Source organism: Macaca nemestrina, chromosome 18 (assembly GCF_043159975.1).
Source record: "Macaca nemestrina isolate mMacNem1 chromosome 18, mMacNem.hap1, whole genome shotgun sequence".
NCBI classification, from domain to species: domain Eukaryota; kingdom Metazoa; phylum Chordata; class Mammalia; order Primates; family Cercopithecidae; genus Macaca; species Macaca nemestrina.
Genome location: NC_092142.1, coordinates 48,916,433 through 48,987,880, shown reverse-complemented (window position 1 = coordinate 48,987,880; position 71,448 = coordinate 48,916,433). Strand labels below are relative to the sequence as shown.

At 43.7% G+C, this 71,448-nt stretch overlaps 2 protein-coding genes and 2 pseudogenes across 9 annotated transcripts in view; 1 reads left to right on the top strand and 3 right to left on the bottom strand.

The window, feature by feature from the left end:
• The window catches only part of LOC105492249 (HEAT repeat containing 3), an 88,109-nt gene extending 72,492 nt beyond the window's left edge, over positions 1-15,617 (bottom strand). For 2 of the 7 annotated variants that reach the window (XM_024796178.2, XM_071084508.1), the window contains exons 1-7: positions 15,317-15,617; positions 15,046-15,218; positions 12,368-12,455; positions 10,937-11,049; positions 8,518-8,627; positions 5,236-5,376; positions 1,794-2,071 (exon numbers count right to left, since the gene is read on the bottom strand). In XM_024796178.2, coding sequence (XP_024651946.2) covers positions 1,794-2,071; positions 5,236-5,376; positions 8,518-8,627; positions 10,937-11,049; positions 12,368-12,455; positions 15,046-15,218; positions 15,317-15,454 — 1,041 coding nt within the window. In that variant the 5' untranslated portion in view covers positions 15,455-15,617. Of the gene's footprint in view, positions 1-1,793; positions 2,072-5,235; positions 5,377-8,517; positions 8,628-10,936; positions 11,050-11,945; positions 11,991-12,367; positions 12,456-14,601; positions 15,013-15,045; positions 15,219-15,316 lie in introns of those variants that run through there. The other 5 variants (XM_071084509.1, XM_024796182.2, XM_011759282.2 and 2 more) reach the window with 4 other exon arrangements.
• A 5,536-nt stretch (positions 15,618-21,153) lies between these two features.
• On the top strand, positions 21,154-24,015 carry LOC105492247 (actin, cytoplasmic 2-like; annotated as a pseudogene).
• A 10,859-nt stretch (positions 24,016-34,874) lies between these two features.
• Positions 34,875-43,554, bottom strand: LOC105492282 (regulation of nuclear pre-mRNA domain-containing protein 1A-like; annotated as a pseudogene).
• Positions 43,555-47,100: 3,546 nt separating this feature from the next.
• On the bottom strand, positions 47,101-58,706 carry LOC105492246 (CTD nuclear envelope phosphatase 1 regulatory subunit 1). 2 transcript variants are annotated; one of them, XM_011759278.3, is made up of 7 exons: positions 58,585-58,690; positions 58,222-58,272; positions 57,458-57,529; positions 54,494-54,567; positions 50,829-50,938; positions 50,341-50,395; positions 47,101-49,087 (listed from the first exon to the last, which is right to left on the bottom strand). In XM_011759278.3, exons 1-7 carry the CDS (start codon positions 58,607-58,609, stop codon positions 49,046-49,048), a joined length of 429 nt encoding a protein of 142 aa, XP_011757580.1. In that variant the 5' UTR covers positions 58,610-58,690; the 3' UTR covers positions 47,101-49,045. The 2 variants fall into 2 exon arrangements, with proteins under 2 accessions (XP_011757580.1, XP_011757581.1); XM_011759279.3 differs by lacking the exon at positions 58,222-58,272 and having other exon boundaries at positions 58,585-58,706.
• Between the last annotated feature and the right edge of the window lie 12,742 nt (positions 58,707-71,448).

Below are 71,448 nucleotides of genomic sequence, written 5' to 3'. Positions count from 1 at the left end.
AAAATGACCCCATAAGCCCTGATTTATCACATCCCCTCTTTCCACAAACAGGTATGAAACAGGTTGGGTACCATGGTGCACGCCTACAATCCCAGCACTTTGGGAGGCCAAGGTGGGAGGATCGCTTGAGACCAGGCAGCATAGGAAGATCTCGTCTCAAAATAAACCAATAATGATAAAATAAAAAGATCTAGGCTGGGCACGTGGCTTACACCTGTAATCCTAGCACTTTGGGAGGCTGAGGCGGGCAGGTCACCTGAGGTTGGGAGTTTGAGACCAGCCTGACCAACATGCGGAAACCCCATCTCTACTAAAAATGCCAAGTTAGCCAGGTGTGGTGGCACATGCCTGTAGAGGCCGAGGCAGGAGAATTGCTCGAACCTGGGAGGCGGAGGTTGCAGTGAGCCGAGATCACACCACTGCACTGCAATTTGGGCAACAAAAGCAAAACTCTGTCTCCAAAAAAAAAAAAAAAAAAAATCTGTGAGCAACTCAAGGACAGCGTGGCCTTCCCATTTTTGTTATTTGTGCCAGCACTTAACACAGTGCTTTGCACCCACAGGTTGCTCGTATGAGGGGAAAAGTGGTTCTATCTACATTTTGATTTCTTTGAAACACCATCAATTTATGCTTCCTGAGACATCATGAACACAGGTAAGCATGAGAGGACATGATTGCCTCCTCCCAACTCAGCCTTCGTTGTCCTTTGGCAGCCTCCTGACTGGTCCTCCTGCTGCCAGGCCCCTTGTGCTCTTCCTTCCTCCAGCTGCCTGAGTGCGCTCTCCAAACACTAACCTGCTTTTTCTTACCCCCTCCTTTATGTCGCCCCAGATGTTGTGTCCAAAAGGCTCTCTCTGGCAGCCTCTTCCTTAGCTCTCCCATAAAGGCTGAGTCACAAGGGCCTACTCTACAGATACCATTCCCTTAGAAATCTATGCAGGGCCACAGCACTGTTCTCGGCACAGGCCTTAGAGCCATGGTTTTATGTGTCTGTCTTCCCAACACGGAGGAAGTTCCTGAAGGCTGGAAATTACATCTTAATCATCTTTTTATGACCAGTGTCTAGCACAGTGCCTGGCATACATTAGGAGCACAGTAAATGTGAACCTGAATGAATAAAGCCTCAGTCACTGTGTTCCCTGTTTTCCTATTTGCTCTCCTCCTTAACAAAGTGTTCTCCCCAAATACGGCTCTCTCTCTGCAGACTGTCAGCTGAAATGCTTCCTGCACCCCAGATTGCTCCCCTTTACTGCAGTATCACACCACCAGCACAACTATGCCACCATCACCCACTCCAAGAAAACTACAAACCATCATTCATCTCACAGTCACCCAACCTCTGCGGATCAGTAGTGGATAAATGAAGATTTGGTTTGCCACCTTGATAAGGCTAAATACTAAAATAAGAGGCAAGAATGCAAGGGACAATTCAGGCAAAGTACAAATTCCTTTAGTCTGAAGACAGTCTGGCAGACAGTATGTAACACAAGTGTGGAGATGCAAGAGTTACAAAGATGATCATCTATTTCTAAAGTGTTCCAAAAGGATAGGTTTATCCCATCTCTGAAATCTTCTCCTGTGTATAAAACTATCACGTTAGATAAAAGACTTTTCCCCCTTTAGGAGATTTTTAATGACATAAAGAGAATCAACAGGAAAATACGACTCATTTTTGCCGAAACGCCCTTTATAGCTAACTTTGCTATAATATTTTTCTGCAAAGCCAAGGATAACTGCTGGAAAAAAAAAAACAGCTGTATTAATCCATATTTGAAAACATCAACCTGACTTACCGGAAGTAAATCTGAAACGAAAGTTTTCCTTCTGACTTTTCTCTTATGAGAAATTCCTTCCATTTCATCATCTTCAATCAAATCATCCCCATTAGTGTTCTCTAATATTTCCTCAGCCTCTGCAGCAGTTTTTAACCTTTGCGTTTCAGTCTCTTTCATTTGAATAACTGTTTCACCAGCATCCATTCCCAAAACTTCAGATAAGATCTTTAGTAAGGCATTTATGATTTCTGCTTGACTCTTGCATGGAATAATGTCCTTTAGATTCCAAATTGTGCCTGGGAAAAAATAAGCATAAGGAGAAGAAATGCCTGTGAAATATTTTATTAAGTTTAAATTTTCACAAGACTTTTAAGGCCAGTGTAATTTCAAAAAATCTCAGCCCCACTGCCTTTGTTCATTATTTATTAAATGTCAATGAGTTCTGCACTGAGGCAGTGCCCTTAGTTATAACCCTGCACAATCATCTTCCTTTCTTGGCACACAATGCCTTTCTCTGATACACTGCGTTATCAGCAGACCCAGAGAACACTCATCAAGTTTCTTTTAAAATGACAAAGTGAGTGGCTTCACTTTCTCTCGTTGTAACCTAAGCTGCTCTCCTCAGCAGCTTCTTATATTCCATGAGTGGAATGGAATGTACTAAAATTCCAATGTCGGTCTCACATACAAACATGAGAGCAGGTTCTTAGTTTTTTGGTTATCAAAAAAGAACAGGAGCTATCATTAAGTAGTCAGAGTAATTTTTTTTTAAGTTACTACAAAAATAAAAACACCTCCTGGCTATCCACCCAAAAGAACTGAAAGCAGGGACTTGAACAGATTACATCCATTTTTGCGAGGTGCGGTGGCTCACCCTGTAATCCCAATACTTTGGGAGGCCAAGGTGGGAGGATCATTTGAGGTCAGGAGTTCGAGACAAGTCTAGCCAACATGGTGAGACTCCATCTCTACTAAAAATACAAAAATCAGCCAGGCATGGTGGTGGGCGCTTGTAATCCCAGCTACTTGGGTGGCTGAGGCACAAGAATCACTTGAACCCAGGAGGCAGAGGTTGCAGTGAGCCGAGATCTTGCCACTGCACTCCAGCCTGGTTAACACAGCGAGACTCCGTCTCAAAAAAAAAAAAAAAAAAAAAAAAAAAATTACATCCACTTTCACAATAGCTGTATTCACAATAGCCAAGTTAAAAGTAACCCAAGTGTCTATCAACAGATGAACAGATCAACAAAATGTGGTATTATACCTACAAGGCAATATTATTCAGCATTAAAAAGGAAGGAATTTCTGACACATGCTACAACATGGATGAACCTTGAGGCCACTATGCAAAAAGAAATAAGCCAATCACAGAAAGACAAATTCTGTATAATTCCACTTCTATGAGGTATCTAGAGTAGTCAAGGAATGGTGGCTGACAGCAGCTGGGGGAAGGGGAAATGGGAAAAATTGTGTCTAAAGGGTACAGTTTCAGTTTTGCAAGATGAAAAAAAGTTCCGGATTTTTATTGCACAACAATATGAATGTATTTTACACCACTAAATTATACATTTAAAAACAATTAAAGGCTGGGTGCAGTGGCTCACGCCTGTAATTCCAGCGCTTTGGGAGGTCAAGGTGGGCATATTATAAGAGCTCAGGAGTTTGACACCAGCGTAGGCAACATGGTGAGATGTCATCTCTAAAAAAAAATACAAAGAATTAACTGTGGCTGGGCACTGTGGTTCATGCCTGTAATCCCAGCACAGGGAGGTCGAGACGGGCCAATCACTTTAGGTCAGGAGTTTGAGACCAGCCTGGTCAACATGGTGAAACCCCATCTCTATTAAAAAATAAAAAAATTAGGCCGGGCGTGGTGGCTCACGCCTGTGATCCCAGCACTTTGGGAGGCCGAGGCGGGCGGATCACGAGGTCAGGAGATCGAGACCATCCTGGCAAACAAGGTGAAACCCCGTCTCTACTAAAAAAATACAAAAAATTAGCCAGGCGTGGTGGCAGGGGCCTGTAGTCCCAGCTACTCAGAAGGCTGAGGCAGGAGAATCGCTTGAACTCAGGAGGCAGAGACTGCAGTAAGCTGAGCTTGCACCAATGCGTTCCATCCTGGGTGACAGAGTGAGAGTTTGTCTCAAAAAAAAAAAAAAAAAAAAGGCCGGGCGCGGTGGCTCAAGCCTGTAATCCCAGCACTTTGGGAGGCCGAGATGGGCGGATCACGAGGTCAGGAGATCGAGACCATCCTGGCTAACACAATGAAACCCCATCTCCACTAAAAATACAAAAAAAAATTAGCCGGGCGTGGTGGCGGCGCCTGTAGTCCCAGCTACTCGGGAGGCTGAGGCAGGAGAATGGCGGGAACCCGGGAGGCGGAGCTTGCAGTGAGCCGAGATCGCGCCACTGCACTCCAGCCTGGGCGACAGAGCGAGACTCCGCCTCAAAAAAAAAAAAAAAAAAAATTAAATGGGCCTGGTGGCATGCACCTGGTCCCAGCTGCTTGGGAGGCTGAGATGGGAAGATCACTTGAGCCCAGGAGGTGGAGGCTGCAGTGAGCCAAGATCGCACCACAGCACTCCTGCCTGGGCAATAGAGGAGGACTCTGTCTCAAGAAAACCCAAAATGATTAAGACGGTAAATTTCATGTGCATTTACCACTATTAAAATAAAAAAAACAGGCCAGGCACAGTGGCTCATACCTGTAATCCCAGTACTTTAAGAGGTCAAGGTGGGCAAATCACCTGAGGTCCCGATCTCAAGACCAGCCTGGCCAACATGGTAAAACCCTGTCTCTACCAAAAATACAGAAATAAGCTGGGCATGGTGGCGCATGCTTGTAATCCCAGCTACTCGGGAGGCTGAGGCATGAGAATCACTTGAAACTCGGAGGTGAGGTTGCAGAGCCAGCCACTGCACTCCAGCCTGGGTGAGAGAGCCAGACTCCATCTCAAAACAATAAAAAATTTAAAACAACAACAACAACAACAAAAAAACTCTCAATATAAATTATCTCTGTAAGGCCAAAGGGCAAGAAGAAAATAGATACAGAAACTAAATAAAGTACATACTAAACAGACCTTCAGATAATTTCTTACTTCTGTATTCAGAGATTCTGGAGAGAAAAGAGTTGGTGGAAAAAAAAAAAAAAACTTACGGAAAACTAAGTGGTCAATTTCTGAAATCACTGGTTCATAAATAAGTGGGGATCCTGACAACAGTGTCTCTTTATCAGGTTAACAGTAGTTTGTTGAATTCAAAACAAATCTATTCCACAAGGCTTTACAACTATAGACAACTGCTCGAAGTAAGGGTCTCTTCTTAAATATTAAAATTTTCAGAACAGATAAAAGCACAGAAGGCCCGATGTGTTGAAATGAATGACTAAATTTTGCCGCCACACATCCATATCAAAAGCTACTAAAACAATATACTATGCCATAAGGCTAAATTTTACCTGCTACCAATGTCTTCAATAGAAGGGATTCCATGGAACTAACAGGAGAAAGCAGTGCTGATTCCAGCACGTTCAATGCTGTAGCACTGAAAGACTTCAGCAGCTCTGGGTTATCCTCAGTCACTGTCTGCAAACAATATGCTATAAGGCAAAACATAAATATTTAGAAACAAATGAATTCTGCTTTGGATAATTTATACCAGCATAATTCATCAATAAAACGTTGTATTGTTACTTCATTAGATACATGTAGCTTTTGTAGAATATATATGCTTTATCTCAGGGTGATATGCACAAATGAGGCTTCCCAACCTATCAGTGCTGGAAAAGACGTTTCTTTTTAAATTTCTAATGCTGAACAGATGTATACTTTTTTTTTTTTTTTTGAGACAGTCTTGCTCTGTCACCCAGGCTGGAGTGTAGTGGCGCATCTCAGCTTACTGCAACCTCCGCCTCCCAGGTTCAAACAATTCCTGTGCCTCAGCTTCTCAGGTAACTGGGATTAAAGGTGTGCGCCACAATGCCTGGCTAATTTCTATATTTTTAGTAGAGACGATTTCACCATCAAGGCCAGGCTGGTCTGGAACTCCTGGTCTCAAGTGATGTGTCCATTTTGGCCCCTCAAAATGCTGAGATTACAGGCATGAGCCACCACGTTCAGCCAGATCTACACTTTTTTTTTTACAAAATACAATTACAAAGACTCTTTTTTTTTTTTTTTTTTGAGACCGAGTCTCGCTCTGTCGCCTAGGCTGGAGTGCAGTGGCACAACCTCGGCTCGCTGAAAGCTCTGCCTCCTGGGTTCATACCATTCTCCTGCCTCAGCCTCCTGAGTAGCTGGGACTACAGATGCCTGCCACCATGCCCAGCTAATTTTCTGTATTTTTACTAGAGACGTGGTTTCATCTTGTTAGCCAGGATGGTCTCAATCTCCTGACCTCGTGATCCGCCCGCCTTGGCCTCCCAAAGCGTTGGGATTACAGGTGGGAGCCACCATGCCCGGCCTAAAAAGACTCTTAAATGTGGCAATGTCGTTACTATAAATGTTTATAAAAGCTTATCCTCAGGCCGGGCGTGGTAGCTCATGCCCGTAATCCTAGCACTTTGGGAGGCCGAGGCAGGAGGATCACCTGAGGTCAGGAGTTGCAGACCAGCTTGGCTAACATGGCAAAACCCCATCTCTACTAAAAATACAAAAATTAGCTAGGCATGGTGATGCACGCCTGAAATCCCAGCTACTTGGGAGGCTGAGGCAAGAGGATAGCTTGAACCCTGGAGGTGGAGGTTGCAGTAAGTCAAGATTGTGCCACTGCACTCCAGCCTGGGTGACAGATCTGAGACTCCGTCTCAAAAAAAAGGCCAGGCATGATGGCTCACGCCTGTAATCCCAGCACTTTGGGAGGTCGAGGCAGGCGGATCACAAAGTCAGGAGATCGAGACCAGCCTGGCTAACACAGTGAAACCCCGTCTCTACTGAAAATACAAAAAATTAGCCAGGCGTGGTGGCGGGCGCCTGTAGTCCCAGGTACTTGGGAGGCTGAGGCAGGAGAATGGCGTGAACCCGGGAGGCAGAGCTTGCAGTGAGCCATGATCGCACTGCTGCGCTCCAGCCTGGGCGACAGAGCGAGACTCCATCACAGGAAAAAAAAAAAAAAAAAAAAAAAAATTTACCCTCAATTTATGTACTTATCAAGGACCAGTAGCAAACAGTCCTAGGTTTTGGGATGTCTGGCTTCCTTTAAATTTATCATGACCTTCAAAGTTAGGGTTATTTCTGGTGGAGCAATAATTCTTTAAGAAAAAAAGTAGTTTATATAAAAGTATGAGCAAATTAAGACCTGTAAAATATTAAATCACGCCCATCAAAATTACTTAAAATGCATGTTACTGCTGTGATGGACAATATATTTACATAGAAATCCATATATATGCATTTCTGTACATATATTCAAATGTAGTATCTTTGCCATTAAGAAACTAATTTACTTTAGCTAACAGCCATGATTGCTACCATACAAGTTCAAAAAAAGTTATATGAATACATGGGACGGAATCTTGTAGTTCATTTTACTATATGTAAGCATTGCTTGACTTTAGAAGTAAAAGTAATAATGTATTTTAAAAATCATTAATCTAGCTACATGCAGAAGGAAAACACTATTATGCAATGCAAAATGACTTTATTCTAATCCATTTCAAAAATGCTCATTAAGGGGAAGAAAAGCTAAAAACAGAAATAAATCTGTAAGACTAAAGGCAGAAAAATAGAAGTGGTTTTTCTAACATATGAACTAACTTTCCTGAAATTCTCTTATTGTAACAAAAACTGTCCTCTGAGATTAAGTCACCTATCAAATTCCTAAAAATGGCTGAATTGTTTTTAAAATCCCCATTTACTCACAGCTCCCCAAACCCACCAAGATTCCATTTGGAGAAATGATTTTTAAAATTTTCTCAGTAGTATTTATTCTACTATTTTCCCCCAATTCTGTTCTCTTAAAAATATCCATTAGAGTCAAGAGAAATAGCAGTCAGGGGAATACACTTCTTCCTCCCCAGAAGAAATGCAGTTCCACAAAGGGACAGCTGGACACCTGCCGTAATGATGGGGAGAAAAGAAATGCTCTCCCTCAATTGTTTCTCCACTCCCACCCAGCATTCTGCTGAGCTGCCCATGCTCTGGTTTCTGCCTGCTGCCATTGAGCTGAGGGTCCCCAGTGGCTCCTCAATCCAATAAAGAGAAGGCAAGGCAGCCAAGGCCACTGAAGTTGCTGGACTTTGCCTTCCCTGTCTCACGGAAGGCACGCAGGCCTAAGTGGAATTTCAATCACTTCTTTTTCTCTTTCTCTCTCAACAAAACTCAGGCCGTCAGTTTTCTGCCAGAAGTATGAGATAGTAGCATAACACATTTAAGTAAGTTTAGATTCCAATTAACTGGCTTAAAGACCTGGTAGTTGTGGGTTACTGTTTCTTAGTAAATGGAGATGAAAACTTTAAGAATTAATAAAGGCTGCTAAGAATGAAAACAGGCCAGAAACCACATATCTTCACATAATTACCTTTCTCCCTTTCAGAGCCAAAAGCAGAAAAATTGAATGAGCAGGTAAAGAATTAATATTAATCACAGATTTAAGAAGACCCAGAAAAAACAGGTGCTGAGCTACACATTCACATACAATGAGAAAAAAAATCACTCCAGTGGAATAAACACACTAAAGCTGCATGAAAATTTTTGAACAAGGCTACACATTCTTAATAAGTCATCACCTTTTCTTCACTTACCTACTGAAATAGCCAGGTCAACATTGGTAGGAAACCTACTTAAATACTTTAACACAATCTCCAAACACCCTTCTTTGTTGAATATAGACACTGCTCTACTACTGCATTCACTAAATTGAAGGGGGAAAAAAAAGTTTTACTATTCACATTTTAACAGTAGGAAATCAACCATAGCAATCCATAAAAAAACAAATCAGGCTTTATAAACCAAGGAGTTGGAATCAAACACCCACCATTTTTATCGATGAAGGAACTAACACCCATTCATATTCACTATACATGAGAACTGGCTATGTATATTTTATCCCTATCACAGTGGGACCTTTTCATCAATCTCTTTGCTATGATGCCAGTTTCCTTATAGAAGGTTAAAGCTGGAAGAGATCTTGTAAATCGTTTAATTCAACTCCCCATTTTATAAATGCAAAGACCCAGGACCCAAGCGGTAATGTGGCCCATCAGAGAGCAAATATTTTGTCAGCAGTAGAGCCAGGCCCAGTACCTAGGTTCCCTGTGTCCAGCCTACTGTTTTTTCTTCCCTCTATACCACAATGATAACAAGTTAAAGGAGGATAAAAGGCCTTTATATTTATCACACAAAAACACAAATTTATATTTTTTTAACCTACTATATTTTAGAACATTAACAAAAACACAAATTTAAAGGAAAATAAAATTATATTTTATTCAAGCCTTTTAGAGTGCAATCATAATTTCATCAAGCAGAATTTGCAGTCTACAATAGAGAAATTACAGTAAGTATTTTTAAAATTATACTAGCTTTTAATAAAAGACTCAGACAGCTATCAGTGTTATGAATAAGCAAACACATTAAATAAGAGTAAACAAGGATAATTATAATAATTGTATCCATGTTTCCAGAGGAAATATCCATGTTGTATGTTTCCTCCATACATACAACATACACACGTGACATGCTAACAGCGAACAGAGCTGACTAAATTATTAAACTAAATCTGTTATGTGATGAAAAATATTTCATATCTTCTATCTACCTACCTACCTACCTACCTAGTTATGGTAGCATGAAGGAGACCACTGTCTAGTCAGGAAGATAAGCCATATGTGTGTCAAGATAATTTAAAATATGAATTATGAAACAAGAATGTTAAAAGTAACTCAGTGATACATACAGGGCTCACAGGTATTCAGAAAAGAGAAATCACCTTGGAGATATATTCAGACTCTTTTCAAGGAAATTTTTAAAAAATTTCCAAATGCAACGATTTCTGACTCAAAGTTATCTGGTGCACAGAAAAACAGCACCCATCAGTTTTTGCTCAAATGCCATTTCCTCAGATCTGATCTCTCTAATATTTCTGGTGGAATGCATTCAGTAAAATGAAATCACAGGCAAGGTCAGATTGCTACATAGGCATTTCAGGATCCAACTTAATCTTGTATTCTAAGAAACATCTGTGCTTTCAGGTCAGCCACTGTAATTGCTGCTGACTGAAGATAAGAAACTGTGACAGAGTCTTGCTAGAAATGTGGGACATAAAATGGGGCAGAAAAAAGTAAATCTAGGTTGGGTTTCTAGCCACTTCCATTCCTAGTAGCAAGTCCATTCCACCCTCACCACTGCTACAATCACAGAATGAAGAGTGGCCTTCTTCCTCCAGGGGCCAAGGGAGCTCTTCTTAGGCATCCACTTCCCACTCAGACGGTAACCGCCCGGGTAGAGGAAGAAAAGCACCAGCCAAGGTCTGTGGTCCCCATCTTAGTCTAGAGCCAAACCAAAGCTGCACCTGCATCTGGGCCTGACCAGCTTAAAGACAAATTTTTCTCAGGGTGCGCAGGAAGTCATGGGAAAGGAGGAGCCACAGGTGCTAGTGGTCATGAGTCCTCCTATTTTTTGTCAGGTGCAATGACTGGAAAGGAAAGCCGTAAAACAAAAGATGCAGTGATGCAATGAGGAAAGGGATTGGGGAGGAAGGTCGATCTTAGGTCACCTGATCCTACCTCCTACCAAGTCTTTTTTTTTTTTTTTTTTTTTGAGATGGAGTTTTGCTCTGTCACCCAGGCTGGAGTGCAGTGGCATGATCTTGGCTCACTGCAAGCTCTGCCTCCAGGGTTCAAGCGATTCTCCTGCCTCAGCCTTCCGAGTAGCTGGGATTACGGGCATGTGCCACCACACTCGGCTAATTTTTTTATAGTTTTGGTAGAGACGGGGTTTCACAGTGTTGGCCTCAAACTCCTGACCTCAAGTGATCCTCCCGCCTCAGCCTCCCAAAGTGCTGGGATTACAGGCATGAGCCACCACGTCCGGCTCCTACCAAGTCTTAACATCCCAGATTAACAGGCCTACTAAGGGGAACAGAGATTCCCACACAGTATAACAGAGAATAGCAGCCTGGGTACTGCTATAGCAGGAGGCTGTGTTTGGAAGGCATCTTACCATATATTCCACAGCACGTTCACAGCCTCATTGGCTATGTTCTCAACAGAATTTCTGTTCTGATCTTTTTTCTCCTGCAGGGACATCTCATTTGAATCCAGTCCAGCACTACACTGTAACCAAATATCATGATTAGCACCCTGGTTCCAAAGAAGAATTAAACAAATAGGGTAACGATGGTGATGAAACACAAAGGCTAGACATCAGAAATTACCGTGGTTAACAAGTCAATCGAATCCTTACAAGCAGTACAAAATCAATACAAAGTATTTTACCTAATAAATGTAATAAAAGACAGTAAGAAGGCAACGAAAGATGAAATAAGAGCTTCTACCTAGCGCCTTCCGTTTTTTTTTATTACATAGCACCTTCTAAGGTACTATTCTAAGCTTTTTACATGTATCAAATCATTTAATCCAAACAATAAACCTATGAGGTAGGATGACTATTATTATCGCCAATCTCCAGCTGCAAATGGGAAAGTGAGGTACAGGGAGGCTGCTGAAGGTGTTAGATTAGCATGTGGTGAAGCTGGGATTCAGGCCCCAGCATTTGGTTCCAAAGCTGGTGCTCTTAAGCCCCTCTAGTACAGACCAGGAGACACTCTAAAGCAAGGTTTCTCAATCCAGGTACTACTGAAATTCTCCACCAGAAAATTCTTTGTTGGGGAAGGAAGGGCTGTCATGTTCATTTGGGGATGTTTAGCAGCATCCCTGGCCTCTACCCACTGGATGCCAGTAGCAACTTTTACCCCACAAGCTCTGTAACAACCAATGTCTCCAGACATTGCCAGTTGTGCCCTGTGAAGCAAGATCATACCCAGTTGAGAATCATTACTCTAAAACGACTGATGCCTCTCATCAAAACTGGATATCCTTTATGTAGCCTTAACTGAAAATTACCTATCAATACAGAATAGCGGACCAGAAGCACTCCAGAGAGAAAGTTCCTTAACCTCTTAACTATGTCATGCAATAAGACTGGAATGAGATCAAACATGAGAACTTACTGTAATCTTCACAAGTTCCTAATGTCTGTGCCTCGGCTTTGTCATCTGTAAAATGGGAATAATACCTGCCTCATAGGATACTGTGAGGATTAAATTATATAATATCCAAAACATGAAAATAATACCTGGCACATAAATAAGCAATGACTAAATACTAATTATTTTTATTGTAAGAAGTTTAACATCTAAAGGAGTGAGTCTGTACAGTTTTAGGCAGGTCTTTTCTAACTATCATAAAAATAAAGCTACAAAATAATAGAGATTAGTATCAATTAAGAGAGTAGATTGGTGTTTCCAGGAAAAGGAATGAAATTTCCACAGGATGTTTACATAGAAGACAAAGTCACTAACACCAAAGTAATACCAAAACTCTAAGTTTGCATCCCAAAAGCTACCATCAAGATATTGTAAAAACTGCATACCTCTTTTAGCAGCACAACCAGAGGGGTCATGATATCCTTAGTCACCATGTCATCACAAACTTCAAAACCTCCACAAGCACTGAGATTTCTACACAAGAAATTTCAAACATGTTTTACTTCCACATCGCATGTCACAGAACACTTCTACCCTCTCACATTTCTATTTTTAGCCATATTTAAGGTTTCCCAGAGGAAATAGCTTATTGTTTCTGTCATATGCTGCAGAACCAATCCAGAGATTTCCACCTGTTCTGTTCTTTTTTTTTTTTTTTTTTTTTTTTTTTTGAGACGGAGTCTCGCTCTGTAGCCCAGGCTGGAGTGCAGTGGCCGGATCTCAGCTCACTGCAAGCTCCGCCTCCCGGGTTCACGCCATTCTCCGGCCTCAGCCTCCCGAGTAGCTGGGACTACAGACGCTGCCACCTCGCCCGGCTATTTTTTGTATTTCTTAGTAGAGACGAGGTTTCACCGTGTTAGCCAGGATGGTCTCGATCTCCTGACCTCGTGATCTGCCCATCTCGGCCTCCCAAAGTGCTGGGATTACAGGCTTGAGCCACCGCGCCCGGCCCCACCTGTTCTGTTCTGATCTTTGTTCTACAAGATATAAACAGATGACGCTGTCATATAACAACTTAGTTCTGAGGTTTGAGACAGTATACAGGTACATGGCTACAAGAAGGGAAGTGGGGAGACTTTTCCCATGTGAATAAATCACATCATGTATGAAGGGACCTTTTCTTGGAATCAAGACTACAAGGGCAAGGCTAGGTGCTGTAGCTCACACCTGTAATCCCAGCACTTTGGGAGGCCTAGGTGGGAGGATTACTTGAGCTCAGGAGTTCAAGACCAGCCTGGGCAACACAGGGAGACCCTGCTTCTAAAACAAGAAAAAAAAAAAAAAAAAAGAAAAAGTGAACTGCAAGGGCAGCAAGGTGGGGCTACTGAGAATGATACCCCCTAAAGCAGCCCTGGGTAAATTTAATTGGAAAGACATGACTTCCGAGTACACAGCACTGTGCTAGTACCTAAGGATATAGAGATAGTCAGAAGATGCCCTCACAATCCGCCAGGATCCCCTAGCCTGTGTATGCTGTGGGAGGAAGGGAAGGGCTTTCCACATGCTGTTTCCTCCCTAGAGGAAGAAGAGCGTCTATCTTCCCTCCATCAACTGGTGAATGCCCATTCATCCCTCAGAGCTCACCTCCAGCACCACTCACTCAGAGTCTTCTTCCCTGAACCCTTTGTTTGTACCCTCCTGTAGCATCCTTTGTCACTATCATTCTTTGTAATTATACACTTATGTAACTGGTTAATGCTTATCTCCCTCAGTAACTTTAAGATTTCTTAAGGAGAGACATTGCCTTGCTCATTACCCCATGCCCACAGCCTAGCTCAGTGTCTAGCACACAGGCACTTTATACATATTTGCTGTATCAGTGAATGAAATATAAATAACAAGTAGAGACAGAGCTACAAGAACTACAAATACTAACTTCTACTCTTGCCCCCTCTGCAGTCCATTCTCTGCACAGCCAGCAGAGTGGCCTTCTCAAAAGGTGAGTTACAGCATGTCTCTTCCCTGCTTAGATTAAGTCCTCAGCCCTACACCAATCGTACAGCTCATCTCTCTCTCCAGCCTCACCTCCTGTAATTACCCACCCCTGCTCTTTTCTGCCACCTACCTACCCGCTCTGCTCTTTAACCACAACAAGCCGCCTGCTGCTTCGCTTCTTTGCTGCTGCTGCTCCCTTTGTGGGAAATGCTCTTCCCCCTATTTTCCCATGTCTCCTGGCTCTCTCACCCTGCAGATCTCCGTTCACAAGCCATCTAAAGAGCACCTTTTTTTTTTTTTTTTTTTTTTTTTTGACACAGGGTCTTGCTCTATCACCCAGGCTGGAGTGCAGTGGTGTGATCATGCCTCACTGCAGCCTCGAACTCCTGGGCTGAAGCGATACTCCCACCCCAGTCTCCTGAGTAGCTGGGATAAAGGGCACCCACCACCATGCCTGACTAATTGTTTAAAATTGTTCTAGAGACGGGGTCTTGCTATGTTGCCCAGACTGGCCTTGGACTCCTGGCCTCCAGTGATCCTCCTTCCTTGGCCTCCCAAAGCAATGGGATTACAGGCGTGAGCCACCGCGCCCGGCCCAAGAGCACCCAATTCAAACTTCCCACCCCCAACTCATCATCATCTCGTTTTCCCACAGCAATTCTCACTATGCAATATTATGTTTTACCTTTTTACTAGCTTCCTGTCTGTCTCCCCATCAACATGACTTGTGCCAAGACAGGGGATCTTGGCTGTCAACAGATCTCGCTCAACAGTCTTGGCTGCTCAAAATTCCCTGCATCTAGAACGATTCCTGACACATGAATTGAAGAGTTCATCCAAGCAAGGGACCCTAAGGAGGGCTTTTGGAGAGGGTAAAACGTGCGCAGGCGTGACGCTTGAGCAGGTGGACGCTGCAGGTGAAGCAGCCAGGTGGACAGATGAGATGCGTGTGGTTCGGGGATACTGGGGTTCTCTGGAGCCTGGAGACTGGCTTCAAATCTCTGCAAACGGGAGACCGGGCCAGGGCCTGGTGGCACACAGAAGGCGCTGGCTGACCGCTGCGACCGCCCGCAGCCCAGGCGCGGGGGAGGCTAGAAGTGGGCACCGCCCCGGACCCTTCCCGGCTCACCTCAGCGCGCCGGCTGCAGTCTCCCTGACGGCCAGGCTAGGGTCCAGCAGCAGCGGCCCGAGGCGGCGCACGGCGTCTCGGCGCGCCAGGCCCGGGAGTGCCGGCCGCTGCTGCACCAGCCGGGCCAGCCCCGCGCAGGCGCACTCGCGGACCTCGGCGCTCGGGTGCTGGAGCTGGGGAGGAGAGCGAGGAGGGTCAGAAGGAGAGCAGTGCGCACGCGCGCGGGGCAACCTCGTCTCGCTCTCCCGGCCCGGCGGAGCCCTCGCCTCACCTTTTCCAGCAGCTCCGCCGCTGGCCCGTCGTCCTCCTCGCCTCCGGTCCCATTCGCCGCCGCAGCCGCCTCGGCCTGACAGTCGCCCGCAGGGGAGAACTGAGGTCGCTTGAAGCGCTTCGTCCGGCTCTTACCCATGCCGACGTGCGCTGTGCTGACAGACCACCGAGAGAGGAGGGCAACAGCAGGCGGTGGAGGCTGCCGCGCCGGTGACAAGCAAAGTCTGTGGCTGCTGCTCAGCTGGGCCTGCTGACTGCTGGAGAACACATGGGGAAACCGTGCGCAGGCGCACGGCGCGTCGTCTGCTGGGTCGGGGTCGGGGCGGGGGGGGGGGGGGGGGCGCAGGCGTGGAAGAGGGCATGGGCGGGGCCAGCTTCTGCAAAGGGGCGGAGTCTTGTGGGTTTACCGGGAAAGTAGGAGGCTGGACTAGAATAGTAACGCCGACCCAGGCGGGAGGATCACTTGAGGCCAGAAGTTCGAGACCATCTTGGGCAACATAGGAAAACACTCCACCCCCCCGACCCTTCCCCCGCAAAAAATTAAAAATTAGCTGGGCACAGTGGCGTGTGTGCGTAGTTCCAGCTACTCAGGAGGTTAAAGCGGGAAGATCACTTGACCCCAGGAGTTTGAGGCTACAGTGAGCCGTGATCCTGCTACTGCACTCCATCCTGGGCGACAGAGCGAGACCCTGTCTCAATCAATCAATCAAGCAAGCAATCAGTAAGTAACACTGAGTACAAATAATCAAATGTGATTAAGGATATTGTAAGTTCTGTAAAGTTCATAAAGTTCTATAAAGTGCCTAACACCAAGCCTGACATATAGTAGGTACTCAAAAAGTATTAACCACGATTTTATTTTGTGTCCCCAGCACCTCCCATAGCTCCTGTCATAGACAGAGACCAGTTAATGTTTTGGAACAAATGTGTGTCTATATTTGATAAAACAGAATCGCTTAAGAACCTAATCTCCCTGCCTTAGTTTCCTCATCAGTGAAGTGGGGACATTGATAGTATATACCTCATGGAGTTGTTACGAAAACTAAATGTGTTCATATGTTTAAGGTGCTAAGAACAGAGACTGGCAGATAATAAGCACTATGGAAATGTTTGGAAACTTGTATTTAACAAAGATTCTTTTGCAAATATTTGTTGAGTACTAGGTACAGTGCTGGGCATTGGAATAAAACAATAATCAAGACAATTTGGTTCCTGTCCTCTCTCCCCGTCCTTATGGAGTTTACAGTCCAGGGAGAGATCTGTTGAATATATAATCATATTAATAACTTTGTGGTAAATTGTGGTAAATACTAAGCAGAGGGAAAAGTACAGGAGAATCTTAGGTGGTCTTTACAATTAGACATGTAACGAGTGAGTACTCAATATATGCATAGCTTTGGGTCAACTTTCTTTTTTTTTCTTTTTGTTTTTGAAACAGAGTCTCTTTGGGAGGCCGAGACGGGCGGATCACGAGGTCAGGAGATCGAGACCATCCTGGCTAACATGGTGAAACCCCGTCTCTACTAAAAAATACAAAAAAACTATCCGGGCGAGGTGGCGGCGCCTGTAGTCCCAGCTACTCGGGAGGCTGAGGCAGGAGAATGGCGTGAACCCGGGAGGCGGAGCTTGCAGTGAGCCGAGATCCGGCCACTGCACTCCAGCCTGGGTGACAGAGCAAGACTCCGTCTCAAAAAAAAAAAAAAAAAAAAGACACAGTCTCACTCTGTTGTCCAGGCTGGAGTGCAATGGTGCCATCTGGGCTTATTGTAACCTCTGCCTCTGAGTTCAAGCAATCCTCCTGCCTTAGCCTCCTAAGTAGCTGAGATTACAGGCATGTGCCACCATGCCCAGCTATTTTTTTTTTTTTTTCAGTGGAGACGGGGTTTTACCATGTTGGTCAGACTGGTCTCAAACTCTTGATCTCAAATGATCTGCCCGCCTCAGCCTTCCAAAGTGCTAGTATTACAGGTATGAGCCACCGCGCCCGGGCTCAGGTCAACATTCTACTGGAGAAAAGTTCCATTCCATGGCAACCCTACCGTCAAAGAGTTGACTGTCCAGTAAAGGAAATAACATTAATTACTATGGCAAATTTTAGAGAGTAACAGAAGTGTAGCTCATGTTGCATTTGGGCCTATCAAAGATCAGTCTTGGGCTGGGCACTGTGGCTCACACCTGTTAAACCCACCACTTTGGGAGGCCAAGGTGAGTGGATCACCTGAGGTCAGGAGTTCAAGACCAGCCTGACCAATATGATGAAACCCCGTCTGTACTAAAAATACAAAAATTAGCCAGGCGTGGTGGCGTGTGCCTGTAGTCTCAGCTACTTGGAGGCTGAGGCAGGAGAATCTCTTTTTTTTTTTTTTTTTTTTTTGAGACGGAGTCTCGCTCTGTCGCCCAGGCTGGAGTGCAGTGGCTGGATCTCAGCTCACTGCAAGCCCTGCCTCCCGGGTTTACGCTATTGTCCTGCCTCAGCCTCCGGAGTAGCTGGGACTACAGGCACCCGCCACCTCGCCCGGCTAGTTTTTTGTATTTTTTTAGTAGAGACAGGGTTTCACCATGTTAGCCAGGATGGTCTCTGTCTCCTGACCTCGTGATCTGCCCGTCTCGGCCTCCCAAAGTGCTGGGATTACAGGCTTGAGCCACCGCGCCCGGCAGGAGAATCTCTTGAACCTGGGAGGCAAAGGTTGCAGTGAGCCGAGATCGCACCACTGCACTCCAGCTTGGGTGATAGAGCAAGACTCCGTCTCAAAAAAAAAATAAAATAAAAAAAATAAAAAATCAACCTTGGAGCCACTAAATACATGTTGGTGGGTTTTTTATCGGGCCATCGATCTGCCTGCCACCTACCTAGTCCAGGCAACCGTCTTTATTTTTTGAGATGGAATCTCTTTCTTATTGCTCAGGCTGGAGTGCAATGGCATGATCTTGGCTCACTGAAACCTCCGCCTCTTGGGTTCAAGTGGTTTTCCTGCCTCAGCCTCCTGAGTAGCTGGGATTACAGGTGCGTGCCACCACACCCAGCTAAATTTTGTATTTTTAGTAGAGATGGGGTTTCACCATGTTGGCCAGACCGGTTTCAAACTCCTAACCTCAGGTGATCCACCTGTCTCAGCCTCCCAAAGTGCTGGGATTACAGGCGTGATCCACCATGCCCAGCCTAGGCTACTTTCTTTTATCTTGAGCACGTGGCTTTCTGGTCTCTCCATTTCCACCCTGCCTGTCCCCCATCCATTGAGCAGCTAGAGTGATCTCAAAATATCCCTCCACCTTTCTCCTTATATTGTATTCACTTCCTCACTTAAAACTTTTCAGTGGCTGCTGGGCATGATGGCTCACCCCTGTAATCCCAGCGTTTTGGGAGGCCCAGGTGGGTGGATCACTGAGGTCATGAGTTCAAGACTGGCCTGGCCAAAGTGGTGAAACCCCGTCTCTACTAAAAATACAAAACTTAGCTGGGTGTGGTGGCGCCGGCCTGTAATCTCAGCTACTCAGGAGGCTGAGGCAGGAGAATCACTTCAACCTGGGAGGCGGAGGTTGCAGTGAGCCCACATCGCACCACTGGTCTCCAGCCTGGGTGACAAAGCAAGCCTCTGTCTCAAAAAAAAAAAACAACAACAACAACAACTTTTCAGTGGCTTCCCTTTCTCTTTGGATAAAGATCAAAATCTTACCAGGGTTGCAGGATTGCAGGGTTTCACCCCAGCCCCCAGCGTCACCTCTTCATTTTGCTCTTTTAGCCAACATCTATGGGGCCTCAGGGCTTTGCACAAACCCCAGCCCCTACCCTATGAACTAGTGAACACAGTCTCCATAGGCAGGGACAGGGACTTCATAGTGAGAGACAGGTCTCCCTCGAGACCTGCATGTACCTTGTTTCTTTGCTTCAAAGCACATATCAAAATTACAGTTGTAATTTTCAGTTTCTTTATGAACAGTTATACGATTGCCTTTCTCCCCAACTGAACACTACACACCTATAAAGACAAGACAGTGCCCATTTTCACACATCACGGTATCCCCAACACTAGCCTAGAGCCTGGCACAAGATAGTCATGCAATTTCTTGAATGAATGGAGAGACCACATAGGAAAGAGTAGGGCATGCAATTTAGATGGAATAAGATGATAAGAATTTAGATAAGATAGAAACAGATTCCTCCTGTTTCTCTCACTGTGGCGATAAACAACAAAAAAGTGGTTCAAAACCCAGGCTAGGCGTGGTGGCTCATGCCTGTAATCCCAGCACTTTGGGAGGCTGAGGCGGGCAGATCACCTGAGGTCAGGAGTTCCAGACCAGCCTGGCCAACATGGTGAAACCCCGTCTCTACAAAAAATACAAACATTAGCCAAGCGTGGTGGTACATGCCTGTAGTCCCAGCTACTTGGGAGGCTGAGGCAGGAGAACCACTTGAACCTTGGAGGTGGAGGTTGCAGTGAGCTGAGATCGTGCCACTGCACTCCAGCCTGGGCGACAGAACGAGACTCTGTCTCAAAAACAAAACAAAACAAAACAAAAACCTTAACTAGATGAGCACAGAGGAATTTTAGGGCAGTGAAAATACTGTATATGATATAACGGTGGATACATGTCATTGTACATTTTTCCAGACGTCTAGAATGTATAACACCCAGAGCAAACCCTAATGTAAACTACAGATTTGGGGTGATAATGGCGTGTCAATGTAGGTTCATGGTTGTAACAAATGCATCACGGTGTAAGATGTTATCATGGGGGAGGCTGTGCATATGTTAGGGCTGGGAGTATGTGGGAAATCTCTGTACTTCCCTCTCAATTTTGCCATGAACCTGAAACTATTCTAAAAAATAAAGTCTTTGGCCGGGTTCAGTGGCTGTAACCTGTAATCCCAGCACTTTGGGAGGCCGTGGCTGCTGGATCGCTTGAGCCCAGGATTTCAAGACCAGCATGGGCAACATAATGCGACCCCATCTCTACAAAAAATTAAAAAATTAGCTGAGTGTGGTGGTGTGTGCCTGTAGTCCCAGCTACTTGGGAGGCTGAGGTGGGAGGATCACTTGAGTGTGAGAGGTGAAGGCTTCAGTGAGCCGAGATCACACCACTGCACTCTAGCCTAGGTGATAGAGTGAGACCCTGTCTCAAAAAATAAAAATAAAGTCTTTAAAAAACATAAATAAATATAAATACCATAGCTAGAGCAGAACTTTGTGGTCTGTTATCGTTAGTTACTCTTTCCAGTGATAAATTACCATTGCTGCTAAAATGAATAATTAGCTTTATTTAATAAGCTTAAGAGCTCTTCTGGGAGCCGCCCTCAGTCGATTGTCAGTCTTGGAAGGAGCCCAGTGATCTTTAACCAGTCTAATCTTCCTTCACCAGTCATTTTTTAAAATGCAGCGAAGTAATGATTAGCTAACCATCCCTTTTTCCTGCAAATTATCTTTGTCAAGAGGGAGTTTTTGAATTAGACTGCTTAGAAGCCTCTTCCCTTGAGACAAGTTGGAAATAAGCTTGTCATCAATTATTGGTCTGACAAAGTAAAAAAAAAAAAAAATAAAGGAATTAGGCTGGGTCCAGTGGCTCACCTGTATTCCCAGAACTTTGGGAGGCCAAGGTGGGAGAATCACCTGACCGCAGGAGTTTGAGACCAGCCTGGACAACATCAAGAGACCATATCTCTACAAAAAGTTTAGAAATTAGCCAAGCACAGTGGTGTTTGCCTGTAGTCCCAGCTATTTAGGAGACTAAGGTGGGAAGATCACTTGAGCCCAGGAGTTCGAGACTGCAGTGAACTATGATTGCACCACTACACTCCAGCCTGGGCCATAAAGTGATACCCTGTCTGGAAAAAAAAAAAAAAGAGCTGCTCTACCAGACTCCTGTTTCTCCCCCTTCGAATTTTTATAATGTAATCTTCCTGCAACACACTCAGATCAATATTTTCTAGAACATTTAGACAGTCCCATTGTCCTATACAGTCAGGTTCAGCCCTTTACATAACATACAAGATGTGGCCACAGCCCTCTGCCATGTGCCTCCAACACCACATTTCCAGCCCTGGGAGCCTCCTTAGTCTTCCCAGAAACTCCGTGGGACTTTGCTTTCCTTAGGCCTGGAGGACTGTAGAGCTGGGCAAGCTTCCATAGCTCACGCTAGTGTTAATCATCGCCATTCTCCTAGTACACAATCTCTGATCCACTTACAGTTCCTGTGAGCTTTAGGGACTCATTGTGGGAAGAATGAGAAATACAAACCCAAAAGATGGCCAACCCCTGGGGCCTGGCCTATTGTCCTCCATTTCCTGCTGCCCCAGCAGATGCTGCACCCTGGGCCAGCCATGCGCTTTATGTGCCCTATACCTCTCTCAGAAGTTTTCATGAAGCCAGGTGTGGTGGTGCACACCTGTAGTCCCAGCTACTCATCAGGCTGAGGCAGGAGGATCACTTGAGCCCAGAAGTTGGAGGCTGTAGCAAGCTACAGTCATACCACTGCACTCCAGCCTGGGTGACAGAGCGAGACCCTGTCCCTAAAAAAAAAAAAAAGTAATTGTCCATGAGTTGTCATCAAAGGTGACATGTGAGGCCAGGCACGGTGACTCACGCCTGTAGTCCCAGCACTTTGGGAAGCCAAGGTGGGCAGATTGCTTGAGGCCAGTAGTTCAAGACCAGCCTGGACGTTGTGGCAAATCCTGTCTCTACAAAAAATACAAAAAATTATCCAGGCATTGTGGCACAAGCCTGTGGTCCCAGCTACTCCAGAGGCTGAAGTGGGAGGATCACTTGAGTCCAGGAGTTTAAGGCTGCAGAGAGCTGTGATTGCACCGCTGCGCTCCAGCCTGGGTGATGGAGTGAGACCCTGTTTCAAAAACAAAAAAATATATATATACACATGAGCTGCCCACACTAGCCTCTGAATTAGCAGTGCCTGGCACTTCGCTGAATTAATGTCCCTGGAATGTCTACTCCCTCTTTACGGTTACTGTCCTCTTCTCAGCTGACCCTACATAGAGTGACTCAGTAGTCACCAACAAGGAATGTCACTGCTGGCAAAGTCATCTGCAAGGTGATTAGACACTGGGTCTCTAGTTGCAGTTCTGCCACTAACAGGCTGTATGTACAAGGGAAGTTTTCTTTATTTACATAGACTTGGTAAGGGTTTTTGAAATATTAGAGGGCTGGGAACCATTTTGATGATTTCAGGAAAGGAAGGAAAAATCGCCTGTTGGGTGCCTCCTGAGCGGGTGTCAGAACCTGGGATAGGCACTGTTGCTGGTCGTCCCCCACTTGGTCCTCAGAACTTGCTGAGATAGGTGTGACAATTGCATAACTGCTGACAGCCAACCCAAGGAAGTCACTGCAAAGGGACCTGCTACCCACTTAATTTCACACCATTCATTCATTTATTCATTCACTTAGTAGATATTGGTTATTGAGTGCTTGCCAGGTATCAGTCCCTGCAGCAGGTGCTAGTGATAATGAGAGAACTAAGTCCCAGTCCATGACGTCGTGGCGTTTACAGTCTATCTAGCCTTGCGGCTTTATGCTGCCTTTAACAAAGGTCCTGTAGAAGAAATTATTGCTCACTGGCCACCACTAACCCACACACCGCGTCCTCCTGCTGCTCAGCCACCCGCTTCTCCACGATGGCGATGGAAGAAGAGATCATCATGCTTATCATTGACAATGGGTCTGGCAGGTGCAAAGCTGGCTTTGCTAGGGATGATGCCCCCCGAACCATGTTCCCCTCCATTGTCGGGTGCCCCGGGCACCAGATCATGATGGTGGACATGGATGGGCCAGAAGGACTCCTATGTGGGTGACGAGGCCCAGAGCAAGTGCAGCATCCTGACCCTGAAGTATCCCATCGAGCAGGGCATAGTCACCAACCGGGATGACATGGAGAAGATCTGGCCCCACACCTTCTACAATGAGCTGCGTGTGGCCCCAAGGACCACTCAGTGCTGCTGACTAAGGCCCCCCGAACCCCAAGACCAGCAGAGAGAAGACGACTTGGATCATGCTTGAGACCTTCAACACCCTGGCCATGTGTGTGGCCATCCACGCTGTGCTGTCCCTCTAGTCCTCTGGGCACACCAGTGGCATTATCACGGACTCTGAAGATGGAGTCGCCCACATGATGCCCATCTCCCCAACCAACTACCTCATGAAGATCCTCACCAAGTGTGGCTACAGCTTCACCCCCATGGCCGAGTGGGAGATAGTGCATGACATCAAGGAGAAGCTGTGCTACGTTACCCTGGACTGCAAGCAGGAGCTGGCCACCGCCGTGTTCTCCTCGTTCCTGGAGAAGAGCTATGAGCCACCTGACGGCCAGGTCGTCACCATCTGCAACGAGTGGGTCTGGTGTCCAGAGGCAGTGTTCCAGCTTTCTTTCCTGGGCATGGAAGCCGCGGCATCCATGAGACCACCTTCAGTTCCATCATGAAGTGTGACGTGGACATCCACAAATACCTGTAGGCCGAGATGGTGCTGTCCTGCGGCACCACCATGTACCTGTACATTGCAGGCAGGATGCAGGAGATCACCAGCCTGGCGCCCAGCACCATGAAGATCACATCATCGAGTACCCTGAGCGCAAGTACACGGTGTGGATCGGTGGCTCCATCCTGGCCTCCCTGTCTGCCTTCCAGCAGATGTGGATTAGCAAGCAGGAGTATGAGGAGTCGGGCCCCTCCATCATCCAGCGCAAATGCTTCTAAATGGACTGCGAGCAGATGCCTAGCATTTGCTGCATGGGTTAATTCAGAAGAATAAATTTGCTCCTGGCAAATGCATACACCCCATGCTAGCCTCATGAAACTGGAATAAGCCTTCGAAAAGAAATCTGTCCTTGAAGTTTGTATCCAATATCAGCACTGGATTGTAGAACTTGTTGCTGATTTTTACCTTGTATGCAAGTTAACTGTTCCCTTGCTATCTGTTAAGTACCCTGTACATATCTTGGATCTCAGCCCTTAGTATATGTGGCTTGGTCACTTTGTGGCTGAGGTAAGAACGTGCTTGTGGAAGACAAGTCCATGGCTCGGTGGGTCTGTGTGGCCAGCAGTCTCCCACCAGTGCGGGGTGTTAATGTGTTAGGGTTGAGTGTTCTGGGGTTTCTCTAGAGGCTGGCAAGGGCTCCTGAACCACTTGTGTCTGTCCTGCTGGTCTGTCAGGATTGGAAAGTCTAAGCCATAGGACCCAGTTTCCTTTCTTAGCTGATGTTTTCCTCCCAGAACACCATGGCTGTTACTTGCCTTGAGTTAGAAATGGTTTGCATTTATACCTGTAAATGTATTCATCCTTTTAATTTACATAAGGTTTGTGTGTGTGTGTGTGTGTGTATACAATTCTCAGTTCTTCAAGAGATGACAAAAAATTTTGGTTTCTTACAGTTATGTGAGAGCATTAGGCCCCAACAACACGTGAGTGTGTAAGGAAAAATAAAAGTGCTGGTGAAAAAAAAAAGAAAAATTATCCAAAACTTGGAAATAAGGAAAAAGGATAGCCACACATTTTTTTTTTTCTTTTCTTTATATATATTTTTAAAGTCTTTTTTGAGACAGGGTCTTGCTCTCGTGCACAGGCTGGAGTGCAGTGGTGTGGTCTCGGCTCACTGCAACCTTCACCCTTCACCTCCTGGGCTCTAGCCATCCTCCCACCTCAGCCTCCTGAGTAGCTGGGACTACAGGTGCCCACCACTGTGCCCGGTGATTTTTGTATTTTTTTTTTTTTTTTTTTTGTAGAGACGGGGTTTCACCATGTTGCCTAGACTGGTCTCAAACTCCTGAGTTCAACTGATCTGCATGCCTCAGCCTCCCAAAGTCCTGGGATTAAAGGCCTGAGCCACTGCGCCTGGCCTGCATATTTTTTCAATATTACATTGTCCCAATGTCTAACAGACCCGTGAAATGATTATTTATCTAAGGCAGTACCATCAAGCAGAATTTTCCACAAAGAGGAAAATGTTCTCTGCCTGTCCTGCCCACTAGAGTAGCTGCTAGCCAAACATGGCTATTTTGTTGTTGTTTTTTATTTTTTTATTTTCTTTTTTTTTGTAGAGATGGGGTCTCTCGCCCTGTTGCCCAAGCTGGTCTTAAACTTTTGCCCTCATGCAATCCTCCTGACTTGACCTACCAAAGTGCTGGGATTACAGGAATGAGCCACTGCACTTGGCCCACAATTAGCTACTGAACACTTGAAGTAAACTAAATTTTCAATTTGGCCTGATTGTAAACATTTTGTTGTTGCCTGCCCAATTTTCCAACAAGCCAGATGTCCACAGAACTGAAGCTTGAGAAATGTACATTTCTTCTGTGGGATGCCCCTGCTGCCTGTTGACCAACTCCTCTTCCTTGCTGCTCCTGTTATCCTCCCATGATGTGTAAACACCTAACTTTAGTCAGGGAGGAGGAATGGATTTGAGGTTTATTTCCTGTCTCTCCCACTGATGTCACCTAAAGAAAGCTTTCTTCCCTGTAATACTTGTTGTCTCAGTGATTGGCTTTCTGTGCATCAAGCAACAGGACCTAGACTGAACCCCTGGTGTTCATTAACATTATGATATAAAAAAGTAAATAAATAAAAATAAAAAAAAATAAATAAATAGCTACACATGACTAGAGGTGATGGATTTGTAAAGTGCAACTCTAAAGCAGTGCATCTGACCTGGGGGCAATTTTGCCTCCCTGTGGAACATTTGGCAGTGTCTGGAGACATTTTGGTTGTCACAACCATGGGGGTGCTACTAGCATCTAATAGGTAGAGGTAGGTACCACTGACAGTGTGGGCTGGATAATTCTCTGTTGTGGAGGTTGCCAGTCTGGGCTGAATAATTCTTTGTTGTGGAGGCTGTCCTATGCATTGTACAAGGTTTAACAGCACCCCTGGCCTCTACCCACCAGATGCCACTACCACTCCCCAATGGTGACAACCGAACATGTCTTTGGCCATTGCCAAATGTCCTCTGGGAGGCAAAATCACCTTTAGTTGAGAATCATTGCTCTAGAGAAATATATTTTTTTGTTTGACTGACCATTTACTTAGGGGCCTAGACTCTATGAAATTAGATGTGAATTTATATATGAATAAATTGCAAATGATTTTGATTGTGTCTAGTTGAGATGCAAATTATTTCTGTCCAGCAGAAAAGATAACCCCAAAGGATAGCATTTCATTGCCTTGTAGATGAGTTTCTTATCTAACCTAGAAATCCCATTTAAATACATTTTTCCACACTGACTATATAAATTTCTGTTTCTCTGTTGAACCTGTTTTACCATCCTCCCAGTTCCTTCATTAAAGAACATGTACATGCTCACCCTATGTGTATACAAAGGTCAGAATTTTAACTTGAAAACCATCCTTTGATACTGTGTATCCATAAGGAAAGAAAAGTGTTCATCAGGCACTAGGAAGTAAAAAGGTTACAAAGCAGCATAAATAACATAATCACACTTTTGGAAACACACAACACAGGGAAAAACTCATGGAAGTATAGATACCTGGACCTTTCACATTTGTAAAACAAACAAAGTATATATACCAAAATGTTTCCTGTGTTTGCCTCTGGGCAGAATTAAAGGCGAGATATATATATATATATATATTTTTAGTGGAGTTTCACTCTTGTTGTCCAGGTTGGAGTGCAGGAGTTCAGTGGTGTGATCTCAGCTCACTGCAACCTCCGCCTCCCAGGTTCAAGCGATTGTTGTGCCTCAGCCCCCCAAGTAGCTGGGACTATAGGCACGTGCCACCACAGCCGGCTAAATTTTGTATTTTTAGTAGAGACAGGGTTTCACCATGTTGGCCAGGCTGGTCTCGAACTCCTGACCTCAGGTGATCCACCTACCTTGGCCTCCCAAAGTGTTGGGATTACAGGCGTGAGCCACCACGCCCAGCCAGATATTTTTTTTAAAAAGTCTTTTTATTGCTCTGTTTGTATTTTCTGGGTTTTCTAAAATGATTGGGTAGTATTTGCATAATTTTTTAAATTATGAAATATATATATATTTTTAGACGGAGTCTCATTCTATCGCCCAGGCTGGAGTACAGTGGCACGATCTCAGCTCACTGCAAGCTCCGCTGCCTCCCGGGTTCATGCCATTCTCCTGCCTCAGCCTCCCAAGAAGCTGGGACTACAGGCGCCCACCACCACGCCCGGCTAATATTTTTGTATTTTTAGTAGAGACGGGGTTTCACCATGTTCGCCAGGATGGTCTCGATCTCCTGACCTCATGATCTGCGCGTCTCGGCCTCCCAAAGTGCTGGGATTACAGGCGTGAGCCACCGCGCCCAGCCAAAATATTTTTTAGAAGAAATACAATGTAATTCTGGCCTCCTCCACACAGTGCCCATCCTTTTCTATTTCCCACATGCCCACCTATGACCCCCCAGTGCCTGCCTTTGGCTCTCAGAAGACTCATTTGGTATCTGGACACCAGGTTAGTTGTGGCACAAGTATTTCATGTAGTACAAAGATCTTACATTTCTAGAACTTTTTTACTTTTTTTTTTTTTTTTTAGGAGACAGGGTCTCACTCTGTCACCCAGGCTGGAGTGCAGTGCTATGATCATAGCTCACTGCAGCCTTGAACTCCTGGGCTCAAGTAATCCCCTTGCTATAGGCCCATACCACCATGCTAGGACCTTTTTTTTTTTTTTTTTTTTTTGAGACAGGGTCTCACTCTGTTGACTAGGTTGGAGTGTCGTGGTGTAAACATGGCTCACTGCAGCCTTGACCTCCTGCGTTCAAGTGATCCTCCTGCTTCAGCTTCCCACGTAGCTAGGACCACAGGTGTGTGCCACCATGCCTGGCTAAGTTTTTTATTTTTGTGTAGTGACAGTCTCTCTTTATTAATCAGGCTGGTCTTGAACTCCTGGCCTGAAGCAATCTTCCTACCTCAGACTCCCAAAATGACATTTGTGGATTTCTTTTTTTTTTTTTTTTTGAGAAGGAGTCTCGCTCTGTTGCCCAAGCTGGAGTGCAGTGGGGCGGTCTAGGTTCACTGCAACCTCTGCCTCCCAGGTTCAAGTGCTTCTCCTGCTTCAGCCTCCCATGTATCTAGGACAACAGGTATGCACCACCATGCCTGGCTAAGTTTTTGATTTTTTTTTTTGTAGAGACAGGGTTTCACAATATTGACCAGGCTGATCTCGAACTCCTGACCTTGTGATCCACCCACCTCGGCCTCCCAAAGTGCTGGGATTACAGGCGGCATGAGCCACTGCGCCCGGCCGACATTTGTAGAATTCTTATAAAATTTTCCACTTAAAAAAAATTATTTTCTGCCGGGCATAGTGGCTCATGCCTATAATCCTAGCACTTTGGGAGGCTGAGGCAAGTGGGTCACTTGAAGTCAGGAGTTCCAGACCAGCCTGGCCAACATGGTGAAACCCCATCTCTACCAAAAATATATTTTTTAAAAATTAGCTGGGTATGATGGTGGGCACCTGTAATCCCAGCTACTTGGGGGCCTGAGGCAGGAGAATTGCTTGAACCTGGGAGGCAGAGGTTGCAGTGAGCCAAGGTTGCGCCATTGCACCCCAGCCTGGGCAACAAGAGTGAAACCCTGTCTCAAAAAATTAATTAATTAATACATTACATTAAAAATTATCATTTTCCAAGTGAGCTCACTTAATATTGCAGTTTCTTTTCTTTGCTCCCAGGTGGGCAGCATTTCCTTCCTATTTGTAGTTTCTTGTTTCCTTTGCTCAGCTCTCAATGAGCCCACTGTCAGTCTAGGAACTTCTAGCTCTCGGCTGAAGATCTGGTACATTCCCATCTAGTTTTTAAAAAAATTGATACATAATAATTGTACATATTTATGGGGTACATGTGATACTTTGATACATATAATACATACAATGTAATAACCAAATCTGGGTAATTAGCATATCCATTACCTCAAACATTCATCATTTCTTTGTGTTGGGAACATTTGAAATCTTCTCTTCTAGCTATTTTTTATTTGTTTTGTTTTAAATTTTGATTTTTTTATATTGACAAGCAATAATTGTATATATTCATGGGGTACATAGTGATGTTTCAATACATATAATGTATAGTGCTCAGATCATGATAATTAGCATGTTCATCATCTCAAACGTTTATTATTTCTTTGCGTTGGGATCGTTCAATATTCTCCTTCTAGCTATTTTGAAATGTATGATAAATTGTTGTTAATTACAGTTACCCTATTGTGATACTGGACACTAGAAATTGTTCTTTCTATTTGACTGTGTGTTTGCACCCATTAACCAAGCTCTCTCCACTTCCTTCCAGCCACTGGTAACCATCATTCTACTCTCCACTTCCATGAGAGCAACTTAGCTTCCACATGTGAATGAGAACATGTAATATTTGTCTTTCTGTGCCTGGCTTATCTCACTTAAAATAATGACCTCCAATTCCATACATGTTGCTGTGATAGGATTTTATTCTTGTTGTGGCTGAATAGTATTCCACTGTGTATATATACCACATTTTCTTTATCCATTCATTGGTTGATGAATACTTAGGTTCATTCTCTAACTTGGCTATTGTGAATAGTGCTGCAATAAACATGGTGGGGGCAGGTATACCTTTGATATACTGATTTCCTTTCCTTTGGATAAATACCCAGTGGTGAAATTGCTGGATTGTACAGTAGTTCTATCTTCAGTTTTTTGAGGAAACTTCATGCTGCTTTCCATAATGGCTGAACTAATTTACATTCCCACCAACAGCATGTAAGAGTTTCCTTTTCTCCACATCCTTGCCAGTATTTGATATTTATTTATTGTCTTTTTGATAATAGCCACTCTAACTGGAGTGAGATGATAGTTCATCGTGGTTTTGATTTACATTTATCTGATGATTAGTGCTGTTAAGCATTTTTTCATATACCTGTTGGCTATTTGTGTGTCTTCTTTTGAGATGTGCCTATTCATGTGTTCTTTGCCCGTCCCCCTGCTTTTTTTTTTTTTTTTTTTTTTGAGATGGAGTCTGTCACACAGGCTGGAGTGCAGTGGCATGATCTTGGCTCACTGCAACCTCCGCCTCCCAGGTTCCAGTGGTTCGCCTGCCTCAGCCTCCAGAGTAGCTGGGACTACAGGCACATACCACCATACCTGGATAATTTTTTTGTGTTTTTAATAGCAACAGGGTTTCACCATGTTGGCCACGCTGTTCTCAATCTCCTGACCTTGTGATCTGCCCACCTCGGCCTCCCAAAGTGCTGGGACTACAGGCATAAGCCACCACGCCCAGCCTTTGCCCACTTTTTTTTTTTTTTTTTTTTTTTTTTTTTTTTTTTTTTTTTTTTGTTGAGACGGAGTCTCGCTCTGTCGCCCGGGCTGGAGTGCAGTGGCCGGATCTCAGCTCACTGCAAGCTCCGCCTCCCGGGTTTACGCCATTCTCCTGCCTCAGCCTCCCGTGTAGCTGGGACTACAGGCGCCCGCCACCTCGCCCTGCTAATTTTTTGTATTTTTAGTAGAGACGGGGTTTCACCGTGTTAGCCAGGATGGTCTTGATCTCCTGACCTCGTGATCCGCCCGTCTCGGCCTCCCAAAGTGCTAGGATTACAGGCTTGAGCCACCGCGCCCGGCCGCCTTTGCCCACTTTTTAATGGGATTATTTGTTTTTTTGCTGTTGAGTTGCTTGAGTTCCTTGTATATTCTGGATATTAGTCCCTTGTTGGATGAATGGTTTGGAAATAATTTCTCACATTCTACAGGTTGTCTCTTTACTCTGTTGATTGTTTCCTTTTCTTCTTAGTTTAATATAGTCTCTTTTGTCTGTATTTGTTTTCGTTGCCTGTGCTTTTAAAGTCTTAGGTATAAAATCTTTGCCTAGACCAAAGTCCTGAAGCATTTTCACTATGCTTTTTTCTAGTAGTTTTACAGTTTCAGGTCTTGCATTTAAGCCTTTAATTCATTTTTAGTTGATTTTTGTATGTGGTGAGAGAGGGGTCTAGATTCATTCTTCTGCATAGGGATATCCAGATTTCCCAGCACCGTTTATTGAGAGTGTCCTTTCACCAATGTATTTTGTCGTCACCTTTGTCAAAAATCAGTTGATTGTGGGAGATTTCACACAGAAAAAAAAAAAAAATCAGTTGGCCATAAATATGTAGATTAATTTCTGAATTCTCTATTCTGTTCAGTTGGTCTATGTGTCTGTTTTTATGCCAATATCATGCTGTTTTGGTTATTATGGCCTCGTAGAATCTTTTGAAGTCAGGTAGATGCCTCTAAACTTTGTTCTTTGTATATTGCTTTAGCTGATTGCATTCCCATCTGGCTGTAATCATGTCAAGGCAAGCCCTGATTCCTCTAAAGGTCACTCTATTTTTGTACTTGTTTTATTTATTTTAACTGATCAATGGGCTAATATCACTTCAATTTTTAAATAAGTAACTATTAATATTAGTGATTATGTAGTTTTGTTTTTGCATTGCCTTCCATGCTACATCAAAATCAGGATTTATCAAATTTTCAAGTAACAATGGAGGTAAGAAATTTTTATTTTTATTTTTTCTTTTTAATTAATATTTTTGAGACAGGGTCTGACTCTGTGGCCCAGGCTGGAGTGTAAGGCATGATCTCAGCTCACTGAAGCTTCCACTTCCCAGACAGAAACCATCCTTCCACCTCTACCTCCTGAGTAGCTGGAACTACAGGTGTGCACCACCATGCCTGGCTAAGTTTTGCATTTTTGGTAGAGACAGGGTGTTGCCATGTTGCCCAGGCTGGTCTCGAACTCCTGGGCTCAAGTGATCCTCCCACCTTGGCCTCCCAAAGTGCTGGAATTACAGGCATGAACTACCACACCCAGCCTGGAAGTAAGGATTTTTAAAAAGTAACTGATGGAGTGACCAGGCGTGATGGCTCATACCTGTAATTCCAGCACTTTGGGAGGCCAACGTGGGTGGATCATTTGAGGTCAGGAGTTCGAGACTAGCCTGACCAACATGGTGAAACCCCGTCTTCACTAAAAATACAAAAAAATTAGCCAGGTGTGGTATTGAGTGCCTGTAATCTTAGCTACTTAGGAGGCTGAGGCAGGCGAATCACTTGATCCTAGGAGGCAGAGGTTGCAGTGAGCTGAGATGATGCCACTGCACTCCAGCCTGGGCGACAGAGTGAGACTCTATCTAAAAAAAAAAAAAAAAAAGTAACAGATGGCTTGTTTTATATATCTCAAATAAATAAATAAAATGTTTACAATTTATTATTTAGGGAATCTGTGTCAAATGTGATAAAACATGCAAAGTTAGGTAAACTCTAAAGAATCATGTCTGTTGATGCCACATTATACTTGCAAAAGAAATGGATAACATTGGCTGGGCGTGGTGGCTCACACCTGTAATCCCAGCACTTTGGGAGGCTGAGGCAGGCTGATCACAAGGTCAGGAGATGGAGACCAATCTGGCCAACATAGTGAAACCCTGCCTCTTCTAAAAATACAAAAACTTGGCTGGGTGTGGTGGTGTGCACTGGTAATCCCAGCTACTTGGGAGGCTGAGGCAGGAGAATTGCGTGATCCTGGAAGGCGGAGGTTGCAGTGAGCCGAGATCACACCACTGCATTCCAGCCCGGCGGCAGTGTGAGACTCCGTCACAAAAAAAAAAAAAAAAAAAAAAAAAAAAGAAAAAGGAATAGATAACCTCTCTATAAAACATTCAGACTTACGATTTTCATTTCACTTATTTAACCAATAGCAAAAGGGACAAAAATAAACCAATCGCTGATACAGCCTTTCAATTATTTATTTTGTACTAAGAGGTTAAACATTTTTTCAAGTAGAGAACTAATATTTAAAAAGACTTTTTGGCCAGGTATGGTGGCTCATGCCTATAATCCCAGCACTTTGGGAGGCCAAGGTGGGTGGATCATTTGAAGCCAAGAGTTTGAGAGCAGCCCGGGTAATACGGCAAGACCCTGTCTCTATGCAAAAAAAAAAAAAAAAAAAAAAGGCCAGTGTGGTGGTGCACACTTGTAGGTCCAAGTACTCAGGAGACCGAGGCAGGAGGATCACTTGAACCCAGGATTTCAAGGTTGCAGAGAGCTATGATCGTGCCACTTCCCTCCAACCTGGGCAACAGAAATTCCATCTCTAAAAAATAAAAATACAAAAGTAAAAGTTTTTTTTTTTTTTAAACAAAGCCGATAGTGAGCATTGCTTGAGCCAGATCAATTTTGTGTTGTAGAATATTTACATCTTTACCTTTGAAATCTATTGCCTGCTTTGTTGACTGTTTAGCCAAGATAAACACTAAAAAACAAACAAACAAACAAAAACAAAAACCACCTAGGTTTCAACACCAACAAGTCACATCTACTTGGTACCAATTTTTTTTTTTTTTTTTGAGACAGGGTCTCCCTCTGTCACCCAGGCTAGGAGTGCAGCTGCATGATCTTGGCTCACTGCAACCTTTGTCTCCTCAGCTCAAGCGATTGTCTTGCTTCAGACTCCTGAGTAGCTGGAACTATAGGTGTGTGCCACCATGCCTGGCTAATGACCTCCATGTTTAATGTTAAATGATCAGTCTCTAGGGAATATGGAATCAAAGGCATGGAGACAGAATCCATACTTTGTTTGGGGAAAAGGGGAATAATCTTTGTTCCAACATAAGATTATGTTGAGACATTTAGTCTCATCTACAATCCAGTCCTAACTATACCAAAATAAAGTCTCAACCAACTCTGATTGGTTTTTCTCCTTTAGGAATTACATAGTATACAGTGATTAGACAGTGAAGAAAAATAAAGAAAAATAATTGAAAATATATGAAGAAACAGAAACATGAGATTTCTCACAAGGCCCTGGATAAGAAAAAAATTACCAAAAGACCTTTTAAAAATAATCACTATTTGTGAGCTTATTAATACACAGAGATCATCTTTTTTTTTTTTTTTTTTTTGAGGCAGAGTCTTGCTCTGTTGCCCAGGCTGGAGTGCAGTGGTGCATCTCGGCTCACTGCAACCTCCACCTCCTGGGTTCAAGCGATTCTCCTTCCTCAGCTTCCCAAGTAGCTGGGACTACAGGCATGTGCCACCATGCCCGGCAAATTTTTGTATTTTTAGTAGAGATGGTGTTTTGCCATGTTGCCCAGGCTGGTCTTTAACTCCTGACCTCAAGTGATCCGCCCACTTCGGCCTCTCAAAGTGCTGGGACTACAGGCCCAGCCCATCACTTTGTTTAAACAAAGTCATAGGTCAGGTGCATGCCACTGTACTCCAGCCTGGATGACAGAACGAGACACTGTCTCAAAACCCCACCACCCCAAAACTAATTCATGCTAACTTACCAAGAAAATAGTAAACAAACCAACATTTTAAACATTTTTACTAATTGTCATTTCTTGTGCTAGTGTTTCTCTCTCAAAAATATGCAAAAATACCACTACAGGACTATCCACCTGTCTTCACCTCTTGCAGTCTTGGGACCAGGAAAGAACCTGGTCCATTAATCTTCACCGTAGATGTCCCTGCAAAGGGCAGGTGCATGCGGCTGCCAGTGACATTGGGTAATCGAGATTAGTCTGTCAGGCTCTGGATCAGGGACCTGAATTCTTTGCACACCAGGGAAACTCTGGCTCACTTGCACTTGTATTCTTCCAATTTATGCTTTCTCTGCAAGGGCTTCCATTGGACAATGAAGAAAATCTGCTAACATTCGAGTGAGTTGCTTCCTCTCATCTATTTCTGCTGCCATTCTGCCATTGTAATCTCCTGGCAACATACATGCATTCATCACTTTAGAAAGCCTTTCTCCAGGTTCTTTATTTGCTATTTTATCTAGTAGAGATACTTCTTGGTCTACAGCAGGCAAAAAAGCGATCCTCTAGTGAACTGCTGCATCACCCAAGGCTGCATTTTCTAGATTTTATAATGCTCTCATGAGATTTAGAGTCTGTGGTGGTGGCTCACTTGCAGATCCCAGAGAGGAAAAGTTTTCATTTTCATTCATCTTTATCTGTCTATAAATTTACTTCGTAGGTTTCTTATTGCCTCACAGAGCTTGTTTAATTTGCTCTAATACATTACTTCATTGTTTCTTGTTTGTTTGCTTGTTTGTGGTTTCTTTGAGACAGAGTCTTGCTCTGTTGCCCAGGCTGGAGTACAGTGGTATGATCATGACTCAAAGCCTCAACCTCCTGGGCCCAACTGATCCTCCCACCTCAGCCTCCTGAGTAGCTGGGACCACTGGAGCACACCACCATGCCCAACTGACTTTTTTTTTTTTCTTTTCTATTTTTTTAGAGATGGAGTCTATCTATGTTGTCCTAGCTGGTGTCAAATTTCTGAGTTTGAGTGATCCTCCCACTTTGACCTCCCAAAGTGCTGAGATTACAGGCGTGAGCCACTATGCCTGGCCTCTAAATACATCATTTGCACAAACAGACCTTTCTTCCCAAATAGACAACAGTCTTCTAATGTGCTTCTTTTTTTTTTTTTTTTGTGAGACAGAGTCTCACTGTGTTGCCCAGGCAGGAGTGCAGTGGCTCCATCTCGGCTCACTGCAAGCTCTGCCTCCCGGGTTCACACCATTCTCCTGCCTCAGCCTCCCGAGTAGCTGGGACTACAGGCGCCCACAACCGCGGCCGGCTGATTTTTTTGTATCTTTAGTAGAGACGGGATTTCACCGTGGTCTCGATCTCCTGACCTTGGATCTGCCTGCCTCGGCCTCCCAAAGTGCTGGGATTACAGGCGTGAGCCACCGTGCCCGGCCTCCAATGTGCTTCTTACAACTCTCATCAGTATCACTTGAAACATGCTTAAAAGCCTCTGCTATGACCGGTGCAAATCTTTTGTAAGCTCTGGCCCCTTCCTTTTGCTTTGTATTTTAGTAGAGACAAGGTTTCACCATGTTGCCCAGGTGGTCTCACTGGCAAGGTGAGAAAAGTAAGCCTCCCGTTTGCCTTTGCTCTCTGCAGCTCCAGCTACCACGCGGTGACCATGGGCCCAGGTGCTTGCTGTGGTGAATGAGCCATAGGGACCAGGTCTGCATGCTCTGCTGCGAGTTGCTCAACCCCAACAGCTCCTGCTCCTGCGCCCCTCAGAGAAGACTGACATCCCTCCCACCCCACATTCACACCGTCCCACACTGTGGGGTGACAGGAGGAGAGTTTTGTTGCCCTCTTGCAGCCTCGCCCCCTCACCCCACCCTTTCCACACCCTCAGTACCACCCTGCTTGGTAAGATTTAATCCTAATACATATTACCCTAAATCCCATCTAACTCATCCGAACTTTGGAAAGTGACACACCTTACATGGTTGTGATCAAAACCGGCATTAACTTCTTTTGCTCCAGTGTGCTAAGATATCCTTTTGGTTTTTTTGTTTGTTTGTTTTTGAGACAAGGTCTCACTCTGCCGCCCAGGCTGGAGAGCAGTGGCGCCATCATACTCACGGCAGCCTCGAACTCCTGGGCCCAAGCGATCCTTCCGTCTCAGCCTCTTGAGTAGCTGGGACTACAGGCGCACACCACCATGCCTGGCTAATGTTTTTAAAAATTTTTTGTAGAGATGAGGTCTCTCTGTGCTGCCCAGGCTGGTCTCAAACTCCTGGTCTCAAGCGATCCTCCCGCCTTGGCCTCTCAAAGTGCTCGGATTACGGGCATGAGCCACTGCAACTGGCCAAGGACATTCTATTTACTTAAAAGTCAACAAAACAGCCGGGCGTGGTGTCTGGTCTGGAATTCCTGACTTTAGGTGATCTCCCGCCTTGGGCTCCCAAAGTGCTGGGATTACAGGCATGATCCACTGCACCTGGTCAGTTTGATGGTTTTTGATAAAGCTACATACATAGGCAGCTCATGACCCAGCAATTCGACTCCATGGTATTTCCAAGGAAAGTGATGTATCCATGCAGACTTGTACATCATTATTCATAGAACCTTTATGAATTATAGCCCCAAACTGAAAACAACCCAAATGCCCATCGACCCGTAAATGGATAAACAAAGAAAGGAGCAAATTGCCAACATGTGTGTTAACATAGATAAAATCTCAAAAGCACGTTGACCAAAAAAAAAAAAAAAAAAAAAAATCAAAAGCATGTTGAACAAAAGAAGCCAGAGACAGGATTATTGTACTGCATGATTATACTATGATGTCATTTGCATGAAACTCTAGAAAAGACAAATCTACAGTGATAGAAGCAGGACAGTAGTTTCCCGAGGCCAGGAATTGGGGATGGGACCTGGCAAAGGAAATGTTTAAGAGGATAACAATATTCTGCGTCTTGCTCATGGTGATTGTTACACAGGGGCCACATTTACTAAAATTCACACTGTACAGCTTAAATGGATGCATTTCATTATATGTAAAGTTGTTTTTTCTTTTTCTTTTTTTTGTTTTTGTACCCAGGCTGGAGTGCAGTGGTGCAATCTCCGCTCACTGCAACCTCCACCTCCCGGGTTCAAGTGATTCTCCTGACTCAGTCTCTTGAGTAGCTGGGATTACAGGCGCGTGCCACCATGCCTGGCTAATTTTTCTATTTTTAGTAAAGACGGGGTTTCACCATGTTGGTCAGGCTGGTCTCAAACTCCTGACCTCGTGATTGTGATCCACCTGCCTCGGCCTCCCAAAGTGCTGGGATTACAGGCGTGAGCCACCGCGCCCGGCCTAAAGTTGACTTTTTTTTTTTTTTTGAGACGGGGTCTTGCTCTGTCGCCCAGGCTGGAGTGCAGTGGCGCCATCTCGGCTCACTGCAAGCTCCGCCTCCTGGGTTCACGCCATTCTCCTGCCTCAGCCTCCCCAGTAGCTGGGACTACAGGTGCCTGCCACCATGCCCAGCTAATTTTTTTGTATTTTTAGTAGAGACGGGGTTTCACCATGTTAGCCAGGATGCTCTCGATCTCCTGACCTCGTGATCCGCCCATCTCGGCCTCCCAAAATGCTGGGATTACAGGTGTGAGCCACTGCGCCCGGCCAAATTGATTTTTTTAAAGCCCACAGAGCTGTCTCTGTTTTGATCAGTTCCCCAGATTCATTGTTTTCTCTTTTTTTGAGTTTCGCTCTTGTCACCCAGACTGGAGTGCAATGGTGTGATCTCGGCTCACTGCAACCTCTGCCTCCCGAGTTCAAGCAATTATCCTGCCTCAGCCTCCCGAGCAGCTGAGATTACAGGCATCTGCCACCACGCCCAGCTGAGTTTTGTATTTTTAGTAAATCTGGGGTTTCACCATGTTGACCAAGCTGGTCTTGAACTCCTGACCTCAGGTGATTTGCCTGCCTTAGCCTCCCAAAGTACTGGGATTTGGGATAAGCCACAGTGCCCAGCCTCCAAATTCACTGTTAATTTTAATGGGTTGCACTCCCTATTTGGAGAGTGAGCTTCTTGCTGATGGTCAGTATTTATTTATTATTTATTTTATTTATTTTATTTTTTTGAGAGCAGGTCTCAGTCTGTTGTCCACAGCTCACTGCAGTTTCCTGGACTCAATCAATCTTCCGGCCTCAGTCTCCTGAGTAGCTGGGACTACAGACATGCGCCACAACACTCAGCTAATTTTTTAAATTTTTTGTAGAAATGGGGTCTCACCACATTGCCCAGGCTGGTCTGGAACTCCTGGGCTCAAGCGATTCTCCTGCCTTGGCCTCCCAAAATGCTGGGATTACAGGCGTGAGCCGCTGCGCCCAGCCAGTCACTATTTCTTTTTTTTTTGAGACAGAGTCTCGCTCTGTAGCCCGGGCTGGAGTGCAGTGGCCGGATCTCAGCTCACTGCAAGCTCCGCCTCCCAGGTTTACGCCATTCTCCTGCCTCAGCCACCCGAGTAGCTGGGACTACAGGCGCCCGCCACCTCGCCCGGCTAGTTTTTTGTATTTTTTAGTAGAGACGGGGTTTCACGGTGTTCGCCAGGATGGTCTCGATCTCCTGACCTCGTGATCCACCAGTCTCGGCTTCCCAAAGTGCTGGGATTACAGGCTTGAGCCACCAAGCCCGGCCCAGCCAGTCACTATTTACTGATCCCTCGATATGTGCCAAATGCTGGTCTAAGAGCTTTGCATATATTAAGCTTCTAAATCCACCAACAATACCACACAATGTCAGTAGGCCTATGTTAGAGATGGGAGAACTGAGGCACAGAGAGGGCAAGCCTCTTGCCTAAGAGCACAGCACATGATTCGTAAGTGACACACAGAATTTAACCTACATGGTCAGGCTCCAGAGTTTAGTTTGTAATAACTACAACACGCTGTCTCCTACTGAATTTGCTGATAGATACCTAAGAGCTAGCAAATTGAGGAAATCAAAGTTTTAATTAATAGATAACGCCAGGTAAAAGGAGGAACATAATAAATGACTAAATATGAGAGCAGGGGAAGGGTTCCCAAATTGGTCAGTATGCTTTCTTTTTTTTTTTTTTTTTTTTGTTTTTTTGTTTTTTTGAGACGGAGTCTCGCTTTGTGGTCCAGGCTGGAGTGCAGTGGCCGGATCTCAGCTCACTGCAAGCTCCCCCTCCCGGGTTTACGCCATTCTCCTGCCTCAGCCTCCCGAGTAGCTGGGACTACAGGCACCCGCCACCTCGCCCGGCTAGTTTTTTGTATTTTTTAGTAGAGACGGGGTTTCACCGTGTTAGCCAGGATGGTCTCGATCTCCTGACCTCGTGATCCGCCCATCTCGGCCTCCCAAAGTGCTGGGATTACAGGCTTGAGCCACCGCGCCTGGCCAAGTCAGTATGCTTTCTATACCTGTTTCCCCACTTGTGAAATAAATTACTCCATCTAGCAAACTCACACTTAGGCACCTCACTGAGAAAAAAGTATTTCATGTGCATACACAATTTAAAAAAGTTAAGGGCCAGATGTGGTGCCTCATGCCTCTAATCACAGTACTTGTGGGGCGGAGACAGGAGGACCATTTGAGTCCAGGAGTCGAAGACCAGCCTGGGCAATATAGCAAGACTCAGTCGAAGAGAAGAGGAAGAGAGAGAAGGGAAGGGGAGGGAAGGGGAGGGGAGGGAAGGGGAGGGAAGGGGAGGGGAGGGAAGGGAGTCTGGAAGGAAGGAAGAAATAAAAGAAAGAAGAAAAAGAAGGAAGAAAGAAAGAAGGAAAGAAAGAAAAGAAAAGAAAAAAGAAAAGAAAAGAACAGCAGGTTCTTGCCTTCTCTAGAATCCCAAGCCCTCTATGGGAAGTAAACACTCCAGCCCCTTCTGTTTCTCTTGTTGTTATCTCTGTATTCCCAAATGATAAGCTATCACTCTTTCTAATTTATCAGTATCATGTGTTATCTCTTGACTTGCTGGCCTGATAGGTAAGGACTTAGCTCTCCGAAACTCTCTCCTCCATTTCTCTTTTGCCCAACAAAATTGTACCGGAATTCTCTATTACATCAAATCACACTAAATTTCTAGGACAATGCAAATTTTGCTCACTGCTGAACTAAGAAGCCCACTAAACCACAATTCCTTCCTCTGTTCTTGGAGTTAGTAATTGCCTTTTTTTCTTATCCTGGTTTCCCATCAATTTGTCATTATTTTTTCCCTAATGTCCACCATCTTTGTCTATCGCTGCATATATTTAAACGTACCCATTTTACTGTCTTCCCGATGGTCTCCTTCCTAACCCCGTGCTGTCATCGGGATTGGGTGCTCTCTCTCTTTTTTTTTTTTTTTTTTTTGAGACGGAGTCTCGCTCTGTCGCCCAAGCTGGAGTGCAGTGGCCGGATCTCAGCTCACTGCAAGCTCCGCCTCCCGGGTTCCCGCCATTCTCCTGCCTCAGCCTCCCGAGTAGCTGGGACTACAGGCGCCCGCCACCTCGCCCGGCTAGTTTTTTGTATTTTCTTAGTAGAGACGGGGTTTCACCGTGTTAGCCAGGATGGTCTCGATCTCCTGACCTCATGATCCGCCAACTCGGCCTCCCATAGTGCTGGGATTACAGGCGTGAGCCACCGCGCCCGGCCTGGGTGCTCTCTCTCTAAGGATGCGTTGTGGCTTGCGTGCTGGAGTCCCATTTCCCGTGTGGCTGTTAGCACGTGAAGAGATGGTAGTGATGTTCACCGTGATAATGCTGCTGGTTTATTGTGGAAGCTCTCAGCGGAAGTCACTGTACGTCATTTTGTTATCTCTCTCCTTTTTAAAAAAAATTTCTGTACCCATCCATCCATTAACCGTATGTCATTTATTTGAAAATGTATTCCATATGCATAAATTGAGGTCACATATGTAATCAGATAGAATTCAGAAACAGGGATTTCAGAAACCTAGGTCCTAGGTTGTGAAACTGCTACTATTCAAGTATCCTTTTCTGGATCTCAATTCAAATAACCCAACTCTAAAGGATACGTTTATGAGACAGCTGGAGGAGTTTAAGCAGAATATTTGGTATAAAATTGCTACAAAGTCATTAGCGTTTCAGGTATGATACAGTATTGTGGTTATATGTAAAATTTTTCTTAAGTTTTGGAGATAGTTACTGGAATATTTCTATATCAAGTGATGTCTGTGATTTACTTCAAAATAATCCTTTGTGGGGGTGAGGGAGCAAGTTGAAATAGGGTAGGCTGAGCATCTCAAAACTGAAAATCAAAAATCTGAAAAGCTCCAAAATGCAAAACTTTTTTTTTTTTTTTTTGAGACAGAGTCTCACTCTGTCGCCCGGGCTGGAGTGCAGTGGCGCATCTCAGCTCACTGCAAGCTTCGCCTCCCAGGTTCAAGCAATTCTCCTTCCTCAGCCTCCCAAGTAGCTGGGATTACAGGCACCTTCCACCATGCCCCGCTAATTTTTGTATTTTTAGTAGAGATGGGGTTTCACCATGTTGACCAGGCTGGTCTTGAACTCCTGACCTCAGGCCATCCACTTGCCTCAGCCTCCCAAAGTGCTGGGATTACAGGCATGAGCCACCATGCCCAGCCCCAAATGTTTTGAGTGCTAACCCGACACTTAAAGGAAATGCTTGTTTTGCAGCATTCAGATGAGAGAGTTTTGGAGTTGGAATGCTCCACCTGTAAACATAAAGCAGATATTTCAAAATCTGAAATCTGAAACACTTCTTGTCCTAAGCATTTTGGATAAAGGATTCTTAACCTGTATAAGAAACAAGATTGGCTATGTGTTGATAATTGCTCAAGTTGGGTGATGGGGGTTCATTATATCACTCTGTCTATGTTTACATGTGTTTAAAACGTTCCAGAATAATTTGTTTTTAAATGGTTTTCAGGGTAGATCAGGAAAAAAAAAATAAATCTGATAATTGTAGGAGACAGAATTTAAAACTCATCTTCTAGCAAGGATATATTTCTTTTTAAATTTACTTAATGAACTTACAGTAGACTTAGTTATTTTAGTTTCCCTACTGTTATTTAAATTACAAATCTGAGACTGAAGCGGGACAATGACTTGAGCTCCGGAGTTCGAGACCAGCCTAGGCAACATAGTGAGACTATGTTGCTACAAAAAATCAAAAAGTTAGCTAGGAATGGTAAGAGCCTGTAATCTCAGCACTTTGGGAGGCTGAGGTGTGAGGATTGCTTGAACCCAGGAGTTGGAGGCTGCAGTAAGCCATGATTGTGTCACTGCATGCCAGCCTGGGTGACAGAGCAAGACCCCAACTGCAAAAAGAAATAAAATTTATATTTTAGTGTATTTGTGTATTTATGTACAAACTCAATTTCAATACCAAAGTCAAGATTCATCCATTTGTTCAACAACAATTGAGCATCTTCCATAGATGCCAGCACTCTTGGGTACTCAAGGTACACCTATAACAAGGACTCAGAATAGCGACTCAAAAATTAGTTTGTAGTAAAAAAAAAAAAGCTGGAAAGTTATCTTTTACATACATTATTTCATTTCATCCTTCTAGCTATTCTGCAAGATAGCTATCTAATAGGCCTAAATGAAATTAAGGTTCAGAGAGAATAAGTCACTTGCCGCACTGGCTAATGGAGGAAATGGGACTGTAATCCACGTTGATCTGCCAAGTCTGGATCCTTCCACTGCACATGGCCCTGAGCTCTCTCACCTGCCAGATGGCTTGAGGCTTGATGGAAGCACTCTCATCCATTAGTTCAACTCTCCACAGCATGCTCCTGGAACACAACTGCTGTGTACTACTCTAGCAGTCAGGCAAGCAAGAGAAACTGACTTTGAGTAAACTGAAAACCAATTATTTAAAGGATATTGGGTATTTCAGGGTTTTGGAGTGGTCTAGAGAGACTGGTTCAAGGCTAAAGTTCCAGAAGAAAAAAATGCCCAAACCCATCTTACGGAACTGGTCGGATGAGGAAACTGATGCCACCTACACTGAGCGCCAATGAGTACTCTGCCATGGAAACACAGCTTTACTACCTCCACCCATGCCTGGGTCCCAAATGCGGGAGTCCAGAGTTTTCTGGGTTGTCCTGAGAGAGGATGAACTGACATAGCCAGCATTCCCCAAATCTAGCACGGGTGCTCAGAGGGAGCTGGGCAGGGCAACCACTCTGTGATTCTCTCTGTGGGATGTTCAATACATTTGCATGCCTCTTCTCCAATTAAAGAAGAGGAACTGTACAGACAGAAACCACAACAAACACCCTCCATCCCTCAAAGAATGTGAACAAGTCTTTGGTGAAATGGCAGAAAAGCAGGCAGTTTAACAGGTTTATCTACTGCAGGGCCACTCGGGACATTCATTCATTCATTCATTCATTCATTCATTCATTCATTCATTCATTTGGGGCAGAGTGTCATGCTGTCGCTCAGGCGGGAATACAGTGGTGCAATCATAGCTCACTGCAGCCCCGGTCTCCGGAGTTCAAACGATCTGCCTGCCTTGGCTTCCCAAGCAGCTGGGATTACAGGCGTGAGCCATCGTGTCCAGCCAACATGGAGCTTTTAATATGCTTTACAGCATGAGCAATCTCCAGAAGGAAGATGTAGTAGTTCCCAAATATTGGTGATCATGGAACTTTTATTTCTGTAACAGGCTAAATCCATATGATGGAAAAAGTGGTGCTGGTGGTAGGCTTTATGCTTAATTGCTTCTCCTGCCCTCTGCTAAGTCCTATTCATTTGACATTAAAAAAGATTTTTTTTTTCCTTTTCTTTGAGACAGTTTTACTCTTGTTGCCCAGGCTAGAGTCCAATGGCGTGATCTCGGCTCACTGCAACCTCTTCCTCCCAAGTTCAAGAGATTCTCTTGCCTCAGCCTCCCGAGTAGCTGGGATTATAGGCATTAGCCACCATGCCAGGCTAATTTTTTTATTTTAGTTGAGACGGGGTTTCGCCATGTTGGTCAGGCTGGTCTCAAACTCCTGACCTCAGGTGATCCACCTGCCTCAGCCTCCCAAAGTGCCGGGATTACAGGCATGAGCCACCACGCCCAGCCTGTTTTTTTAATATTAAAAAAATTCCCCACTTGCCAAAGCTGACCTATCATTTGCCTTCTAAGAGGTTTTTGGGTAAGCCCAGGCACAGATTTTTTTTTTTTTTTTAAGGTTTTATTTCCGATTCCACTCCCTGAACTCTAGTTCTGGGGCCCACATATCTCATCTGAGCTATAGCAGCCAATCCCAGCTGGCCTCCCAGGTCCTGCCCTATCAGTCATCACAAATGCAAATCCAGTTGTCACTTCCTTAACTGAAAACACTTTGATGGCTTCCCATTGCCCTCATGAAATACCATGTTCTGGTTCCTACTTCCTTCCCGTTTTCTCTCGTCACAGCCCCCTCCCCGGCAAAACTTCTCCCCCTACTGGCAACACACACCAGATGTTTGCTAATCACCTACTTTGGAAAGGCTGGTCTGGCTGGGTCCTCTTCCCATGGACTCCTGTAGCATCCTGCATTTTTACTTTTCATAGCACTTAAACCGCATGGTAACTGCTTGACCACTTGACCACTGGTCTGTACTCCCCACCAGATAACAAGTTCTGAGGTTCTGACAGGGCAGAAATTCATTTTCCTTTTTTTTTTTTTTTCTTTTTGAGACAGTCTTGTTCTGTCACCCTGGCTGGAGTCCTAGTCACACAAGTCATAGCTCACTGCAGCCTTGAACTCCTAGGCTCAGGCAATCCTCCCACCTTAGCCTACTGAGTAGCTGAGACTGTGGGTGTGTGCTATGCCCAGCTAATTTTCTCACACATTAATAACCCAGCAAAACACTTGCCATGTAAAAGGGAGTCTATAAAGTGATGACACACTTTAAAATAGGGTAACAAATATCCTTTTATTTTTCTCTGTCTCTCATACAGTCAGACTGGCATAGCAGGTTTCAGTGGTACACTAAAAACATCAGATTTTTAACGTGTTCCATGATGAAGCAGACAAGACGCACTTCCTATCTTTGGTGGGAAAAAAAGAAATTATACTTACCCTTTGTAAAAGCATAAAGTTTAGAGTCTGAAGAGTAAGACTCAAATTTCTATGGTTTCAACAGGACAGGGAGCGAGAGACACCTCAGTTGCTGAGGGCAGGGCATTTGTCAGAAGGATTGTTAAATCTTTATAAAATGCCAGTCAAGATGGCTAGTTCTAAATGAAAAAAGAGCGTCTCAAAAAGCAGCACTAGCAGATAGTCATGAGCTTGAATGTTTTCAGAGAGGTTCCTCAGGAAGAGGAAAACACCGAACACCATTTTCTGAGTAAGGCCAAATATCCTCTCTTTGCCTTTAGTCGTTTTCAGGAGTTTGCTTGGTTCAAAAGATTAGGTGAAATTTCCTCATGGTTATCTCAACTAAGATGTTGACTTTGGGCAAAGTTGTAACAGTCAGGGTTTTTTTTTCCCCTTAAAGATTTGGGTTAACACACTTACTGAGGATTGACTCTGTAGCTAGGCACTATTTAAGTGCTTTACATGAATTAACACTTTAAGACTTGAAATAAGCCTGGAAGATTAGCATTATGCCTGTATCCTATATATTATCTCAATATACCAAAGAAACTGGCATTATGCCCATTTAATAAACGAGGAAACTAAGGTTGCATAATTTAGCTAGAGTTACAAAACTACCAAGTAGCAGATCTGAGATTCAAATCCAGGCAGTTTGGCTTAACAGTCTACATTCTTAACAGTAATATTATAATGGCTCTTGAATAAATTCACTTCACACACATATGTAAAGATCCATTCAATCTGAGTCAGAGATTTGGATTTTGGTGCTGGCTCTGTCTTTAGTTAAGTTGTGGGGATTTTGTATAGAGACTTCGCAAATCTGAGACTGTCTACCCCACCTGTAAAATTAGATGATTGGATTCTATCAGTGACCTCCTAACAACGTGCGAGAAGGGATGAGAAGGTAGAGGTGGTGGTTAGACACTAACGTCACAAGGATCCTTGGACCATTCCAAATGAAGAAGACTCTTTAGGAAAATGAGTTGTTCTGCTAGAAGTTAAGGTATGAAAAGTCTCTGGACTATAACAGATTGTTTTCTTTTGAAGCCCGTGGAATCCAAGTAATGTGGCATCTGAAGTTCCCTCCAAGTGCATGCAAAGACACAAGTGGGTTTTCCTAGAGGAGTCGTCAAGTCTTTTATTAAATCCTCAAAGGAATTCATGACTCCAAAAAAGATGAAGGGCCTATAACATACTTCTTCGGCTTTATGCTCTTGGAGGAAACTGGCAATCCAAGTTTGTAAAGAGCAATATGACAAAACCTGTATTTCCTATTAACAGCCAAGTGTTATTAGACTATGATAAATAAGACATATCAAAAGTAATCATAACCTAATAAACTGGGTAGCTACACGTGCTACTTAAAATTTGCTGTCTTGGACACAGAGCTAAAGTAAAATGTCTCATCTGGGACTAGCTTATATCTGATACAGACAATATGTTTTAACATTTTTTTCAGAGTTACAAACTTACAATAAACCAAATAAAAAGTCCAATCACGAGTTATATATAAAGTATTTATTTTTTATGCACATATTTACCTACAAAATTTACAGAAAATAAAACAAAGCAGAATATATAGAATACCCTCTTAAGACTTCTTAGGAGCAGAGGGTTTTATTGCTGCAGTTCAAAGAATAAAATTTTATACATGTGAAAGCTAAGATGAACACATTTAAGTTAAATGGCAGCCTTGTTAAAAAGTTTTTTATCCTGTTATTGAATTTTCAGCTTTATGTTAAATGAAATTTAAAAGATTGCTCATGAAATAATTTAAACCTTTTCAAAATCTAATAAACAGGTAAAAGGCACCTCCAGTACTTTAAAATATTTACAGCAATCCCAATAGTTTAATTTTAAGGGCTATTATAGTACATGTGGCTATTATGCATACACAGTATGTCATTAACACTCTCTAAACAGTGAGAATTGTAGACTCTAGTTTGTGGCACCGCTCCCAAGTTATTCTGGTGAAGGTGTAGGATGATCAATTATACCTGTGCAACACTAGTGTCACAGCTTGTCTACCACAGCGTAAAATCCAGTTATCTAAAACAGTGACTATCAAATTCCCAGACAATACATAATTTATCAGTAGACTTGTATATTCACAAGCCTTTAGGGTATTTTAAAAATTATTAAAGAGGCCAGGCACGGTGGCTCATGCCTGTAATCCCAGCATTTTGGGAGGTCGAGGCAGGAGGATCACGAGGTCAGGAGATCGAGACCATCCTGGCCAACATGGTGAAACCCTGTCTCTACTAAAAATACAAAAAAAAATTAGCCGGGCATGGTGGCATGTGCCTGTAGTCCCAGCTACTCGGGAGGCTGAAGCAGGAGAATCGCTTGAATCCAGGAGGCAGAGGTTGCAGAGAGCCAAGATCGTGCCACTGCACTCTAGCCTGGCGACAGAGCGAGACTCCATAAAAAAAAAAAAAAAAAAAAAAAAAAATTATTAAAGCAATATAAAGGATATTTAGCATTTAAATGAAAACAGGCCGGGCGCGGTGGCTCAAGCCTGTAATCCCAGCACTTTGGGAGGCCGAGACGGGCGGATCACAAGGTCAGGAGATCGATACCATCCTGGCTAACACGGTGAAACCCCGTCTCTACTAAAAAATACAAAAAACTAGCCAGGCGCGGTGGTGGGCGCCTGTAGTTCCAGCTACTCGGGAGGCTGAGGCAGGAGAATGGCGTGAACCCGGGAGGCGGAGCTTGCAGTGAGCTGAGATCCAGCCACTGCACTCCAGCCTGGGCGACAGAGCCAGACTCCGTCTCAAAAAAAAAAAAAACCAAAAAAAAAAAAAAAAAGAAAACAATAAACTAAAAATAAAACCACAATAGTTGGAGTTCAATATCTGGCTTAACAAAAAGTGTTTCTCAAAACATCTATAATTTCTTACAACATAATGGAGAGTTTTCCTCAGTCTAAGCTGAATCCAATGTTTTTCCTGCAGTATGATTAGAAGTGTAAGAATGAAAGGCACACATAATAGCCAGTTTTAAAGAGCTGTGGGGATGGCAAGCAGATGTTCCTGAAATACCGGTGCAGGAGAACAAAGTCCACACAACGTTTTCCTCTTTGTTTAACATTGGCATTGATCTGCTATTTACAGTAGTTTGCAAAAAATACATTATAAAAACTGAATGAGGTTCTGTTTCTAAGTTTAACTTAGTAACATACATACATACTTCATCTGCAAAAATCTTTGCAGGATCTGAAGTACTAAAGTGACACTAATACTGAAACACAGGTAATCAAAAGTACCAAAGCACTGATAATGAGTCACCATCATCAAGATAATCCAGGTAAATATTGCACACTTCTTGTCAGTTGCTGCTATGACCTTTACATATCCAACCGCAAAAGGAATCCTTTATGGCTTTTTGCTGTATCACTTATTTGAAGAAAGGCTATTTTAAGTCCCATAACAATGAGTGAAGATTGTCATTGAACATGAGGCCTAGGTTTCAAAATTAGTTTTCCTGTCTGCAAAAATGAAAAGATAAAATTTTTTCAATACACAGTTCTAGTAAAAATAACATTGCTTATTTATAAACCTTAAATGGTATGTGCAAGGAATAAGAACGCTTCTCTATAGTCAAGACTAAACAATTAATAGTTATGCTTTCAATGCTTCCTTTGTGTGGAGTTTCCTTCTGAGCTCTTTATTTTAAAATACTACATACATCTTTTTTTCTCCTCTTTTCATTTTTTGTAGAGACGGAGTCTTGCTATGTTGCCCAGGTTCATCTCAAACTCCTGGACTCAAGCAATCCTCCCGCCTTGGCCTCCCAAAGTGCTGGGATTACAAGCATGAACCACCATGCCTGGCCTCTTTATTCTAATTTCTGTAATGAATACGTATTACTTGTTTAATGACTTTTTAAATTGAAGGCTAAGACACTTTTATAAATAAAATAAGCAAATCAAAATAGAAGCTACCTACCAAAATTGTGCAACACCCTTATTATACACTGGTACATGATAGTTTTTAATTTACTTAAAGACAGGGTCTCACTGTCGTCCAGGCTAGACTGCAGTGGTATGATCACAGCTCACTGCAGCCTCAAACTCCTGGGCTCAAGCAATTCTCCTGCCTCAGCCTCCCAAGCAGCTGGGAAATACAGGTGTGCGCCACCCGCCTGGCTAATTTTTACATTTTTTGTAGAGATGGGGTCTTGCTAATGTTGCCCAGGCTGGTCTCAAACTCCTGGACTCAAGAGATCCTTCTGCCTCAGCTTCCCAAAATGCTGGGATTAGAGGCATGAGCCACCATGCCCAGTCTCCCATCATCTACTTTTAAAAACACAATAGGTTCATATGTCCATAGTCCACAAATTAATCTATGACTCTATTTACAAATAACATATATAGCATATCACTTGATAAATAACAGTAGTTTACAAAACCAGTATCTGCTGAGCCATTTTTGGTCAATAACAAACAACCACTGTACTTCACTGACTCTAAGATGCATCAGTTATAAGATGCATCATGATTTTATGCCATTAAGAAATATTGTCAACTCTCCCAATTTGTCAGATCTCACTGATTGTAAGATAGATCTCAATGTCAAAGATGTTCAATGTAAAAGATTCTTAAAATCAATGCTCTAAGTATATTCTCATTATTCATTCCACAGAGAAAATTTATTGCTAATAAAACATCTACCTTTCTAAAGCCAAAAATTTCAGTGTTTTCATGCAGGTTTATAATTTTCTAACCAAAAAAATACTTACATCATCACAAGACATATTGTATTCTGCTAATACCGTCCGACATCGAGCAGCTATACTGAATACATGTGGTCAAAGGAAAATTTCTCATTTCTCATTTCAAGAGTAAGCATTATGTTTTTGTTGTTGTTTTTTTTACAGAGTCTTCCTCTGTAGCCCAGGCTGGAATGCAGTGGCATGATTTCAGCTCACTGCAACCTCTGCCTCCCGGGTTCAAGCGATTCTCCCACCTCAGCCTCCCAAGTAACTGGGACTACAGGCACAGACCACCATGCCTGGCTAATTATTTGTATTTTAGTAGAGATGTGGCTTCACCATGTTGCCCAGGCTGGTCTCGAACTCCTGAGCTCAGGAAATCCGCCCACCTAGGCCTCCCAAAGCGCTGGGATTACAGGCATGAGCCACCGCGCCCAGCAAGAGTAAGCTTTTAATCATTACCTACATCAAGAAAGCACTTCAGAGAATGAAACTTAATCCTTGGTAAAGGATACATTGATGGTGCAACTACTCTCTTGTGTATTCCAGCAAAGAACAAGCCTATTAGAGTGATACAGCTAATGGTGAAAAATGGGTGATTCCATAATGATGTGAAGAAGGACACCTGTAAGAGTTGAAAATATAAAAATGTTAAAAATCTTGGGATGGCTGATTCCTACCTCCCCATTTGTACGTAAATATATATAATTTTTTTTATCATCTAAACTATGAGGATTTGAAGACTTCTAATAATCTTAGTTCTCTGTATTGCTGTGTTGTAAAAATAAAAATGTATAGGCTTTCTATCTTCTATAAAGATAAATATAGCAGTATTCCCCCCATCCATTTCAAATACTTGAACTATTACAAATTCATTCCTATAATCAAAAAACAACCCTATCAAAAATATTTACTGAACTCTGCATTGAACGAGTGAAGGTGAGGCCTCTGGTCTCAATGAAAACACAAATCAAACATGATTTAGTTACCTTCCCTGTTTTTTTTTTTTTTAGAGACAGAGTTTCACTCTTGTCACCCAGGCTGGAGTGCAATAACACGTTCTCAGGTTACTGCAACCTCTACCTCAACCTCCACCTCCAGGATTCAAGCAATTCTCCTGCCTCAGCCTCCCAAGTAGCTGGGATTACAGGCACCCACCACCACGCCTGGCTAATTTTTGTATTTTTAGTAGAGATAGGGTTTCACCATATTGGCCAGGCTGGTCTTGAACTCTTGACCTCAGGTGATCCGCCCACTTCAGCCTCCCAAAGTGCTGGGATTACAGGCATGAACCACCACGCCCGGCCTACTTTCGCTGTTATAAAGCTTCCTTAGAAGAGTTGAGCAAACTGCCATTCATAACCTGGTCCCAGTCTAATTTTCATCTCCTGCCATATTTCCACACATACGCTGCCTTGTTCACTTCTCTCCCTCCACCTGGCTAACTCTTACATAACCTCATAACACTCAATTCCAGCATCACCCCTTCCTCCCTGCAGAGGCAAAAAAACAAATTTGGTTTTGAAGCTACTGAGATCTAAATGACCACAGGACATTCAAGAAGGGAAAAACGATTAGTAGCTATCCATAAAGAACTAAAATGAAAGAGAGAAAGGGCTGATTTCAGATCTGGATATATCGAATGACAGCAGAAAACAGGACAATCCACAAGTCTAAGAATATGTAGAGGGCCAAAGGTCCAGGATCCATGACTGGAACAAGAGTAGGCACCGAAATGGAAATGTCGACTGGAGACACAGAGAAGACAAGCATTTAGAGCCTCTGTAGAAAGAAATCAAGTGAATTAGTAACTAGATGGGAGCAAGAGAATCAAGTTCCACACACCCCACTCGACTCTCACAGCAGGAGATGCGCAGGTACGCGTTTTAAGACAGAAGCGCCAGGTATCAGATGGCCCAGCATGGTACTGGTTACAGAAGTTTGTCAGATGAAGAAATGAGAGTCTGAAAATACCAGGAAAGAAGCTGCCAGAAAGATGATGACCCAAGGAAAAGTTAATATTCCAGAAGAATGTCTTCTTCAAACCTCCGAGGACAGTTTTTCACAAGCCAGCTCTGTTGTGTGTAGCTTGCACCAGGTTAGCATATACAATGCTTTATGTCTTCATTTTAATTAGGCCATCAGTTTCAGCCTTCCTCCCTCCGTGGCAACATTCCAGTGCATCGAAACAGTGGTTCTCTCCAGGCCAGGCAGTCAGGTACTTCCTGTCTGCCATATTCTTTCTCTCCCTAAGTTCTTCCAGCTAGCCACTGGCTCCTGAGTTTGCAACTCTTGCTACAAATACAATTGCTGGTTAAAACTCCTGTCAGGTTTGGGGTTATTAAATACTGAAATATAAAGAGCCAACCCTTAGGCGAATAGTTATATTCTCACCTAATTTAGAAAATTATATTAACTACATAGTTTTGGGCCTATTTCAAATTACATTTAATTTTGTGTTTTATTAAGATCTCAACTAGCTGAAATCAGCTTATATTTTTCCCAATTAGAAGTCAGACTCATTTCCCAAGATGGATCTTTTTCAATCTTCTTGCCAGCCTCCTTCCACTCTTCCCCTAAAGATGACTACCAAATGCAGCCTTAAGATCAGATTTTTATAAATGAACACACAAGAGAGTTTCCTGTCTGCCATAAAAATCCTCTATTAACATAAAATTCCATCACCAATTTCCCCTTGCCACCTATCCTTTTATATATCTCCACCTCAGCAGATAAAGTTAGGGAGACTATGTGGGAAATAAACCTCTCTGGCTGTCTGAATTGCCATAGAGACTGATGACAAAAGCCTTCTCTTAGGTTTTTCTTCTGTAAAACAAATACAAACAGAGCTACTGAAAGTACTACTTGGTTAATTGCAGCTTAAAGTGGGGAGGGGATTTTTAAGATTTGTGAAAATTACATCATTACTCCCTAAATAAAACTGCACTGGGGGAAAGAAACTTCACTGAAAAATTGGAGACTAACTACTTCCCTAATAAAAAAAAGCCCTTAGTTTGAAATTAAGGCACAAGTTAGTAGAAAGAGGTGGAAATGTGAGAAACATGCTATCAGCTTTCATCAAAGGATGCTTCAAGGAATAACATTATGAAATCAGTTATTGCATTTGGTATAGGGATATTTTTGCACAGTGCCCAATGGGAGATTCCTCAGTGTTTCCTATATTAAACTTCAGGCAAGAAATTTTTTTTCAGAGAGAAATGTTGGGAAAGAAAAGCTTTGCTAGCCCAAGGAACTGATATATGTGTTATCTTACAGACAATGAAAATCACAGAATTAACTGTGACTTCACTGATTAGGTAACTCAGAGACTAATTTATAATCCAATTTTGGCAACTGTGTTGGGCTACATGGCCTATACATCAGTGAGCTGGTTTCCTTTCTGGTTTTGACCTCATGGTCCAACTTGTTTTTATCTAGTCCTGACTTTTTATTATACTTGTATTTTGCTATTTTATCATATGTTTCCCATAAAGTCATCTCCAGTGAGATAACTCATTGAAGAAAATGTTTTTCTCTCCCTCTTTTTTTCTGAGACAGGGTATCGCTCTGGCACACAGGCTGGAGTGTAGTGGCACAATCATAGCTCACTGCAGTCTCGATCTCCTGAGCTCAAGTGATCCTCCTACTTCAGCCTCCAAAGTAGCTGGGTACAGCATGCACCACTACACCTGGCTGATTTTTAAATTTTTTGTAGAGATGGGGTCTTGCTAGATTACATTGCCCAGGCTGGTCTTGAACTCCTGCCTTGGCATCCCAAAGTGTTGGGATTCCAGGTGTGAGCCACCATGCCTGGCCTATTTTAGAACTTTTAAAAGCTGGCACTGATGACACTCAATGAACAAAGCAGAATGAAGAGAATACTCACACTGAAGTAAAAATGAGAGATATATAAAAAATGTACAAATGATAAATTCAGAAGTGAATGACAAATAACAACTAAATGTCTAAGAAATAATCGCATCTCTTAGACCTTTTCCCTGTAAAGACACTTAATTCACAACAGCCAGCCAAAATCTTCCTTGAGCAAATTAATAAAAGGCATATTTTTAATACGACAATATCACTAGTAGTAGTGTTTGAATACTTTATCATTAACAAAGCACTACAATATCCATTATCTCATTTAATTATGCTAATGATTTTAAAACAAAACTTCTACCTTTTGTGTCTCAGGGTCTATTAACCAGTTCCAGGCACCAGTAGCTGTACAGACAGATACCACTATAAGAAGCACTGATGAAAGATAAACACGAAATTAGTAAGCAAATACATACTTAATATGTGATACTATCACCAGAAGTTCCTACTAAATGACAACCAAAGAATATAGCACTTTATTAAATGGAAAATGCACTAACTAGACTCAGGAATTAGGAGGCTTGCCATATGGCTTCCAGGAATTCTCTTAAACATTGTGAACCTTAGTAATTAAGGATACTGTTTCTCTTATGATTTGGTCAGAACTTATGAAGATCAATGAAATAAAAAGCAATTCGATGGTGACACTTCAGTAGAAGAGTCTATGCTATGTAATGTTCACTGTGCTTAGTGAAGATTTTACAGATCTTGTAAACTCAAATTAAAAAAACAACAAACTCATTTTCTACTGTAAAGAAACCATCAAAGACTCCTTTTTGAATGTACTGAGAAGACTGACTAAAGGATTTTGCTTTGCAGATGACTGCCATGGTTACATTAAAGTCAGTGCAAGAAGTATGGAGCACACCAGTTAGTATCGGATTTTCTTTAAGGGACTTAAAGGTAGGGTAGAAATTCTGCCAGTAAAACTAAGAAAAGGTCTTTCTCTCCACTGAGCTAGCATGATTTTAGAAATTCTAAATAAATTGTAAGTAAAACTTAAGAATGGTATTAGTAAAAAATAATAAAGGGGCATCAAGACCCAGTTAATATTCTGGAGATGATGACCGTTGCCTGTCTTTCAGTTAGGACGCATACATTTTTCAAATGTGGAAATCCAGTTTCCAAGAGCAACAGAAATATAGCAAATATAGAAAAACAGGATCAAAATATCAAAACTATGTTCTGAACTCAGAATAGACTTAACTCAATTTCTTACAATTCTGTATTTGCAGAAATACACACACTATATTACACATGTATGTTTTAAAAAAAATAAGCAAAAGCAAAATCAATACACTAGAAAGGACCTCATACACATGCTTTATTTGGCTGGTTCATTAACCAAGTAAGTGCTAAGACCATGAGTCAGAGAAAAAGTAAGTATATTTATATCACCTTTTATAAGATAGGGCAGTATCATATACATTTTAAAAGATATTCAATTAACAGTGAAACATAGGTTTTGGGGATAATTCCTAGGTAAACCAGAGAACCTAGGAAAATCATTACCTGTAAATTCTGACCAACCAGAATTCTCACAGCATACTAATAAAACTTTGCAAATAGATTTAATAACAATTACACAAAAAATCTTGCCAGATCCTTAGCTTCAATAGTACTTTTTTGGTCCAGCAAACCGATTTACGCTTTGAAATAAAGTAAATCCTCAATGTGTGCTACTACACTTCCTTCTTGATAGGAATTAAATTTAAATAATGACCATCCAAGAAATTAAAACTATTTGGCCCGGTGTGGTGGCTCACACCTGTAATCCTAGCACTTTGGGAAGCCTCACCTGTGGTGAGGAGTTTGAGACCAGCCTGGCCAAAATGGAGAAACCTCATCTCCACTAAAAATATACAAAAAAATTAGCTGCACGTGGTGGCGGGCACCTGTAATCTCAGCTACTAGGGAGGATGAGGCAGGAGAATCACTTGAACCCGGGAGGCAGAGGTTGCGGTGAGCCGAGATGGCGCCACTGCACTCGAGCCTGGGCAACAGAACGAGACTTCATTCCAAAAAACAAACCAAAACTATTCCAAACACATACTAACAAAGCATTTTGTTTGATGATCTCATGGCTCCTATATTTGTCCACACTTCCTATGTATTTCCATGGGCAAGTAATCACTGTTCAAATTATATTTTGTAGCACTCATGATACTTATGAATAGATACTAATAATGTGAATTTCTTTTCTAGGTCAGACTTCAAAGCAGCAGTTATGCTTTGTTAAAAATCAACTAAGGGTAATTTTGTAACTTTTCCAAGTATACATTAAATAACATGACTTTACTTTTTTTTTTAAAAAAACACGGGGTCTCCCTCTGTTCCCTAAGCTGGAGTGCAGTGAACATAGCTCACTTAGCGCACTACACAGCTTACTACAGCCTCAACCTCCTGGGGATCAAGTGATCCTCCCAAGTTGCTAGGACCTCGGGGTGTGCCACCATGCCTGGCTAAATTTTTTTTTTTTTTTTTGAGTAGAGATGGGGTCTCTCCATGTTACCCAGGCTGATCTCAAACTCCCATGCTCAAGCAATCCTCCCGCCTCGGCCTCCCAAAGCACTGGAATTTTTATGCACGTGACTCACTGCGCCCTGCCAATATGATTCTTCTTACTAAAATTTTATTCCAATAGTTTGTAGGCAAATTATAAAACTGCCAAACGGGCTAGTGAAATTTTTATTAGGTATGTCTTTATCAAAGTTGTAATAGTTAATTTAAAAATTTAAATATTTTTATTATTTATTTATTGAGACTGGGTTTTGCTCTTGTCGCCCAGGCTGGAGTGCAATGGCGCAATCTCGGCCCACTGCAATCTCTGCCTCCCGGGTTCAACCGATTCTCCCACCTCAGCCTCCCGAGTAGCTGCGATCACAGGCGGCACCACCATGACCGGCTTATTTTGTATTTTCAGTAGAGACGAGGTTTCACCGTGTTGGCCAGGCTAGTCTTGAACTTCTGACCTCAGGTGATCCGCCTGCCTGGGCTTCCCAAAGTGCTGGGATTATAGGCGTGAGCTACAGCGCCTGGCCAAAAATATTTTTTTCAATGCAAAAACAAAAACAACCACACGACATAGACTGTTCTTTTGAGAAGGCCAGTTACAATTTCCTTTTCTTAAAAATTTCTTCATAAGGCATTGTTCACAATGTTAAATAAATTTACGCAAACATTTTACATAAAAGCAAATCATTCCTACATAAGGATAAAATTATCAACTGTTAGTTTTCCCTTAAAATAACATTCAGGAACTTACTTCTCCAACGACCAGTAGCAGGTTGCAAACAATGAATATATTCAGTAAGTCTCCTCTCAAAAGCCTTGAGATCTAGGTAGAAAGATGTCAATTTTCCAATTAGCCACTCTTACTCGTCTGACGAAATGTCACAGAGTATTTACCTAACATTAAGACGACACGTGAGACACTCTTAACTGCTTCAGGTCTTACACACTAACTTCCATGTATCACTGCACTGTTTATTTCATTTACTATGACAGCTTTTTAAGCACTTGACAAAAACATTAGAGTTCTTTAATTCCAATTTCTCATATAAGAAAACTTACTGATTCACTTTTAGAAGCTTCATAAAAATGGTATGGGGAGAAATTAAGCAGCTGCCTCAGCCAGCGCCAAAAGCGAACAATTTCAGGGTTGCAAATAAAATTAAAATCCAGTTTTAGCTCTCCGGGAACCAAGAACTTCCTATTAGAACCACGTAGTGCCTAACATCAAAGTCTTCGAGGTCTACCTGACTACAATTACCCGCCTGCTGTTTCCAGCTCTTATATTTAATTAATGGCTACGCTGTCTGGCCTTACTAGACTTCTTGACACTGATAGCCGGTGGGTGTGGAAAGACATTCCCCTTGCCCCCTCCGAAGGGGGTACAGGTGATCTTCGTGGCGCCCAGGCAGCGCCTAGTTCTAGAAGACAGGGGCGTCTAAGCTGCTCCGAGTGGTGGGGTATCCTTTCCGCAGTGGTGTGCTTTAAACTTTAAAACACCGAGCGGCACTTCCTAACCTTGGCAGTTACCGGAAACCACCGTAGGAATCAGGGATACAACTCGCGGGGCTGTGAGAATGAAATGAAATGAATTAGCAGGCTGCAATGCACGGAGTGCAAGTGTCTGCCAATGAATAGAAAATAAAAATAGTAGCTGGCGAGGAGCTCAAAACCCTCTAGGCTTGTGGGGACAGAGGGAGCTGAGGCGCCGCCCCCCGCGTCCGGCCAGGTACGGCTGCCTCCGCGCCCCCAAGCTCCGGGCCCCGAGCTCCATCCTCTGCGGCCTCCTCCCCGGGCGGGGGTCTTCACGACGCCGGCCCCTCCGGAGCGCCGCCAGCTTCTGAGAGGAGACGTGGGACGGGCCCGGGCGGCCCACCCTACCTTCCGCCTGCTCCAGCGAGTTCATGTCTGGCGGCAGCTCAGCTCACCGCCGCTGCCCCGTCCGCATCGCAGCTTCCGCGGCCCCCGCCCGGCCCGCAGCGCCAACTCCCACCTCTAACCGCTCCCCGCTGCCCCTCCCCGTCGCACCGCCCCTTGACTATACCCGCTACGCTCATTGGGTTCCTCTAGTAGACCGCCAACTAAGACGGCTTTCTATTGGCTATCTCTTGCACCAGCCTCGGAGCTTAGCGTTGGACGGCCAGCCGGAGGGACCAAGAACTGCCTGCGGCCAGGCTGGCGTAACGCTGGCGCCGCCTCCTGCCCCGGGGAGGAACTGCAGCCCTCCGGAGCCAGATCGTTCATTCATTTATTCCCCGTTCGCCGCTTGGTTCCTTCATTCCTCAAAAGTTGATTGAGCGCCCACTACCTTCCAGGCATTATTCTGGTCGCTAGCGAGGGATACAGAAATCAAAGAGCTGGTTCTGTCCTCAAGGATCTCAAGGAGTAATGAAATCTGTACAGAACTAACTAGAACCCTAAATAACCAGCTTCCTTAATTATGGTATCCTAGATAACCAACTCCTTAAGTAAACACTTCTCTCTTGGTTACTTTCTTCTCACGTCACCTAACTTTCATAATTCATAAATGAGGCAAAGTATAAGCCCAAATACCTATAGCTTAAGAAGAGATCTGTAAGGATTTGACTACATTTATATTTGATCACAAGGCCTGCTTGTTCATTTATTGGTGGCATTCTTTCATTCAAAACCATTTTATTGCCTAACATGCTAGACACTGTATTGATACGGGTATGAGCCAGATAGACAGGATTCCTGCCCACAAAGAGGAAGGGTTACAGCAGGCAACAAACATGCAAATAAGAAATTTATTTCAAATAAGAATACTTTTGTTAAAATGGAGATCCTGGCCGGGCGCGGTGGCTCACGCCTGTAATCCCAGCACTTTGGGGGGCTGAGGCGAGTGGATCACTTGAGGTCAGGAGTTGAGACCAGCCTGGGCAACATGACAAAACCCTGTCTCTACTGAAAATACAAAAAAATTATCCAGGCGTGGTTGTGTATTCCTGTAATCCCAGTTATTTGGGAAGCTGAGGCACGAGAGTCACTTGAACCCAGGAGACAGAGGTTGCAGTGAGCCACTGCACTCCAGCCTGGGTGATAGAGTGACACTGTCTCAAAAAAAAAAAAAAAAAAAAAAATCCTAAGACTGATGGACTAGATTTTTTTGTGGCAGTAACATACCAACTTATAAACAAGACCTAAGGTCCTGCCAGGCAAGGGTTAAGTCACTCACCCAGACGCTTAGAGAATAAACTATGTTCTAACTGCCACAATGTTCGTTTTTTTCCTCTAGCAGCTAAACAAGCAATATTAAAACAATTGCAGCTTACCAACTACCAGTCACTGACTAACTGATCCCTTTGTTCCACAAGCCATAACTCCTGCTTTGATTAGACAAGAGACTGATTTCAGTAACTTTCTCCTGATAAGAGACCACTCACCAAAGACTGGCCCTAGCCGGTTTGCAGAGGCTGCACACTGAGTGCCTTTATGTTCTCTACTTTGCCTTTTGACATAATGCAATTAAATATTAAGTCTCTACCCCACAGTGAACATGTGACCCACGTAACATGCATGTTTGTTTGTTATGCATGTGTGCACCCCTCTTTCCTGAATATTCATAGCTTCTCCTATAACCTGTTAAATATGTATACTTGGCCAACCCATTTGGCATAAGTTCCTGCTTCACCCTTCACTCCTTCAAAGTGCCTGCTTTTGGTCTCTGCCAGAGACCATACTTCCCAGCTTATCAGGATGGCCAGCCTGCAGGCTCCAACCCTTCAGAAATAAACCTCTTCAGGCCGGGCACAGTGGATCATGCCTGTAATTCCAACAATTTGGGAGGCTGAAGTGGGAGGATCACTTGAGTCCATGAGTTCCAGCCAGCCTGGGTGGTCTCTGCAAAAAACAAAAAACACAACATTTAAAAATTAGTTGGGCGTGGTGGCATGTGGCTGTGGTCCCAGCTACTCAGGGGGCTGAGGGCGGAAGATTGCTTGCGCCTAGGAGTTCAGCGCTGCAGTGAGTTATGATTGCACCACTGCACTCCAGCTGGGGCAATAGAGCAAGACCCTGTCTCAAAAAACAAACAAACAAACAGAAATAAAGCTCTCCTCCCCAAATTTATGAACCTCATGATTCTTTAGTTGACAGTTCTATGGAGGGAGTAACAGTAATAGGTACAGTGAGAAAAAGGAAGGTTAGCAGGAGCTCATGCTCTGGGAGGGCTTCATGAGGCAGAGGCATTTAAGCTGAGAACCAAAAGATGGATGAGAAGAATCCAGCTATGCAAAGATGAGGGCTAGGAAAGTTCTAAGCAGCACCACAATTTTCCCCCATTGGTATTTTGTGTATTTAATTCATCCTCAACCTTCCTCCTTCCCCTTTGTCAGCAGAATTAATTGACACTCCCTACCACTTCATTTTGAAGGTTCCTCTACTATAGCACTTTTCAGTTTTCCATTTAAGGAGCCTTCTTTGGGACCAAACCCTTTCCATGCGTTATCACCCTTAACCCTTTCAGGTGATATTTTTTTAAACTGTGGGTTGAAATCTATGAGAGGTTGGTAAAATCTATGTACTGAGTCATGACTATTATTATTATTTTTATTTTTTTTTGTGGGTACATGGTAGCTGTTTATGGGGTACATGATGACTACTTTTTTTTTTTTTATGAATTAAGGCCAGGCACTGTGGCTCACGCTTGAGACCAGCCTGGGCAACACGGCAAGACCCTATCTCTACAAAATATACAAAACATTAGCTGGGCATGGTGGTGTGTGCCTGTGGTCCCAGCTACTTGTGAGGCTGTGGTGGGTGAATCATTTGAGTCCAGGAGGCAGAGGTTGCAATGAGCCGAGATCACACCACTGCCCTTCAGCTTGGGTGACAGAGTGATACCCTGGCAAAACAAAAAACAAAAAACAAAAAACAAAACAAAAAAACACTAAAAAAACTTAATTGGAAGTTAGGATGTGTGGTTTCATGGCCCGTTGTTTCTGTTGTGTGTGGGTATGTGTGCATGCTCACCGTGTTCTCATCACAGTACAAAGCATATACCTGAGCGTACCAGTTAAAAGAAGTTTGAAAGTTTGAAAGTCATCAAGGCCCATTTCACAACAGAGAAAGTAAGAATCAGTTTGCCCGAATCTCACAATTATTGTCATAGCCTGAATTTAAGCCCTAAGTCAAACTACCCCTTTTGACTTCTTGCTCAATGTTCCATTTCTCCATCTCCAAGTCTAATTCATCACATTTCCCTTCGGCACGCAGCAGTGCTTAGAGAATGGCTATTGAACATCTGTTATATGACAGGCTCTCCTGGGCTAGATCCTGGGTAGGTGAGGAGTGAAGACAGACTGATGAATAGGGCATCGCAAAGCATTGTGGTGAGTGGAAGCTTTGCTAACTTGCCTTCAAAAGGGACAGTTCTGTTAACTGCAGGGCTTTTGTTTGCCTGAAGGGGGTGTGCAATTTTCTAGCAAGAGCTTGGGACAACAGAGGGAACAGTAAGAGCTACCTCCTGGGGTGTTGCTTCTCTATCCTTCACTCTCAACTGTGTAAAATAAATGTTGAACATGCTTTTGAAAGGGCGTATGTTATTCGCCTGTCATTGGCATCTACATTTATGGATAGAGGGATTGGGGGACATAGGGGAGGGAGACAGGAAAATACGGTCTCATAGTCAGGTTAAGGAATTTGGACCATGAGGTAGTTGGAGAGATGAAAAGGAACGGATTTCAGAACTTCATATACATCAGACTTGGCAAGGAGAAGATAGTAACACATATTTAAGGAAGACATGTTCAGGCACTAGTGTATGAGCTGAGGGTGCAAAGATCTGTAAGACTCACTCCTACTGTCTATAAAGGCAGAGTTTATTGTAAAAACAAAAGAAGACAAAACACTAATGACCCTTAAAACAGCAGTGATAAGATGAAGATCAGTTGCTAAGAGAGACAGTCTATAAAATAGCTAAAGTAGGTTATCTTTTACTAGGGGGTTGCCACTCTGCCTTTTATTAGTTCAGGAGCATTAAATCTTCTTTAAACCTCACAACAACAGCTCTATGAGCCAAAGGGTGCTATCAAATTCATTTTAGAGATGAGTTTATAGATGAGTAGATGAGTTGATCAACCCTGAACCCTGTAGCTGGAGATACATTCTTTCTCTCTCGTTCTCTCTTTCCACGTGGTACATCAGATCACACAGCAAACCCTATTAGCTCTACCCTCAACATATATTAAACATTTCAGCCTGGACAACACAGTGAGACTGTGTCTCTGAAGAAAATAATAGTTGGACATGGTCCCAGCTACTGGGAAGGCTGAGGTAGGAGGCTTACTTGAGCCTGGAAGGTTGAAGCTGCAGTAAGCTATGATCACACCATTGCACTCTAGCCTGGGTGACAGCAAGACCTTGTCTCAAAAACAACAAAAACAACAACAAAGAATCGCTTCCCACCACCTTCACTACTACCTGGCCCACAGCACCATTTAGGCTTGATTACTACAGTGGCCTCTAACTGGCTTCCAGCTTCTACTCCATCCCCAACAGTGCTTTGTAAAACACTAAAAGATAGCATGGCTGTCCTGCTCAAAACCCTCTGGTGGCTCCCCAAAATGACCATAACAGTGACAGTGATCATCAGACAGTTTCTCTTGCTGTACCTTGTAAAATAATTTTGACAAGATTGTATACCACATCACACGTTTTTAAAATGACATCACAAATCTTCATCATGGGTTTAAATACTTGGAAAATATGTAATTGCTGGTAAGTTGTAGATGTTGACATTTGGAAAGAAAGCTATTGCATCATTCCTTTTTTTTTTTTTTTTTTTTTTTTTTGAGATGGAGTCTCACTTTGTTGCCCGGGCTGGAGTGCAGTGGCCTGATCTCGGCTCACTACAACCTCTCCCTCGCCGATTCAAGCGATTCTCCTGCTTCAGCCTCCCTGAGTAGTGGGACTACAGGCACATGCCACCACGCCCGGCTAATTTTTGTACTTTTAGTAGAGATGGGGTTTTGCCATGTTGGCCAGTCTGGTCTCCAACTTCTGAACTCAGGTCATCTGCCCGCTTTGGTGTCCCAAAGTGCTGGGATTACAGGTGTGAGCCACTGCACCTGGCCCATTGCATCATTCTTTTAAATGTATTCAATGGAATAGAAATACCATGGCAGGTTGATATTCACTACCATCCTTTAAAAAATATATGAATATTTCAGCTGGGGGTGGTGGCTCACACCTGTAATCCTTGCACTTTGAGAGGCCAAGGTGGGCCGATCACTTGGGGTCAGGAGTTCGACACCAGCCTGGCCAACATGGCAAAATCCTGTCTCTACCAAAAAATATAAAAACTAGCCAGGTGTGGTGGGGTGTGCCTGCAGTCCCAGCTACTTGGGAGGTTTACACACAAGAATCACTTGAACCCAGGAGGCGGAGGTTGCAGTGAGCTGAGATCACGCCACTGCACTGCAGCCTGGGTGACAGTGTGAGACCCTGTCTCAAAAAAGAAAAGAAAAAAAATGAGTATCTCTTATGAACATAGACAAAAAGTTCTCAAAAAAATTAGCAAATCAAATTCAACAGCATATCAAAAATATTATACACCATGATGAAGTGTGATTTATCCCAGGAATGCAAAGTTAGTTTAGCATCAGAAAATGAGTTCACATTGTCATATCAGTAGAAAAAAGGACAAAAACCACACAATTTGATAAGGATGCACTCATATATTGCTAGTAGGAATTTAAAATGGTGCAGTTCGGAGAACTATTCGGAGAATAGTTTGGCAGTTCCTCAAAAAGGGGAACATGAGATAAACATACAGTTACTATATGAGCCAGCAATTCTTCTCTTAGGTATATATCCAAGAGAATTGAAAACATACATTCAAGCAAAACCTTATGCACGAATGTGCATAGTAGCATTATTCATAATAGCCAAAGAGTAGAAGCAGCTCAAATGTCCATCAGATAATGAATGGATAAACAAAATGTGAGGTAAATACACAATGGGCTATTACTCTATTTCACAACAATGAAAAGGAATTAAGTACTGAAATGTTACAAAATGAATAAACCCTATGTTTCCATTCACATGAAATATTCAGAATAGGTAAATCCATAGAGGCAGAAAGTAGAATTGTGGTTGCCAGAGAAAAAGAAAATCAGGTGTGACTAACAATAGATACAGGATATTTTATGACAGTGATGAAAATGTTGTGGAATTAGATGGGGATGATGGTTGCACGACTTTGTAAATATAATTAAAACACTGAATTGTATACTTTTTTCTTTTTTTTAGATGAAGTCTCACTCTATCACCCAGGCTGGAGTGCACTGGTTCGACCTTGGCTCACTGCAACCTCCGCCTCCCAGGTTCAGGTGATTTTCCTGCCTCAGCCTCCCAAGTAGCTGGGATTACAGGCATGCGCCACCATGTCCAGCTAATTTTTGTATTTTTAGTAAAGACAAGGTTTCACCATGTTGGCCAGGCTGATCTCAAACTCCTGACCTCAGGTGATCCACCCACCTTGGCCTCCCAACCGTGCTGGGATTACAGGCAAGAGCCACCCAGCCCAGCCTGAATTGTATACTTTAAAAGGGTTAATTTTTTACTTTAAAAAAATATATTTCAATAGGTTTTTGGGGGAACGGATGGTGTTTGGTTACACAAATAAGTTCTTCAGTGGTGATTTCTGAGATTTTGGTGCACCCATCACCCGAGCAGTGTACACTGTATGCAATATGTAGCTTTTAATCCCTCACCACCTCTACTCTTTCCCTGAAGTCCCCAAAGTCCATTGTGTCATTCTTATGCCTTTGCATCCTCATAGCTTAGCTCTAAAAGGGTTAATTTTATGGCATGTAAATTATATTTTAATTTTAAAATATACCTCTAACTTCTGTGCTTCAAAGGATAACACTGAGAAAGTGAAAAGATAGCACACAGAGTTTAAGAAAATATTTGCGAATCATATATCTGGTAAGGGACTTGTATCCAGAATTTATTTTTTAAAAGAAAAAAACCTCTTATATCTTGACAATAAAAATATAAGTAACCAGGTGGCTCATGCCTGTAATTCCAGCATTTGGGAGGCTGAGGCGGGCAGATCACTTGAGGTCAGGGGTTCGAGACCAGCCTGGCCAACATAGTGAAAACCCATCTGTACTAAAAATACAGAAATTAGCCAGGTGTGGTGACGCGTGTCTGTAGTCCCAGCTACTCAGAAGGCTGAGGCAGGAGAATCGCTCGAACCTGGGAAGCAGAGGTTGCAGTGAGCCGACATCGTGCCACTGCCTCTAGCCTGGGTGACAAAGTGAGACTCCATCTCAATAAACAAACAAACAAATGAACAAACAAAATACAACAACAAAAAACCAAACATATAAGTAACCCAATTTAAAAATGGACAAAGGGCTGGGTGTGGTGGCTCATGCCTGTAATCCTAGCACTTTGGGAGCCCCAGGTGGGCTGATCACTTGAGGTCGGAGTTCAAGACCAGCCTGGCCAACATGGTGAAACCCTATCTCTACTAAAAATACAAAAATTAGCCAGGCGCAGTGGCACGTGCTTGTAACCACAGCTACTCGGGAGGCTGAGGTGGGAGGATCAGTGGTGCCCAGGAGGTCTTGGCTGCAGCGAGCTATGATTGTGCCACTGCGCTCCAGCCTGGGCAACAAAGTGAGAGCCTGAAATAAATGAATAAATAAAGTAAAATAAAATAAAAAATGGACAAAGGATATGAATAAATACTAGTGCAAAAAAGGCATATGAATGGCCAAGAAGCATAGAAAAAGATGTTCATCATTAACCACCAAGGAAATGCAAGTAAATTATCACACCACACAGTGAAATACTACTCACATCTATTAGGATGATTATAATAGTAGTCATGATAATATTAAAGCATAGTAACAGTTGTGGTAGAGGATATATGTAAATTGGAATCCTTATCTATGACTTATGGGAATGTAAAATGATGTGGCCACATTGGCAAGCAGTTGGGCAGTTTCTTAAAAACATAAAGTCATCTGAGTGAGGTGGCTCACACCTGTAATCCTAACACTTTGGGAGGCTGAGGTGAGAGGCCCTCTTGAGCCTAGGAGTTTGAGACCAGACTGGGCAACATAGGGAGATCCCATCTCTGTAAAAAAATTAAAAAAATAGCAGGGCTTGGTGGTGCAGGCCTGTAGTCCCAGCTACTTGGGAGGCTGAGGTGGGAGGATAGCTTGAGTCCAGGAGATGAAGGCTGCAGTGACATGTGATCACACCACTGCATTCTAGCCTGGGCAAAGAGCAAGACTCTGTCTGAAAGAAACAAATAATAAATAAATGTGGATGTTGCGGTAAGCTGAGATGGCACCACTGCACTCCAGCCTGGGTGACAGAGCAACACTGTCTGAAACAAACACACAACAAACGAACCCATAAAAATCACCGTATGGCCCAACAGTTCAACTCTCATCTACCTAAGAAAGATGAAAACATATGTCATACAAAGGCTTGTATGTGATGTTCATAGCAGCATTATTTATAACAGTAAAAAAATGGGAGCAAATGTCTACCAGCTGACGAAGGGTAAGCAGAAGATGATAATATATCTGTACAATGGTATATTATTCGGCAATAAAAGGGAAGGAAGTTCTGCCACATGCTACAATGTAGATGGGGCTTGAGGCCGATGTGCTAAGTGAAATCAGCCAGTCACAAAAAGACAAATACTCTGAGTCCATTTATATGAGGCACCTAGAGTAGTCAGACTCATACAGAAGGAAAACAGAATGGTGGCTTCCGGGGGCTGGGGGTGGAGAGAATGGAGAGTTACTGTTTAATAGATATGGAGTTTCAGTTTTGCAAGATGAAGTTTCGTTTCATGCATGGATGGTGGTGATGATTGCACAGCAGGATGAAGGTATTAATATTGAACTGAATTGAACTGTACATCTTAAAATGGCTAAGATGGTAAACTTATGTGTATTTTACTACAGTTCAAAAAAATTAAAGTCACATAGTGACCTATTATCAAAAAAAAATCTTTGTCTTGCTCTCTCTAGATAGATCCTCCTGCAGTATTGTGGAAACTTTCTGTTTTGCTAAAGGTTTCTTTCTTTCTTTCTTTTTTTTTTTTTTGACTGACTCTCGCTCTGTCACCAGGCTGGAGAAAAGCAGTGGTGCATTCTCCATAATCTCCTCTCACTGCAACCTCCGCCTCTTGGGTTCAAGCGATTTCCCTGCCTCAGCCTCCTAAGTAGGCTGGACTACAGCTATGCGCCACCACCCCCAGCTTTTTTGTATTTTAGTAGAGACAGGATTTCACCATGTTGGCCAGGGTGGTCTGGATCTCCTGACCTCATGATTCGCCTGCCTCGGCCTCCCAAAGTGCTGGGATTTCAAGCCTGAGCCACCACGCCCGGCCTTGCTAAAGGTTTCTTGCTTGGTCATTCGACTCTCTTACACCCTCAGTTTCTGGAAAATGTGTCAAAAAGGCTTTACTAAAATGTGTCAAATTGGAACAAATGTTACCTGTTCTTTCTTCACTTAGAGACAACTTGTTTAGCTCAATGGCTCAGAAACAATTGGGGAAATTGTAATATTGGTGATACAAGATACATCTTTGCTAATGTTTTCTGAAAAATAGAAAAGCTTTTTATCTTATCACATATCTTAAATATATTTTCATCAAAACCTCGAAGGAGTCGATTTAGTTCATTTGATTTGGAGACACTATTGACCGTTTTCTTTAATGCACAAAGTCAGTTCTTATTGTCAAACCAATCAGTAAGATCAGACTTCATTTCTCTCAGAAACTTTACTTCATTTTCCAATGCAAATCCCTGTGAAAACTCAACAGGAGCTAAAATTGTTTGTATTCAAAGCAACGCTTTACTCATTTTTTTTTTTTTTTAAGACGGAGTCTCGGTCTGTCACCCAGGCTCTACCTCCCAGGTTCAAGCGATTCTCCTGCGTCAGCCCCCTGAGTAGCTGGGATTACAGGCATGTGCCACCATGCCCAGCTAATTTTTGTATCTTTAGTAGAGATGGGGTTTCGCCATGTTGGCCAGACTGGTCTCCATCTCCTGACCTCAGGTGATCCGCCTGCCTTGGCCTCCCAAAGTGCTGGGATTACAGGCGTGAGTCGCCACATCTGACCTTTGTCTTGAGACAGGGTCTCATTCTGTCACCCAGACTGGAATTTAGTGGTGCGACCACAGCTCATTTCAGCCTCAACCTCCTGAGCTCAAGGGATTCTCTCGCCTCAGGCCCCCAAGTGGCTGAGACCACAGGCGGGTGCCACCACACCTGGCTAATTTCTAAATTATCTGTAGAGATGGGGCCTCCCTTTGTTGCCCAGGCTGGTTTCAAACCCCTGGGCTCCAGCCATCGTCTGCCCTGGCCTCCCAAAGTGCTGGGATTACAGGCATGAGCCACCGTGTCCAGCCAGTGCTTTACTATTAACTGAGAATCTAAACAAGACAAGAAAGCCAAGAGTGTAGGATGGATTTATTGCATCGTGGTTTGAGGAGGCTTCAAGCGTGTCCTTGTTTCGAATAAGATGTCCTTCTTGTTCCTGCAGCCAGTGCTGTCTGGACCCGGGCACAGCCTCATTGTAACTCAGCGGGGCGAGAGGTGGGTCCTTCTTCTGTAGACTGGGGTTAAGGGTGATGGTGAAGCAGGGGAGGGAAGTAGGACCAAGGTCTTGGAACAGGACAACTGGGAATTCTTGCCCTCGAGAGGCTCCCTCCCTTCTTCCTCAGTCTGGAGATCAGAGGAGGATTCTCAGAGGACACGGGGCTCAAGTTGATTCTCCCCAGACCTGCTCTTTATCCATGGTCACCATTTTGGTAAATGGCCCTGTGTCCACCCACTATTTGCTCAGGCAAGAACTGGGGATCATCCTTGCGTCCCCTTCTTAATCTCACATCCATTATCCAATCCATGAAGCTCTGTCACCTTACTTCCAGAATGGACCCTAAATCCAGTCACCTCTTACCCTTACCATGGTCACCCAAGTCCTGGCCATCATCACAGTTGCCTGGAAGGTGGCAAGCGTCTCATCACTATCTCCCTGCTTCACCTCTTGCTCTCCTTCTGGTCCTCCTTCGTACAGTAACCAGAGAGGGCCTGTCCCTCCTTATGTAAAACCTCCCCATTGCTTTCCTTTACACTTAAAATAAAATCTGAGTAATATTCCACCTTGTAGGGTGACCAACTTGTCCCAGGCAAACCAAGACAGTTGGGCACCCTACACAAGACGCTGTAGGCTTGGACCTTGCCTACCTCTGCAGATGCTTCTCACCGGTCTCCCTCCCCCTTTCCCACCTCTATCCTCACTCCCCGCACCCTCCCAGGCTTACTTGGCTCCAGTCCCATTGGATCCTTCAAAGAGCCATGCTTGTTTTAGGATGTTTGCATTTGCTATCTCTTCTCACTGGAACTCTCCTGCACTAGCTTCCTCTTGCAATGTCAGGCTTCAGCTCAATGCCCTTTCTGCAAAGAGGTCTTGGATCACTCCAGCTTAAGTACTTACCTCTTTCTCTCTATCTCTCTGTCTTTTTTTTGAGACAGAGTCTTGCTCTGTTGCCCAGTAAGGAGTGCAGTGGTGCAATCTTGGCTCGCTGCAACCTCCACTTCCTGGGTTCAAGTGATTCTCTTGCATCAGCTTCCTGAGTAGCTGAGATTACAGGCACATGCCACCATGCCTGGCTCATTTTTGTATTTTTAGTAGAGATGGGGTTTCACCATGTTGGCCAGGTTGGTCTTGAACTCATGACCTCAAGTGACCCACTTCAGCCTCCCAAAGTGCTGGGAGTACACCCCCGCCACCCCGGCCATAAGTATTCCTCTGCCATCACCACCTGGACCACTGCATCTTGCTTACTCGCTGTGCAGTTTGAAGCTCTCAAGTGCTTTCCTTTCTTACCCATGACTGAGGCAGGTGCTGTCCTCAAAGAACTGTAGAAGGGATCCCGTGAGATAATTCTTGCCAAGCCCTAGGATCACTGCTGTAACATAGAAAGTGCTGCATACAAACGGTCATAATTACCCTGTTCTGTTTTCTTTCTAGCACCTGTCAATATCTGACAATCATATTTGTTGATATTTCTTCCATGTTTACTGTCTGTCTCTCCAACTAGAATGTGAGCTGCATTCGGGCAAGGATCTATTTTGCTTTCCTCAGTGACTATAGCCATGCCTGATGCATATCAGGAGATCAAGGTGTATGTTCAGAGAATGAAACTTAATGGTTGCGCAGCAATGTGAATGTACATGTGCCACTGAATTGCATGTGTAAAAATGGCTAAAATGGTGAAATGTATGCTATATATGTATTTTAAGGTTGTGTATATTTACCCCCATAAAAAAAGCACACTGATGTCACATAATAAATATTTAATAACTTTCCTAGGTTAAAGCGAAAGTGAATGAAGCTAAGTCTGGGCACTCTTGGAGGAATTAGCTGCTCAGAGAGGGCGCAGCCTGGGCTTGTGGCTTTCTGGGACCTGTTTTACCTAACACCCCTCCTTTTCATGACCTCTCATTGGCACGCACACCTTCCTGAGGTGGCGAAGGTGGGGACCGGAAATCCCAGGAGACCCTGCAAGGCTGAAGTGCTCTGTCCAGGTGTGTCCACAGCAGGCAGAGCTCCACACATCTGGTGTTGTCACTCTTCCACGGTGGTGTCTCTGCAGGTGATCAGTGCTGTGCCAGTTAACAGCTGTGTGATCTCAGGCAAGTTACCCAACCCTCCTGTGCTTCAGTTCTTCACCTGTGGAG

Excerpts from the sequence above, each read along its gene's own strand:
- LOC105492246 (XM_011759278.3), bottom strand. The coding sequence starts at position 58,609 with ATGAACTCGCTGGAGCAGGCGGAAG. Across the intron at positions 54,568-57,457 it reads TGCTACTGGTCGTTGGAGAA|TGCTTCTTATAGTGGTATCT; the intron begins GTAAGTTCCTGA and ends ATCTTTCATCAG. Across the intron at positions 49,088-50,340 it reads ACAATATGTCTTGTGATGAT|ACAGGAAAACTAATTTTGAA; the intron begins GTAAGTATTTTT and ends TCATTTTTGCAG.